General features: G+C 41.5%; 3 long non-coding RNA genes across 6 annotated transcripts; all 3 read left to right on the forward strand.

Moving 5' to 3' along the window:
• Positions 1 to 21,156: 21,156 nt before the first annotated feature.
• LOC139374386 (uncharacterized) lies at positions 21,157 to 22,739 on the forward strand. 2 transcript variants are annotated; one of them, XR_011627674.1, is made up of 3 exons: positions 21,157 to 21,369; positions 21,537 to 21,621; positions 22,553 to 22,739. It is a non-coding gene; the product is annotated as an uncharacterized lncRNA (long non-coding RNA). The 2 variants fall into 2 exon arrangements; XR_011627675.1 differs by having other exon boundaries at positions 21,540 to 21,621.
• A 12,902-nt stretch (positions 22,740 to 35,641) lies between these two features.
• On the forward strand, positions 35,642 to 37,796 carry LOC139374387 (uncharacterized). 2 transcript variants are annotated; one of them, XR_011627677.1, is made up of 3 exons: positions 35,642 to 36,226; positions 36,396 to 36,477; positions 37,538 to 37,796. It is a non-coding gene; the product is annotated as an uncharacterized lncRNA (long non-coding RNA). The 2 variants fall into 2 exon arrangements; XR_011627676.1 differs by having other exon boundaries at positions 36,024 to 36,226; positions 36,393 to 36,477.
• A 14,215-nt stretch (positions 37,797 to 52,011) lies between these two features.
• LOC139374388 (uncharacterized) lies at positions 52,012 to 53,784 on the forward strand. Of its 2 annotated transcripts, none has more exons than XR_011627678.1 (3): positions 52,012 to 52,214; positions 52,381 to 52,465; positions 53,526 to 53,784. It is a non-coding gene; the product is annotated as an uncharacterized lncRNA (long non-coding RNA). The 2 variants fall into 2 exon arrangements; XR_011627679.1 differs by having other exon boundaries at positions 52,384 to 52,465.
• Positions 53,785 to 72,089: the final 18,305 nt, after the last annotated feature.

Here is a 72,089-nt window from a genome sequence, read left to right on the forward strand (position 1 = left end):
TAAATACAACCAGTCATGATGTTTTCATCTGATTGGTCAACCACTTCAAAAGGTGCTCCCGTTGGCTTCCCGCACACGTTTGTCCAATCACAGAGTCATTCCATCATCCAAACAGTGCGCTGATGGAAAGAGACACCCGTTACGTAAAACCTGCAGGTGTTTGTCATTAAGTCCACTTGTCGTCTGAATTGATGCTGCCAGTCTGCTGTACACGCGCGTCTCAAACACTTATCTCCACCTTGGGGTGAATAAAAATGTAGTTCTCTAACCGCAGTTTAGAAGTGTATAGCGCCCGTTTTAAAGTGAATTCGCTCATTTTCCTGCAGCTGACATGCCGTAATGTTAAATAATGGTCTGAATTATTGTGACAGGTTCAAGTTTTACTGTGGTGATGATTTGTTTTTACCGGACAATACCGGATGACTTTCACTCTTGGCTAAACCACCCTAAATGTTGCTGCTTTGTGTGTTTTTTTGTCCAGAAAGTCACAACAGAACGTTCACGGTCAGAGAGGCTGTTGCTCCTCAGTGAGTTTGAAGCCCGTAAGTATAGTATTAGTATTAATTACACATATTAGAGGCATAGTAGCCTACATACCTTCTTTATGTTGACATTTATTTCTGTTACCAACCAGGGTTGGTGTCAATTCAGGAAATACACTGAAATTCAAATGTTCTTCAATGCTTTTCAGTTGGGAAAATGTGGAATTGGAATTTGGTTTATTTCCTGAATTGAAATAACAACTGATTTTAATGATTCAATAAGACATCTGAAGTGTTATGTGTTTGTGTTGAGTCAATTACTTTCGCAATGACGAAGAACAAACGTTTGAAATAAACTTTCATACTGCAAAAAAAAACAGAGAAATTACATGAATATCAGTGGACAATTTGTACAAAACAAACGTAGATGATGGAACATTTTGCTTACGTGATGAACCACTAAGGGGATATAAATATTCCCCATCTAGCCAGGGCTCTCCAACAGATAGATAGATCCCAGTAGCTCGCTGCCCACCTATGAGTAGCTCGCTGCCCACCTATGTGTAGCTCGCTGCCCACCTATGAGTAGCTCGCTGCCCACCTATGAGTAGCTCGCTGCCCACCTATGAGTAGCTCGCTGCCCACCTATGAGTAGCTCGCTGCCCACCTATGAGTAGCTCGCTGCCCACCTATGAGTAGCTCGCTGCCCACCTATGAGTAGCTCGCTGCCCACCTATGAGTAGCATGCTGCCCACCTATGAGTAGCTCGCCAAACAGTTCTGAAAGTACATTAGATTTTCACTTGTTCCAATGCAAACTGTCAATAACAAGTTTAAGACTCTGCGAGCTCCCAGCTATTATCTAATCAACATTATCCCACCCCTGGTTAGCCACTATTGGCTTAAAAAGCCAAAACTTAACACAATATTTGCTAATTAATTTCCAGCAATATTGCCCCTGTCTATCACTCTGTGTGTGGCCAGTTGATGTGATAACCGTCTTGTGGGTTGACAGAAATAATTTCACCAACACGTTCTCAATTAAATGTTAACTGCAAAGTAGAATTTCTGGCAGAAGTACAATGCATTCGGAAATCCCCCCCATCAATCTACACACAATACCCCACAATGACAAACCAAAAACAGGTTTTTAGAAATAATAATAAATCAACTTAAATATTACATTTACATAAGTATACAGACCCTTTACTCAGTACTATGTTGAAGCACCTTTGGCAGCAATTACAGTCTTCTTGGGTTTGACGCTACAAGCTTGGCACACCTGTATTTGGGGAGTTTCTCCCATTCTTCTCTGCAGATCCTCTCAAGCTCTGTCAGGTTGGATGGGGAGTGTTGCTGCACAGCTACAGTGGGGCAAAAAAGTATTTAGTCAGCCACCAATTGTGCAAGTTCTCCCACTTAAAAAGATGAGAGGCCTGTAATTTTCATCATAGGAACACTTCAACAATGACAGACAAAATGAGAAAAGAACAATCCAGAAAATCACATTGTAGGATTTTTAATGAATTTTATTTGCAAATTATGGTGGAAAATAACACCATTGGTGGCTGACTAAATACTAATTTGCTCCACTGTATTTTCAGGTCTCTCCAACGATGTTCGATTGGGTTCAGGTCCAGGCTCTGGCTGGGTCACTCAAGGACTTTCAGAGACTTGTCCCGAAGCCACTCTTGTGTTGTCTTGTCTGTGTGCTTAGGGTCGTTGTCCTGTTGGATGGTGAACCTTCTCCCAAGTCTGAGGTCCTGAGCCCTGTATATAGTCTCACTATTGTTATTTTACCGCTGCTATTACTTTTTCTTTTTTTTAACTTATCTATTTTTTTACTAAAATAAGTGTTAACACTAAGTAAGCATTTCACTGTGAGGTCTACTACACCTGTTGTATTCAGCATTTCACTGTGAGGTCTACTACACCTGTTGTATTCAGCATTTCACTGTGAGGTCTACTACACCTGTTGTATTCAGCATTTCACTGTGAGGTCTACTACACCTGTTGTATTCAACATTTCACTGTCAGGTCTACTACACCTGTTGTATTCAGCATTTCACTGAGGTCGACTACACCTGTTGTATTCAGCATTTCATCTGTTGTATTCAGCATTTCACTGTAAGGTCTACTACACCTGTTGTATTCAGCATTTCACTGTCAGGTCTACTACACCTGTTGTATTTGTCACATGCCATTGGATTTCCTGCCAGACTGGTCATCTTTGAACTCTATTCCATGACCTTTGTTGTGTCTTGTTTTTATTTATTCATTATTATAATTCAATAATTCAAAAAAAAAAAATAATTTGTTTTGTAAAGTCTGTTGAGACATGTTGAAATACACTTGACATAAAAAGTAGTGGCCACCAGGCTAATGCCCTGCGTGTCTGGTCGTTAATCGGCCTTGCTGCTATGTCAGGGATCCCTAAACTTTTTCTGAAAATGATCCCAAATTGACACTAGAAAATGCAGGGGACCCTATTTGGAAAAATGTGAACCCCTTGGTAATGCAGGTAGCTTAGAGGTTAAGAGCGTTGGGCCAGTAACCGAATCCCCATGCCGACTAGGTAACACATCTGCCAAGGTACATTTGAGCAAGGCACTTAATCCTAATTGTTCCTGTAAATCGCTCTGGATAAGAGTGTCTGCAAAATGACTAAAATGTCAATGTCAACGCTGCTTGTTCATATCATAATTCACTCAATTGTAGGTGCAGCAGCCTGTACCAGCACAAACAATGACGTGAACGTGCATTCTAATCGTGTAAAAAGCCCTTACTTGAAACTAAAAGGTTGTATTCTATACCCATTTGGAGAGAAACAAGTACTTCAATTTGTTTGATAAAATAAATATAAATATCAACTTCTGTCCATAGCTGTACTCCTTTCTAGCCAAGACCAAATCGCATGGCGAAAGAATAAGGAATATGACATCACTTCCGCCTGTACTTCCTGGAGCCACAACCCTCAGACGTCGACTTCAAAACGCTTCCGTAAAATATTCCACTCCGGTGCGTACTGCTCCGTTTTCAGTGTACTAGCTAGTATACGACGTTTTTGGAAATATTGTTCAACATTTATCTAAATAGAATGAAGGCCAAGGGATTTGCAGTTACCCATCACCTGTAAAGGTAAAGCGTTAGTTAGCAGGTTACGGACAACTAACCTAGTTATTTTACTCGCCATTTTGATAAGAGCTACGACCCGAAATTATTTTAATAGCAGGTTAGGAGGGCAGTTTTGCCATCCCTAATTACTTTTCATAACCGTAACCAAATTGTCCTAACCTGCTACATTGATTCTCATAACCCGTTGCGTAATACTTTGTACTAATCTGCTACGAAAAAGTAACTTCCGGTCGTAACTGTATCGAAGTGGCGCGAAGAGTGTTTCTCATGGTTAGATAGCTACATCTCCAAATACGATGTAGGCATTTGGCTAGGTAATTTATATAGTGGAAATTACATTATCTGTCTAGTTCATGTGGAGAGGAATGTCATCGGGGTGTTTTTGATTACTTTGTCTTTGTAGAGACATTGGTGCAAAATGGATGTTGACGTTAAACTAGAGGAAGATGAGAGGGAGATATCCCATACAGGAATTTGGTCTGATTCGATTAATGCCTGGATAGATTACCCAAATTCAACATTGTCAGAAAACACAGAAACAGGTTACCATGTGGGTTTACTGAAAGAGCATACACATGTACCTCCCATCAGTCCCCAAACAACAAGCCACGGGCAGATTTTACGTCTTTTTCCTGAAATGACCGGAGCAAGTGATGGGGAGAACAGGGCTGTCAAACTGGTTTATTTCTGTAAAGATCAAGATACCATCGGCACATCTGAAGGGAATTCAATCAAGGAACAGTCATGGCATTTAGCACCGTCCAGTGATATTCTGACAGGACATGCATCCACTTTCAGTGGTTATTTTGAAGCTCAAATCAACCCAACTTCACAGGTTTCTAGGCAAACACAGACCAATAATAAATTGCCCTCTGACAATGTTAATATCCCAAGCTCTAGTACTGCCATTCATTCTGTGCTAACCTCACCTGCTACAGAAAACGACTGTCATTTAGCTGTATCTACTAGACCTATTCTTCCAGAATATTGTGAGCCATTGAACTTTCCCTCTGATGAAGAGGAAGACTACAAAGCCAATTTAAGTCAAAGACTACAATGCCGGAAAACGTTAGAGGATAAATGGATACGTCAGTGTCGTGGCAGTTACTCAAGACCCAACCTAAGAAAGTTTGGGAGATATTGGAAAGATCCATACGTCAAGTGCAAGGAGATCGGTGTAGATTTCAATGTTGGATCTGGAGCGAAACAGAAACTGAATTTGCATTTACTGACAGTTGGTGTAATGCTTGAGGTGTCAGAATATGCTAGAATCATTAATAGATCTCGCCCTCATGTTATCTTTGATATTCTAGATTACAACTTTGTTCTTGGTGTACAAAATGAACAACAATATGACTTTTCATTCAGGGTAGAAAAGAAATTAAAAGAAATGCTGAAGATGCATTCTAAGAGAACACCTGAGTGGTTAACAGAAGTCTTTGACCTTCCTGATCCAAAGACAGTTACAGTTTTGAAATACTCCTTTAAATGGGCACAGTTGTATTTGCAAAACAGCTTGTCAAATCCTACACCTTTTGACGTTTGCATAAAGGAGGAGCCTGTTGTGGGCCTGATCTCTCCTCTGCATGTGACGACTGAGAGCTTCTCCACTGAGACAGATGTGACACGGTGTGCTGATGAGACGGCAATCCTTGGCCCTGAAAATGGACGTAATGATACCTGCACAAGGTATGAGCCTTATATGGGCATCGTCCGTCCTCAACATGTCCAGACGGAAACCTTCCCAACTCAGACAGATATAACATCCTTCATGATGCCCACTGTAGAAGAAGCATTGAGGGAACTCTACCCAATCTGTAAGGGAAAAGGACTTGACCTTGTTGTGAAATCAAAATATGGGAAAAATAAGAAACTTGACTTGCATCTATTGACCAGAGATGTAATGTTTGAATTGGCTGATTTTGCCTCACAAGTGTGTGGAAATCGGAAGCAGGTTGTGTGTGAGGTTCTCGAGCGTAATTTTGATTTGGATTTAAAAAGTGGGAAAACTGAGCTGGCCAAAGATATTATGAGAAAGTTAAGAGCAGTTTTACAGCGCAAGATGGGTAAAAAAGGTACATGGAGATTGGGACTTGAAAATGAAGCTTTCTTAAAGAAGTCACGTAAACGAAAGAACCCTGCGGAGATGTCCACTAGCCAGAAGGTCACTACAGCATCACTTGAGCCAAAATACCAAATGAAAGAAGTATCAAAAAGGAGGAGATTGAATTTAATGAGCAAGAAGAAAGACATGGACATGTTAGTAACCAAGGAGACCGAGGGAGGCCATTTCTCTGAAGTAGTACAAATAGAACCTCGTCTTGTCAAAATAGAGAGAATCTCTGATGAGACTGACCTTGCACTTTGTACTGACGAAACAAAGCAAATTGTCGTTACCAACTTGGACCAATCAAATGTGACGTCTCACACCAAAAATATGGTGAAAGCCAAAGCGTGCTACCCACTCTGTGAGGAAATAGGTCTGGACCTTGATGTCACATCCAAACCATCTAAACAGAAACTGGAATTTAATTTACTGACAAACGGTGTAATATTTGAGGTGCATAAATATGCAGGGATAAAATCCTATCGTCAAAAAAGAAGAAGTGGGTGCATTCTCATTGATATTCTAAAATACAATTTTGATCTTAGTTTGCAAAATCAGAGACTATTTCCACTGCATATTTGCTGTAAAGTGAAACGATTGGTTCAGAAACACAAATCTGAGCTCGTGAGAAAAAGAGAAATCTCAAAAGAGGTGTTCACAATACCGAGTGTGCTTAAAAGCCAAGCAAAAACAAATGTGCTTTCAGATTATTTTCCTGAAAAAAATATGGAAAAAAACGCAAGGCTGGTTTATCCTCATCATGGTAAAGACACTATCTCTGTGGAGACAGCTGAAACAGTCTCCACTGATGAAGCAGCGATGCTTGACCGGGATAATGGACCTGCTGAGATCTGCATAAAGGAGGAGGAGGAGGAGGAGTCAGATCTTCACTCTGAGGTCAAACTGGTTTATTTCTGCAAAGACCAAGATACCGTCAGAACATCTGAAGAGCATTTGATCGAAGATGGATCATGGCATGAATCAACACCCAGTAATATCCTGCCTGGAAATGTGTTCAGCCTTCCACAGGCACCACTACCAGCTGCAGAAAGTGGTCCTTTCGGAAGTAAAACCGAGCCAACTTCACAGATATAACCAGACGGTCCAATGCAGAATCAGTCGAGACAAAATACCATAGACTTGACAGAAGTAACCAGGGGAAAAAAGGGATTTAATGAGGATAAATACATGTTTATAGCCTATACAGGAAAAGAAAGTTGTCAGACAAGTAGAACCTCATTGAGATGAGATGGATCTGCCAGGGAAAACTTTACTTTACTTTACTTCCTGACTGAGATCTCAGGGGGGGAAGATACAAGATGGGAGCAAAAGTCTGATCTGCTCGCTGTGAAACGCCAGTTTCTCATTTGCCTGAAAAAAAAATGAGAAAAAGATTGATATTGTTATATGTGATGAAGTGCAACACGAGGTGGATTCTTACCGAACTTTCAAAATGCTTTGTAGTCGAGACTGGTTCTGAGAAGAAATGCTAATAAATCCTTGCTGGATACAGATCAGGGGGCTATTGAAAATCTGCAAAAGGCTAAGTCATAAAGTCCCTCAGTTCAAGAAGAGTACCTGGGAATGGCTCTGGACTAATTACAAAAAAACTGTTTAAAATCACTGCAGAAAGCAGAGACAACAAGAGTTTTGCCAAAACTAAGAACACTTGTTGATCACTTGTGTGGTAGAGAGAAACACCCAGAATCAGTCTGGACAGGATGGAGCTTCAGTCTGGACAGGATGGAGTTTTAGTCTGGACAGGATGGAGCTTCAGTCTGGACAGGATGGAGCTTCAGTCTGGACAGGATGGAGCTTCAGTCTGGACAGGATGGAGTTTCAGTCTGGACAGGATGGAGTTTTAGTCTGGACAGGATGGAGCCTAACTGTGGAAAAACAGAAACTGACTGATACACACATTACAATGACAAATCAATGACCAGATTGTCAACCAGCTCCAGCTACTCAGCATCACTCTGACTATTTGTGCTGGTTGTCTTCTGTCTCAGCTGAAGGGAGGACATTGTGTTTTAAAGTCTTTTCTTTCTGTCCTGAAGTAGGCCTACCTGCTTAATACACACAGACTTTCATATAGGTAAAGCAAAGGCATGCTATGACTTAACTCTACCTTCATATATTGGGCTGCCTTTATCCCAATAGTTTCACAGTTTAAAAACGTGTGTTTTCAAATGACTGTATGCTACATTGATCTTTGGATCACACTTGGAATGTGAAAGGTTTCCTAGTGTTAGTTTTAGGTCTCCCTGAAGTCCGTAGACTTCCACTCTATTAGTTACCCTAGAACACAGTCAACGAGCCTAACGGAGATGTGTATTCATTAGGGATATACTGTAGCTAAATGTTTAATGGAGGGCTACGCTAGCGTTTCTTGGACCAATTCAGAAATTGGTACACAAGAAGGAGTAGCACTAGTCTTTTTAGGATTAAGTGAAAATAGGGAGACAATGTATTTATATTAAGGGTTTAGTCTTTGAATGGTGGATTTGTGCAGATTCCCTTGGCCTTCCTTCCTGTTTAACTCTTGATGTCTGGTCTTGCTGTAGAGACTGAACACAGCAGGATTATTGTTAGACTTTTTTTTGTTTTCTTAACTATTTTACGACGTATTCATTGACGAAACGAACTCCACTACAAATACAAGCCTCTATAGAAGAACCTCTGATCCTTTTTTAGTTAGAAATAAAAAGACAAAGATGTTTTATTTTCTAAGAGTATGTAGTAGTAGCATTAGTGAAATAACCTACTATGATGGATCATATTTTTAATTTTTTATCAGTGGGCTATTTTGTTTTTTTTTGTTCCTTTTTTTGTGGAAAGATTTAGAGACTGTATCCAGACCTGTCTTACTCTTACCAATATGTTCCTTTTTTGTGGAAAGATTTAGAGACTGTATCCAGACCTGCCTTACTCTTACCAATATGTTCCTTTTTTGTGGAAAGATTTAGAGACTGTATCCAGACCTGCCTTACTGTTACCCACATGTTCCTTTTTTTGTGGAAAGATTTAGAGACTGCATCCAGACCTGCCTTACTGTTACCAATATGTTCCTTTTTTTGTGGAAAGATTTAGAGACTGCATCCAGACCTGTCTTACTGTTACCAATATGTTCCTTTTTTTGTGGAAAGATTTAGAGACTGTATCCAGACCTGTCTTACTCTTACCAATATGTTCCTTTTTTGAACAGGGAGTTATTCTACCGTAAACTAAGGTTATTTTTATGTATTTTTTAATTTTTTAAAGGATACTTCCACTGACATTCTTAGAGCTGTCATTTTATTGTGAGGAACTGCAGTTCGATCGGAATAGTTGTTCTGTTTTTGTCCTCTGTTTTGTGAGTGACCCTCTCACTCAGTCAACTCGTCTCAGTGCACAAGTCTCCCCTTCTCCAGACATCGCGTATGAATCAGAATCCGTAGCTAGTTGTGACACGTGAGCCTCTGGATGAAAAGGTATGCAAGTCATTTGTTTTTTATGGGGGGGGGGGGGGGGTAAATTATATTAACATTTTAAGAATTCATAGAATCTGACTGGTGCCAATAGCATTCAGGTCAACACTTAAAGGAAGGTGAATTAGCTGTAATTGCTTGGTCTGATATCTTCATACATGTGTTTGTGTTTCCAGCAGAGTATCCCTAAAGCAGCGTGGTCGTATCAGCCCCCCATGTTGGACTAAACTCTACACAAGTGAAAACCCCAAATCCCTAAAGGTGTGTTAAATCCCTAAATATTATTTTTAAGAATCTGAATTTTTTTTGTACAATTTTGCTGCCTTGAAACAGGCAGTCCAATTCTGAATTTGTTTTCTTCAGTAATTGGTCTCTTGACCAATCAAATCAGCTTTGAAAAAGATCTGATGTGATTGGTCAAAATGTAAATTAATGGAACATTTATCAGAATTGGGCTGCCTGCCTCAACGCAAACATTGTGGCTTAGAAGAATAGCTTATTGGGGATGTCAACGTTACCCAATTATTATACTGTATGTGGAGTGGACATCACGCAGTGTAGCCTAGTGGTTAGAGTGTTGGACTAGTAACCGAAAGGTTGCAAGTTCAAATCCCCGAGCTGACAAGGTACAAAATCTGTCGTTCTGCCCCTGAACAAGGCAGTTAACCCACTGTTCCTCAGTAGGCCGTCATTGAAAATAAGAATTTGTTCTTAACTGACTTTCCTGGTTAAATAAAGGTAAAAATAAATATATATATAATATTTAACCACCTCCAGAAAGTTGATTGCATCATTTCTCTCTTCATTTTATTCACAGATCCTCTATTTGCCAAACTAGAGGGACATGAAGTCTGACTCCTTCCTCAACATGTGGACCTGCCCTGAGGATGTTGGACACCACTGTTACACCTTCAGCCGTGTTGATTTCCTGTCAGACTGGTGGTCTTTCAACTCCATTCCACAGACGGACTGACCTGAACTTTTACCAGAACAGGAATAAAATGTTCAACAGACTCTCTCCTCACCAGTGGGACTGACTACTGAGACTGGTTGTCTTTGAACTCAAGAGGAACACAATGTTCATCAGACTCTACTCAGACTGGTGGTCTTTGAACTCAAGAAGAACACAATGTTCAACAGACTCTCTCCTCACCAGTGGACTGACTACTGAGATTGGTTGTGAGGTCACAGGAAATAGAGTGATCTGTTAGGAGGGATGCAGCATTGTTCTCCTGATTTAGATGATGGTTATAAGGAGAGTTCAGGTCGTAACCAGTCCACTGAGATGAATGTAGATGTCGACACCCTGGCCAATATAAAAGGCTTTGGAGAGGGACCACGCTTTCAGGAGAAGGATAACTGACATTTACTCCTGAGGTGTCTGACTTGTTGCACCCTCGACAACCACTGTGATTATTATTATTTGACCCTGCTGGTCATTTATGAACATTTGAACATCTTGGCCATGTTCTGTTATAATCTCCACCCGACACAGCCAGAAGAGGACTGGCCACCCCACATAGCCTGGTTCCTCTCTACCCGGCACAGCCAGAAGAGGACTGGCCACCCCTCATAGCCTGGTTCCTCTCTACCCGGCACAGCCAGAAGAGGACTGGCCACCCCTCATAGCCTGGTTTCTCTCTAGGTTTCTTCCTAGGTTCTGGCCTTTCTAGGGAGTTTTTCCTAGCCACCGTGCTTCTACACCTGCATTGCTTGCTGTTTGGGGGTTTTAGTCTGGGTTTCTGTACAGCACTTTGAGAGATATCCGCTGATGTAAATAGGGCTTTATAAATACATTTGATTTGATAACAAGGCCTTGTCCAGAAACAACCCCCAGCTCAAACCTCCAAGGCAGGAGGTAAGGGCTTCATTAAATGTCCTGTACACATCACGTTTTGAAAATTCAATTGTCATTAAAAAATAAAATCTGCATTTACACTGTTTGGTATTTTTGTGGTGGAGTGTTTTTTGTGCATCTTAAGAGTGGAAACCCTATGTGATTGGCTCTTTAAACATTTCATCTAGCCTATCAGTGGGTATGTTTTGTCACTCTGCTTTGTTACACCACGATCGTTTGAGTTTTATGTTAATTCTAGTCTGGCAACAGGTTCTCCGGTTTAAATAAAATGAGATCTCCTAGGGCCAGTTTCTCAGACGTAGATAAATCCTAAAAAAATGATGTTCAATGGAGATTCCCCGTTGTGAAGTGTGTTTTACAGGCCTGCTACACTGGACAGTCATTAGTGCAGGGCATTAGAGGCTCTTGTTTATGATCAATGAAACATGGTGTGTGTAGGTCCCTCATGGTTGGGCTGAATATGAATTGAACCCAGCCATACTTATGTAAATGTGATATTGCAAAGATTTCTAAAAATGTGTTTTTGCTCTGTCATTATGGGGTATTTTGTTTAGATTGATGAAGGAAAAATACTATTGAATCCATTTTAGAATTAGGCTGGAAAGTAACAGAATCAAGGGGTCTGAATCCTTTCTGAAGCCACTGTAGATGTGTTCCTGACGCTCCTTGTTGATGTAAAATAAACATACTAAAAGTTAGGAGATATCTAATCAATGGAAGATGGAATTAAAATGATGTCATTAAAAGTTAGGCTACAACGACCAAGTGCTACTTGATATTCTGAATGGAGTGATTGTTATCTGTAGGATTTGAAAGCGCATGCTCTGCAGCCTTAATTAACCTAGCTAGCTAACGTTATCTAGCTTAACTAGCTTCTCCTCGTTTGATGCCGTCAAAGGGGCCTGCTACAACCTCTCTCTCGCGCCCTTTATTATCTCCGGTTAATGAAGTAGCTTTAAAAAAAAGTTGTCCTCAGGTCCGTTCGGAACAGGTCTCCTATATTTTAAACATATCTGTTCCGCGTGGGAAAGCCCCAGGTCCGTTCGGAACAGGTCTCCTATATTTTAAACATCTGTTCCGCGTGGGAAAGCCCCAGGTCCTTTCGGAACAGGTCTCCTATATTTTAAACATATCTGTTCCGCGTGGGAAAGCCCCAGGTCCGTTCGGAACAGGTCTCCTATATTTTAAACATATCTGTTCCGCGTGGGAAAGCCCCAGGTCCGTTCGGAACAGGTCTCCTATATTTTAAACATATCTGTTCCGCGTGGGAAAGCCCCAGGTCCGTTCGGAACAGGTCTCCTATATTTAAAACATATCTGTTCCGCGTGGGAAAGCCCCAGGTCCGTTCGGAACAGGTCTCCTATATTTTAAACATATCTGGTCCGCGTGGGAAAGCCCCAGGTACGTTCGGAACAGGTCTCCTATATTTTAAACATATCTGTTCCGCGTGGGAAAGCCCCAGGTCCGTTTCGTAACAGGTCCAACTTTTTAGATCCATGAAGACCCCTAGCGTGTGTGCGCGTGCACGACAGTCAGAGAGGCTGTTGCTCCTCAGTGAGTTTGAAGCCCGTAAGTATATTATTAGTATTAATTACACATATTAGAGGCATAGTAGGCTACATACCTTCTTTATGTTGACATTTTTTTCTGTTTACCAACCAGGGTTGGTGTCAATTCAGGAAATACACTGAAATTCAAATGTTCTTCAATGCTTTTCAGTTGGGAAAATGTGGAATTGGAATTTGGTTTACTTCCTGAATTGAAATAACAACTGATTTTAATGATTCAATAAGACATCTGAAGTGTTATGTGTTTGTGTTGAGTCAATTACACCATGTCAAGCTTACCTTAGATATATCTATTATATATACAGTGGGGCAAAAAAGTATTTAGTCAGCCACCAATTGTGCAAGTTCTCCCACTTAAAAAGATGAGGGAGGCCTGTAATTTTCATCATAGGAACACTTCAACTATGACAGACAAAATGAGAAGAAAAAAAATCCAGAAAATCACATTGTAGGATTTTTAATGAATTTATTTTCAAATTATGGTGGAAAATAAGTATTTGGTCAATAACAAAAGTTTCTCAATACTTTGTTATATACCCTTTGTTGGCAATGACATGAGTCAAACGTTTTCTGTAAGTCTTCACAAGGTTTTCACACACTGTTGCTGGTATTTTGGCCCATTCCTCCATGCAGATCTCCTCTAGAGCAGTGATGTTTTGGGGCTGTTGCTGGGCAACACGGACTTTCAGCTCCCTCCAAAGATTTTCTCTGGGGTTGAGACATTTCTTAAATGTAAGCAAACGGAACGAAACTAGGATAAACATAACAGCCCCAGACCAAAGGGACAGCCCAGGGACCCGGACACGACGTAAGGCCTCATGACTCAGTCTAAAGACCAGCCATTTCCATAATCTGCCAATCTATGTTTTTAGCTCTATTTTACATGATGATGTTTGCTTTTTTTTGCTCTCTTAATAGTGTTTTTTATCTAACTAACTTCCCCTTATTCCTCTCCTTCTCTCCTGTCCCCTCTTCCTAACTACAGATCCCTCCCTCTACATATCCCTCCTCAAGCCAACATGGGCCGAAAGTTTTCTGCCCCCGGCCACCTTTGCCCTACTACCCACCCCTCCACCAACCCCTCCATCCCCCTCTGCCCACGTCAGGGCTCTCTGGGCACCCCTGCCCAGGTGTTCGGCTACGGCCCATCCACCTACAGGTCCCTGTCAGGTGGGCCTCCTAGCCTCCACCCAGCCGCAGGCCCAGTACCAGCCCCAAGCCCCCTCCTCGGCCTCAGCCCCCCTTCAGCAGGCATTCCACGCGGGAGCCACTCAGAAACCTGTCAGCAACCCTGGAGGCCCCAACCTGAGGCCCACGTAGCCTGGACCTGGGTTAGTCAGGCTGGGCTGAGGGCAGGGAGGAAGAGCGCTAAAGGACAACTACTAGCACTCTGGTGTTTTGTTCTGTTTCGCTTATTGGTGAGGTGGAAAAAAAGAAGAGGAGACTGTGGTCCTGTCAGATGAAAAAAGAGGTCTGTCTGTTGGTTGGAGGGAGATTTCAATACAAACCCAAAGCCCACCAATCACACCTTCACCCCTACCAGGGCCCAGTCTTTTCTGCCAATGGCTGTGGAAGCGGGCTGTGACATTTAGGTTTGTCCAATGAAAGCCATTGACCCAAGAGCACAAACGGCAACGGCCAGAGACGTCTGTTGAAAGCACCATTGTGACCATTCCCTTGAAGGAGAGGATAGGGAGGGGGAACTCTTAATCACTTCTTGACTGTAACTGGCCTTAAGCTTAACTAGGACAGAATTTAGAAGATGGAGAGAAACCCTGCCAACACACACGCACCTCCTAGCCCTACTGTCATTGGCTGAGATTCGGGGGTGTTGAATGGTATGGGAAGCTGTCTTGCTGAGAAACAGATGAATTGTGGGTATCAAGTTTGTATAAAGAAAGTCGAGAGAGACACAGTATGTAGAGAAGGAAAGAAGAGGTGGAATGAGAGTGAATGGAAGTGAACTGAAGAAATTACTGAAACTGACTGATACACACATTCAAATGACAAATCAATGACCAGATTGGCAACCAAACTTTTTAATGCATTGTTGGTTAGGGGCTTGTAAGTAAGCATTTCACTGTAAGGTACACCTGTTGTATTCAGCATTTCACTGTAAGGTCTACTACACCTGTTGTATTCAGCATTTCACTGTGAGGTCTACTACACCTGTTGTATTCAGCATTTCACTGTAAGGTCTACTACACCTGTTGTATTCAGCATTTCACTGTAAGGTCTACTACACCTGTTGTATTCAGCATTTCACTGTAAGGTCTACTACACCTGTTGTATTCAACATTTCACTGTGAGGTCTACTACACAACATCAATATTTTTTTTAAAAATCATTTCTTCTGTAGTCTGTTGAGACATGGTGAAATACACTTGACATAAAAAGTAGTGGCCACCAGGCTAATGCCCTGCGTGTCTGGTCGGTACCCGGCCTTGCTGCTATGTCAGGGGTCCCTAAACTTTTTCTGCAAATGATCCCAAATTGACACTAGAAAATGCAGGGGACCCTATTTGGAAAAATGTGAACCCCTTGGTAATACAGGTAGCTTAGAGGTTAATAGCGTTGGGCCAGTAACCGAATCCCTTAGCCGACTAGGTAACACATCTGCCAAGGTACATTTGAGCAAGGCACTTAATCCTAATTGTTCCTGTAAATTACTCTGGATAAGAGTGTCTGCAAAATGACTAAAATGTCAATGTCAACGCTGCTTGTTCATATTATAATTCACTCAATTGTAGGTGCAGCAGCCTGTACCAGCACACACAATGACGTGAACGTGCATTCTAATAGTGTAAAAAGCCCTTACTTGAAACTAAAAGGTTGTATTCTATACCAATTTGGAGAGAAACAAGTACTTCGATTTGTTTGATAAAATAAATATAAATATCAACTTCTGTCCATAGCTGTACTCCTTTCTAGCCAAGAGCAAATCGCATGGCGAAAGAATAAGGAATATGACATCACTTCCGCCTGTACTTCCTGGAGCCACAACCCTCAGACGTCGACTTCAAAACGCTTCCGTAAAATATTCCACTCCGGTGCGTACTGCTACGTTTTCAGTGTACTAGCTAGTATACGACGTTTTCGGAAATATTTTTCAACATTTATCTAAATAGAATGAAGGCCAAGGGATTTGCAGTTACCCATCACCTGTAAAGGTAAAGCGTTAGTTAGCAGGTTACGGACAACTAACCTAGTTCTTTTACTCGCCATTTTGATAAGAGCTACGACCCGAAATTATTTTAATAGCAGGTTAGGAGGGCAGTTTTGCCATCCCTAATTATTTTTCATAACCTTAACCAAATTGTCCTAACCTGCTACATTGATTCTCATAACCCTTTGCGTAATACTTTGTAGTAATCTGCTACGAAAAAGTAACTTCCGGTCGTAACTGTATCGAAGTGGCGCGAAGAGTTTCTCATGGTTAGATAGCTACATCTCCAAATACGATGTAGGCATTTGGCTAGGTAATTTATATAGTGGAAATTACATTATCTGTCTAGTTCATGTGGAGAGGAATGTCATCAGGGTGTTTTTGATTACTTTGTCTTTATAGAGACATTGGTGCAAAATGGATGTTGACGTTAAACTAGAGGAAGATGAGAGGGAGATATCCCATACAGGAATTTGGTCTGATTCGATTAATGCCTGGATAGATGACCCAAATTCAACATTGTCAGAAAACACAGAAACAGGTTACCATGTGGGTTTACTGAAAGAGCATTCACATGTACCTCCCATCAGTCCCCAAACAACAAGCCACGGGCAGATTTTACGTATTTTTCCTGAAATGACCGGAGCAAGTGATGGGGAGAACAGGGCTGTCAAACTGGTTTATTTCTGTAAAGATCAAGATACCATCGGCACATCTGAAGGGATTTCAATCAAAGAGCAGTCATGGCATTTAGCACCGTCCAGTGATATTCTGACAGGACATGCATCCACTTTCAGTGGTTATTTTGAAGCTCAAATCAACCCAACTTCACAGGTTTCTAGGCAAACACAGACCAATAATAAATTGCCCTCTGACAATGTTAATATCCCAAGCCCTAGTACTGCCATTCATTCTGTGCTAACCTCACCTGCTACAGAAAGCGACTGTCATTTAGCTGTATCTACTAGGCCTATTCTTCCAGAATATTGTGAACCATTGAACTTTCCCTCTGATGAAGAGGAAGACTACAAAGCCAATTTAAGTCCAAGACTACAATGCCGGAAAACGTTAGAGGATAAATGGATACGTCAGTGTCGTTGCAGTTACTCAAGACCCAACCTAAGAAAGTTTGGGAGATATTGGAAAGATCCATACGTCAAGTGCAAGGAGATCGGTGTAGATTTCAATGTTGGATCTGGAGCGAAACAGAAACTGAATTTGCATTTACTGACAGTTGGTGTAATGCTTGAGGTGTCAGAATATGCTAGAATCATTAATAGATCTCGCCCTCATGTTATCTTTGATATTCTAGATTACAACTTTGTTCTTGGTGTACAAAATGAACAACAATATGACTTTTCATACAGGGTAGAAAAGAAATTAAAAGAAATGCTGAAGATGCATTCTAAGAGAACACCTGAGTGGTTAACAGAAGTCTTTGACCTTCCTGATCCAAAGACAGTTACAGTTTTGGAATACTCCTTTAAATGGGCACAGTTGTATTTGCAAAACAGCTTGTCAAATCCTACACCTTTTGACGTTTGCATAAAGGAGGAGCCTGTTGTGGGCCTGATCTCTCCTCTGCATGTGACGACTGAGAGCTTCTCCACTGAGACAGATGTGACACGGTGTGCTGATGAGACGGCAATCCTTGGCCCTGAAAATGGACGTAATGATACCTGCACAAGGTATGAGCCTTATATGGGCATCGTCCGTCCTCAACATGTCCAGACGGAAACCTTCCCAACTCAGACAGATATAACATCCTTCATGATGCCCACTGTAGAAGAAGCATTGAGGGAACTCTACCCAATCTGTAAGGGAAAAGGACTTGACCTTGTTGTGAAATCAAAATATGGGAAAAATAAGAAACTTGACTTGCATCTATTGACCAGAGATGTAATGTTTGAATTGGCTGATTTTGCCTCACTAGTGTGTGGAAATCGGAAGCAGGTTGTGTGTGAGGTTCTCGAGCATAATTTTGATTTGGATTTAAAAAGTGGGAAAACTGAGCTGGCCAAAGATATTATGAGAAAGTTAAGAGCAGTTTTACAGCGCAAGATGGGTAAAAAAGGTACATGGAGATTGGGACTTGAAAATGAAGCTTTCTTAAAGAAGTCACGCAAACGAAAGAACCCTGCGGAGATGTCCACTAACCGGAAGGTCACTACAGCACCACTTGAGCCAAAATACCAAATGAAAGAAGTATCAAAAAGGAGGAGATTGAATTTAATGAGCAAGAAGAAAGACATGGACATGTTAGTAACCAAGGAGACCGAGGGAGGCCATTTCTCTGAAGTAGTACAAATAGAACCTCGTCTTGTCAAAATAGAGAGAATCTCTGATGAGACTGACCTTGCACTTTGTACTGACGAAACAAAGCAAATTGTCGTTACCAACTTGGACCAATCAAATGTGACGTCTCACACCAAAAATATGGTGAAAGCCAAAGCGTGCTACCCACTCTGTGAGGAAATAGGTCTGGACCTTGATGTCACATCCAAACCATCTAAACAGAAACTAGAATTTAATTTACTGACAAACGGTGTAATATTTGAGGTGCATAAATATGCAGGGATAAAATCCTATCGTCAAAAAAAAAGAAGTGGGTGCATTCTCATTGATATTCTAAAATACAATTTTGATCTTAGTTTGCAAAATCAGAGACGTAATCTATTTCAACTGCATATTTGCTGTAAAGTGAAACGAATGGTTCAGAAACACAAATCTGAGCTCGTGAGAAAAAGAGAAATCTCAAAAGAGGTGTTCACAATACCGAGTGTGCTTAAAAGCCAAGCAAAAACAAATGTGCTTTCAGATTATTTTCCTGAAAAAAATATGGAACAAAACGCAAGGCTGGTTTATCCTCATCATGGTAAAGACACTATCTCTGTGGAGACAGCTGAAACAGTCTCCACTGATGAAGCAGCGATGCTTGACCGGGATAATGGACCTGCTGAGATCTGCATAAAGGAGGAGGAGGAGGAGGAGTCAGATCTTCACTCTGAGGGCAAACTGGTTTATTTCTGCAAAGACCAAGATACCGTCAGAACATCTGGAGAGCATTTGATCGAAGATGGATCATGGCATGAATCAACACCCAGTAATATCCTGCCTGGAAATGTATTCAGCCTTCCACAGGCACCACTACCAGCTGCAGAAAGTGGTCCTTTCGGAAGTAAAACCGAGCCAACTTCACAGATATAACCAGACGGTCCAATGCAGAATCACTCGAGACAAAATACCATAGACTTGACAGAAGTAACCAGGGGAAAAAAGGGATTTAATGAGGATAAATACATGTTTATAGCCAAGAAGGAAAATAAAGTTGTCAGACAAGTAGAACCTCATTGAGATGAGATGGACCTGCCAGGGAAAAGAAAAGCAATTCCTTTACTTCCTGACTGAGATCTCAGGGGGGGAAAGATACAAGATGGAAAGAAAAGTCTGATCTGCTCGCTGTGAAACGCCAGTTTCTCATTTGCCTGAAAAAAAAATCAGAAAAAGATTGATATTGTTATATGTGATGAAGTGCAACACGAGGTGGATTCTTACCGAAGTTTCAAAATGCTTTGTAGTCGAGACTGGTTCTGAGAAGAAATGCTAACAAATCCTTGCTGGATACAGATCAGGGGGCTATTGAAAATCTGCAAAAGGCTAAGTCATAAAGTCCCTCAGTTCAAGAAGACGACTCGTACCTGGGAATGGCTCTGGACTAATTACAAAAAAACTGTTTAAAATCACTGCAGAAAGCAGAGACAACAAGAGTTTTGCCAAAACTAAGAACATTTGTTGATCACTTGTGTGGTAGAGAGAAACACCCAGAATCAGTCTGGACAGGATGGAGCTTCAGTCTGGACAGGATGGAGTTTTAGTCTGGACAGGATGGAGTTTCAGTCTGGACAGGATGGAGTTTTAGACTGGACAGGATGGAGTTTCAGTCTGGACAGGATGGAGTTTTAGTCTGGACAGGATGGAGCTTCAGTCTGGACAGGATGGAGTTTTAGTCTGGACAGGATGGAGTTTCAGTCTGGACAGGATGGAGTTTCAGTCTGGACAGGATGGAGTTTTAGTCTGGACAGGATGGAGCTTCAGTCTGGACAGGATGGAGCTTCAGTCTGGACAGGATGTAGCCTAACTGTGGAAAAACAGAAACTGACTGATACACACATTACAATGACAAATCAATGACCAGATTGGCAACCAGCTCCAGCTACTCAGCATCACTCTGACTATTTGTGCTGGTTGGCTTCTGTCTCAGCTGAAGGGAGGACATTGTGTTTTAAAGTCTATGACTTAACTAGCTTCATATATTGGGCTGCCTTTATCACAATAGTTTCACAGTTTAAAAACGTGTGTTTTCAAATGACTGTATGCTACATTGATCTTTGGATCACACTTGGAATGTGAAAGGTTTCCTAGTGTTAGTTTTAGGTCTCCCTGAAGTCCGTAGACTTCCACTCTATTAGTCACCCTAGAACACAGTCAACGAGCCTAACGGAGATGTGTATTCATTAGGGATATACTGTAGCTAAATGTTTAATGGAGGGCTACGCTAGCGTTTCTTGGACCAATTCAGAAATTGGTACACAAGAAGGAGTAGCACTAGTATTTTTAGGATTAGGTGAAAATAGGGAGACAATGTATTTGTATTAAGGGTTTAGTCTTTGAATGGTGGATTTGTGCAGATTCCCTTGGCCTTCCTTCCTGTTTAACTCTTGATGTCTGGTCTTGCTGTAGAGACTGAACACAGCAGGATTATTGCTAGACTTTTTTTTGTTTTCTTAACTATTTTACGACGTATTCATTGACGAAACGAACTCCACTACAAATACAAGCCTCAATAGAAGAACCTCTGATCCTTTTTTTGTTAGAAATAAAAAGACAAAGATGTTTTATTTTCTAAGAGTATGTAGTAGTAGCATTAGTGAAATAACCTACTATGATGGATCATATTTTTTAGTTTTTATCAGTGGGCTATTTTGTTTTTTTTGTTCCTTTTTTTTGTGGAAAGATTTAGAGACTGTATCCAGACCTGTCTTACTGTTACCAATATGTTCCTTTTTTTGTGGAAAGATTTAGAGACTGTATCCAGACCTGCCTTACTCTTACCAATATGTTCCTTTTTTGTGGAAAGATTTAGAGACTGTATCCAGACCTGCCTTACTGTTACCCACATGTTCCTTTTTTTGTGGAAAGATTTAGAGACTGCATCCAGACCTGCCTTACTGTTACCAATATGTTCCTTTTTTTGTGGAAAGATTTAGAGACTGTACCCAGACCTGTCTTACTGTTACCCATATGTTCCTTTTTTGAACAGGGAGTTATTCTACCATGAACTAAGATTATTTTTACGTATTTTTTTTTATTTTTTAAAGGATACTTCCTCTGACATTCTTAGAGCTGTCATTTTATTGTGAGGAACTGCAGTTCGATCGGAATAGTTGTTCTGTTTTTGTCCTCTGTTTTGTGAGTGACCCTCTCACTCAGTCAACTCGTCTCAGTGCACAAGTCTCCCCTTCTCCAGACACCGCGTATGAATCAGAATCCGTAGCTAGTTGTGACACGTGAGCCTCTGGATGAAAAGGTATGCAAGTCATTTGTTTTTTATGAGGGGGGGGTAAATTATATTAACATTTTAAGAATTCATAGAATCTGACTGGTGCCAATAGCATTCAGGTCAACACTTAAAGGAAGGTGAATTAGCTCTAATTGCTTGGTCTGATATCTTCATACATGTGTTTGTGTTTCCAGCAGAGTATCCCTAAAGCAGCGTGGTCGTATCAGCCCCCCATGTTGGACTAAACTCTACACAAGTGAAAACCCCAAATCCCTAAAGGTCTGTTAAATCCCTAAATATTATTTTTAAGAATCAACATTTTTTGTACAATTTTGCTGACAGGCAGACCAATTCTGAATTTGTTTTCTCCAGTAATTGGTCTTTTGGCCAATCAAATCAGCTTTGAAAACGTTATCCAATTATTATACTGTATGTGGAGTGGACATCACTGTGATTAACACTGGCATTAAACACTGTGATTAACACTGGCACTAAACACTGTGATTAACACTGGCACTAAACACTGTGATTAACACTGGCACTAAACACTGTGATTAACACTGGCACTAAACACTGTGATTAACACTGGCACTAAACACTGTGATTAACACTGGCACTAAACACTGTGATTAACACTGGCACTAAACACTGTGATTAACACTGGCACTAAATACTGTTATTAACACTGGCACTAAACACTGTGATTAACACTGGAACTAAACACTGTGATTAACACTGGAACTAAACACTGTGATTAACACTGGCACTAAACACTGTGATTAACACTGATTAACACTGTGATTAACACTGGAACTAAACACTGTGATTAACACTGGAACTAAACACTGTGATTAACACTGGCACTAAACACTGTGATTAACACTGTGATTAACACTGTGATTAACACTGGCACTAAACACTGTGATTAACACTGGCACTAATCACGCAGTGTAGCCTAGTGGTTAGTGTGTTAGACTAGTAACCGAAAGGTTGCAAGTTCAAATCCCCGAGTTGACAAGGTAAAAATCTGTCGTTCTGCCCCCTGAACAAGGCAGTTAACCCACTGTTCCTCGGTAGGCCGTCATTGAAAATAAGAATTTGTTCTTAAATGACTTGCCTAGTTAAATAAAGGTACAAATAAATATATATAAAATATTTAATCACCTCCGGAAAGTTGATTGCATTATTTCTCTCTTCATTTTATTCACAGATCCTCTATTTGCCAAACTAGAGGGACATGAAGTCTGACTCCTTCCTCAACATTTGGACCTGCCCTGAGGATGTTGGACACCACTGTTACACCTTCAGCCTTGTTGATTTCCTGTCAGACTGGTTGTTTTTCAACTCCATTCCACAGACGGACTGACCTGAACTTTTACCAGAACAGGAACACAATGTTCAACAGACTCTACTCAGACTGGTCGTCTTTGAACTCAAGAGGAACACAATGTTCATCAGACTCTACTCAGACTGGTCGTCTTTGAACTCAAGAGGAACACAATGTTCATCAGACTCTACTCAGACTGGTCGTCTTTGAACTCAAGAGGAACACAATGTTCAACAGACTCTACTCAGACTGGTCGTCTTTGAACTCAAGAGGAACACAATGTTCAACAGACTCTACTCAGACTGGTCGTCTTTGAACTCAAGAGGAACACAATGTTCATCAGACTCTCTCCTCACCAGTGGACTGACTACTGAGACTGGTTGTGAGGTCACAGGAAATAGAGTGATCTGTTAGGAGGGATGCAACATTGTAATCCTGATTTAGATGATGGTTATAAGGAGAGTTCAGGTCGTAACCAGTCCACTGAGATGAATGTAGATGTCGATACCCTGGCCAATATAAAAGGCTTTGGAGAGGGACCACGCTTTCAGGAGAAGGATAACTGACATTTACTCCTGAGGTGTCTGACTTGTTGCACCCTCGACAACCACTGTGATTATTATTATTTGACCCTGCTGGTCATTTATGAACATTTGAACATCTTGGCCATGTTCTGTTATAATCTCCACCCGGCACAGCCAGAAGAGGACTGGCCACCCCTCATAGCCTGGTTCCTCTCTATCCAGCACAGCCAGAAGAGGACTGGCCACCCCTCATAGCCTGGTTCCTCTCTACCCGGCACAGCCAGAAGAGGACTGGCCACCCCTCATAGCCTGGTTCCTCTCTACCCGGCACAGCCAGAAGAGGACTGGCCACCCCTCATAGCCTGGTTCCTCTCTACCCGGCACAGCCAGAAGAGGACTGGCCACCCCTCATAGCCTGGTTCCTCTCTACCCGGCACAGCCAGAAGAGGACTGGCCACCCCACATAGCCTGGTTCCTCTCTACCCGGCACAGCCAGAAGAGGACTGGCCACCCCTCATAGCCTGGTTCCTCTCTACCCGGCACAGCCAGAAGAGGACTGGCCACCCCTCATAGCCTGGTTCCTCTCTACCCGGCACAGCCAGAAGAGGACTGGCCACCCCACATAGCCTGGTTCCTCTCTAGGTTTCTTCCTAGGTTCTGGCCTTTCTAGGGAGTTTTTCCTAGCCACCGTGCTTCTACACCTACATTGCTTGCTGTTTGGGGTTTTAGGCTGGGTTTCTGTACAGGCTGGGTTTCTGAAAGAGATATGAGCTGATGTACGAAGGGCTATATAAATAAATTTGATTTGATAACAAGGCCTTGTCCAGAAACAACCCCCAGCCCTTACCTCCAAGGCACCAATGTAACATAACTTTACACCGTCCCCTCGCCCATACCCGGGGCGCGAACCAGGGACCCTCTGCACACATCAACAACAGTCACCCCTCGAAGCATCGTTACCCATCGCTCCACAAAAGCCGCGGCTGTATGTAAAAGAAATCCCTGATTGTATTAAATAATGTATGACATTCCCTTCATTAAAGTTTTTTTTTGTGCATCTTAAGAGTGGAAACCCTATGTGATTGGCTCTTTAAACATTTCATCTAGCCTATCAGTGGGTATGTTTTGTCACTCTGCTTTGTTACACCACGATCGTTTGAGTTTTATGTTAATTCTAGTCTGGCAACAGGTTCTCCGGTTTAAATCAAATGAGATCTCCTAGGGCCAGTTTCTCAGACGTAGATAAATCCTAAAAAAAATGATGTTCAATGGAGATTCCCCGTTGTGAAGTGTGTTTTACAGGCCTGCTACACTGGACAGTCATTAGTGCAGGGCATTGGAGGCTCTTGTTTATGATCAATGAAACCCAGCCATGGTGTGTGTAGGTCCCTCAGGGTTGGGCTGAATTTGAATTGAACCCAGCCATGGTGTGTGTAGGTCCCTCAGGGTTGGGCTGAATTTGAATTGAACCCAGCCATGGTGTGTGTAGGTCCCTCAGGGTTGGGCTGAATTTGAATTGAACCCAGCCATGGTGTGTGTAGGTCCCTCAGGGTTGGGCTGAATATGAATTGAACCCAGCCATGGTGTGTGTAGGTCCCTCAGGGTTGGGCTGAATTTGAATTGAAGTCAGTCAATTCAGGAAGTTATCACAAATTACTATATTAATTGGAGAAGAAAAATGCATTTTCAAAACTTAATAAACTGAAAAGTTGAAGCTATTTATTTAAAAGGTTTTTCAATTTAAGACTTGTTTTATTCAAATAATTTCCTGAATTGACTGCTTTTAATTTGAATTGAGGCCACACCTGGTGACCAGCGTGACATAACTGGTTCTATTTCCAAGGATTTGTTGCGCAGCTCATACCCAGGAACACTTGGCAGTGTGTTTTCTGCTAATGCCAACAAAAAAACGTTCAACTATATCTACATGACTCCTGCGGGAACATCTTTGCGGTTAACGAGCGCAAACCCAGTAATAACATTGTTCAGCAGTAACTTCAAAACACCGCTATCACTCGATCCTTGTTGGAAATGTTTTGAGGTGGGCCTCCAGAGTGTCGCAGCGGTCTCATGCCCCGTGTACATTTATTCCCAGGCTATGACACAACCGGGTGCCTGCGTGCTGAGCCGGTCGCCAGTTGAACGGTGTTTCCTCCGACACATTGGTGCGGCTGGCTTCCGGGTTAAGCGGGCGGGTGTTAAGGAGAGCGGTTAGATGGATCATGTTTCGGAGGACGCATGACTTCGCCTCTCCCGAGCCCGTTTGGAAGTTGCAGTGATGTGACAGAATCGAAAAAGGGGGTAAAATACAACAACAAAAATGATTTGGGGTGTAGGTTTTTCCGTCTAAGTGACTAGTCCAACAAATTGCTGCAATGGAACAATTCACACTCCAATGTACGACTTTAACATATCGTCTGTCCAGAAGACGGCAGCAGAGATCACTATTATATAAAGATAAAGAACCAACTGTCACCACCAGGTGGCGACACAACCATTATCTAATTCACTAATGCGACCCTCAGTTCAGACAAAATAAATTGGTCCAGACGTTGCTGGAATAATCAATCATTGACTGTCTTGTACCAACATCGTTTGCCCAAAAGATATCAATACATTGATGTGGGAGTGGGTCAATTAAATATATCTCAATTGTACATGAGAAATTCAGAGTTTCCGCACTTCTGATCTCCTCCAATGGGTTTCGAGAAGGACGCGAGAAGTCAATGAGCAATTGAGATTCTCCCACTGACCCACACCCAAGCTAATTCTTACTATCTTTTGGCCACACGATGGTGGTATAAGATTGTCAATGGTTTTCTCCAGCAACGTCTGAGCCATTTTATGTTGTCAGACCTGAGGGTTGCAAAATTCCCGCTACCTTTCCCAGAATTCCCAGAACTCCTGATTGGAAGATTTCCTTCTTACTCCCGATTTCAAATATACTTATGTAAATGGGATATTGCAAAGATTTCTAAAAATGTGTTTTTGCTCTGTCATTATGGGGTATTTTGTTTAGATTGATGATGGAAAAATACTATTGAATCCATTTTAGAATTAGGCTGTAAAGTAACAAAATCAAGGGGTCTGAATCCTTTCTGAAGCCACTGTAGATGTGTTCCTGACGCTCCTTGTTGATGTAAAATAAACATTCTAAAAGTTAGGAGATATCTAATAAATGGAAGATGGAATTAAAATGATGTCATTAAAAGTTAGGCTACAACGACCAAGTGCTACTTGATATTGTGAATGGAGTGATTGTTATCTGTAGGATTTGAAAGCGCATGCTCTGCAGCCTTAATTAACCTAGCTAGCTAACGTTATCTAGCTTAACTAGCTTCTCCTCGTTTGATGCCGTCAAAGGGGCCTGATAGAACCTTTCTCTCGCGCCCTTTATTATCTCCGGTTAATGAAGTAGCTTTAAAAAAAAGTTTGGTTTGTTCGGAACAGGTCTCCTATATTTTAAACATATCTGGTCCGCGTGGGAAAGCCCCAGGTCCGTTCGGAACAGGTCTCCTATATTTTAAACATATCTGGTCCGCGTGGGAAAGCCCCAGGTCCGTTCGGAACAGGTCTCCTATATTTTAAACATATCTGGTCCGCGTGGGAAAGCCCCAGGTCCGTTCGGAACAGGTGTCCTATATTTTAAACATATCTGTTCTGCGTGGGAAAGCCCCAAGTCCGTTCGGAACAGGTCGCCTATATTTTAAACATATCTGGTCCGCGTGGGAAAGCCCCAGGTCTGTTCGGAACAGGTCTCCTATATTTTAAACATATCTGGTCGCGTGGGAAAGCCCCAGGTCTGTTCGGAACAGGTCTCCTATATTTTAAACATATCTGGTCCGCGTGGGAAAGCCCCAGGTCCGTTTCGGGAACAGGTCTCCTATATTTTAAACATATCTGGTCCGCGTGGGAAAGCCCCAGGTCCGTTTTGGAACAGGTATCCTATATTTTAAACATATCTGGTCCGCGTGGGAAAGCCCCAGGTCCGTTCGGAACAGGTGTCCTATATTTTAAACATATCTGGTCCGCGTGGGAAAGCCCCAGGTCCGTTCGGAACAGGTCTCCTATATTTTAAACATATCTGGTCGCGTGGGAAAGCCCCAGGTCCGTTTCGTAACAGGTCCAACTTTTTAGACCCATGAAGACCCCTAGCGTGTGTGCGCGTGCACGACAAACATTTATGGGTCTAACCAGAGAATTGTATATACAATCCCTATTAATTTAGTATAATTTCTGTAGGACCTAGTAAAGATTGTTCATATAACTTTTATCATGCCTTTTTAATGTGGCATAAATACAACCAGTCATGATGTTTTCATCTGATTGGTCAACCACTTCAAAAGGTGCTCCCGTTGGCTTCCCGCACACGTTTGTCCAATCACAGAGTCATTCCATCATCCAAACAGTGCGCTGATGGAAAGAGACACCCGTTACGTAAAACCTGCAGGTGTTTGTCATTAAGTCCACTTGTCGTCTGAATTGATGCTGCCAGTCTGCTGTACACGCGCGTCTCAAACACTTATCTCCACCTTGGGGTGAATAAAAATGTAGTTCTCTAACCGCAGTTTAGAAGTGTATAGCGCCCGTTTTAAAGTGAATTCGCGCATTTTCCTGCAGCTGACATGCCGTAATGTTAAATAATGGTCTGAATTATTGTGACAGGTTCAAGTTTTACTGTGGTGATGATTTGTTTTTACCGGACAATACCGGATGACTTTCACTCTTGGCTATTCCACCCTAAATGTTGCTGCTTTGTGTGTTTTTTTGTCCAGAAAGTCACAACAGAACGTTCACAGTCAGAGAGGCTGTTGCTCCTCAGTGAGTTTGAAGCCGGTAAGTATATTATTAGTAATAATTACACATATTAGAGGCATAGTAGCCTACATACCTTCTTTATGTTGACATTTATTTCTGTTTACCAACCAGGGTTGGTGTCAATTCAGGAAATACACTGAAATTCAAATGTTCTTCAATGCTTTTCAGTTGGGAAAATGTGGAATTGGAATTTGGTTTACTTCCTGAATTGAAATAACAACTGATTTTAATGATTCAATAAGACATCTGAAGTGTTATGTGTTTGTGTTGAGTCAATTACACCATGTCAAGCTTACCTTAAATGTATCTATTATATATATATATACAGTGGGGCAAAAAAGTATTTAGTCAGCCACCAATTGTGCAAGTTCTCCCACTTAAAAAGTTGAGAGAGGCCTGTAATTTTCATCATAGGAACACTTCAACTATGACAGACAAAATGAGAAAAGAACAATCCAGAAAATCACATTGTAGGATTTTTAATACATTTTATTTGCAAATGATGGTGGAAAATAACACCATTTGTGGCTGACTAAATACTTATTTGCTCCACTTTCAGGTCTCTCCAACGATGTTCGATTGGGTTCAGGTCTACTACACCTGTTGTATTCAGCATTTCACTGTAAGGTCTACTACACCTGTTGTATTCAGCATTTCACTGTAAGGTCTACTACACCTGTTGTATTCAGCATTTCACTGTAAGGTCTACTACACCTGTTGTATTCAGCATTTCACTGTAAGGTCTACTACACCTGTTGTATTCAGCATTTCACTGTGAGGTGTACTACACCTGTTGTATTCAGCATTTCACTGTGAGGTGTACTACACCTGTTGTATTCAGCATTTCACTGTAAGGTCTACCTACACCTTTTGTATTCAGCATTTCACTGTGAGGTCTACCTACACCTGTTGTATTCAGCATTTCACTGTGAGGTCTACCTACACCTGTTGTATTCAGCATTTCACTGTGAGGTCTACCTACACCTGTTGTATTCAGCATTTCACTGTAAGGTCTACTACACCTGTTGTATTCAGCATTTCACTGTAAGGTCTACTACACCTGTTGTATTCAGCATTTCACTGTAAGGTCTACTACACCTGTTGTATTCAGCATTTCACTGTAAGGTCTACTACACCTGTTGTATTCAGCATTTCACTGTGAGGTGTACTACACCTGTTGTATTCAGCATTTCACTGTGAGGTGTACTACACCTGTTGTATTCAGCATTTCACTGTAAGGTCTACCTACACCTTTTGTATTCAGCATTTCACTGTGAGGTCTACCTACACCTGTTGTATTCAGCATTTCACTGTGAGGTCTACCTACACCTGTTGTATTCAGCATTTCACTGTGAGGTCTACCTACACCTGTTGTATTCAGCATTTCACTGTGAGGTCTACTACGCCTGTTGTATTCAGCATTTCACTGTGAGGTCTACTACACCTGTTGTATTCAGCATTTCACTGTGAGGTCTACTACACCTGTTGTATTTAGCATTTCACTGTTAGGTCTACTACACCTGTTGTATTCAGCATTTCACTGTTAGGTCTACTACACCTGTTGTATTCAGCATTTCACTGTCAGGTCTACTACACCTGTTGTATTCAGCATTTCACTGTCAGGTCTACTACACCTGTTGTATTCAGCATTTCACTGTTAGGTCTACTACACCTGTTGTATTCGACACATGCCATTTGATTTCCTGCCAGACTGGTCATCTTTGAACTCTATTCCATGACCTTTGTTGTGTCTTGTTTTTATTTATTCATTATTATAATTCAATAATTGTTTAAAAATAATTTGTTCTGTAAAGTGTGTTGAGACATGTTGAAATACACTTGACATAAAAAGTAGTGGCCATCAGGCTAATGCCCTGCGTGTCTGGTCGGTAACCGGCCTTGCTGCTATGTCAGGGGTCCCTAAACTTTTTCTGCAAATGACCCCAAATTGACACTAGAAAATGCAGGGGACCCTATTTGGAAAAATGTGAACCCCTTGTGAACCCCTTGGTAATGCAGGTAGCTTAGAGGTTAAGAGCGTTGGGCCAGTAACCGAATCCCCTAGGTAACACATCTGCCACGGTACATTTGAGCAAGGCACTTAATCCTAATTGTTCCTGTAAATCGCTCTGGATAAGAGTGTCTGCAGAGTGACTAAAATGTCAATGTCAACGCTGCTTGTTCATTTTATAATTCACTCAATTGTAGGTGCAGCAGCCTGTACCAGCACAAACAATGACGTGAACGTGCATTCTAATAGTGTAAAAAGCCCTTACTTGAAACTAAAAGGTTGTATTCTATACCCATTTGGAGAGAAACAAGTACTTCAATTTGTTTGATATAAATTTGAATAAATATAAATATCAACTTCTGTCCATTGCTGTACTCCTTTCTAGCCAAGAGCGAATCGCATGGCGAAAGAATAAGGAATATGACATCACTTCCGCCTGTACTTCCTGGAGCCACAACCCTCAGACGTCGACTTCAAAACGCTTCCGTAAAATATTCCACTCCGGTGCGTACTGCTCCGTTTTCAGTGTACTAGCTAGTATACGACGTTTTTGGAAATATTGTTCAACATTTATCTAAATAGAATGAAGGCCAAGGGATTTGCAGTTACCCATCACCTGTAAAGGTAAAGCGTTAGTTAGCAGGTTACGGACAACTAACCTAGTTCTTTTACTCGCCATTTCGATAAGAGCTACGACCCGAAATTATTTTAATAGCAGGTTAGGAGGGCAGTTTTGCCATCCCTAATTATTTTTCATAACCTTAACCAAATTGTCCTAACCTGCTACATTGATTCTCATAACCCGTTGCGTAATACTTTGTACTAATCTGCTACGAAAAAGTAACTTCCGGTCGTAACAGTATCGAAGTGGCGCGAAGAGTGTTTCTCATGGTTAGATAGCTACATCTCCAAATACGATGTAGGCATTTGGCTAGGTAATTTATATAGTGGAAATTACATTATCTGTCTAGTTCATGTGGAGAGGAATGTCATCAGGGTGTTTTTGATTACTTTGTCTTTTGTAGAGACATTGGTGCAAAATGGATGTTGACGTTAAACTAGAGGAAGATGAGAGGGAGATATCCCATACAGGAATTTGGTCTGATTCGATTAATGCCTGGATAGATTACCCAAATTCAACATTGTCAGAAAACACAGAAACAGGTTACCATGTGGGTTTACGGAAAGAGCATTCACATGTACCTCCCATCAGTCCCCAAACAACAAGCCACGGGCAGATTTTACGTATTTTTCCTGAAATGACCGGAGCAAGTGATGGGGAGAACAGGGCTGTCAAACTGGTTTATTTCTGTAAAGATCAAGATACCTACGGCACATCTGAAGGGAATTCAATCAAAGAGCAGTCATGGCATTTAGCACCGTCCAGTGATATTCTGACAGGACATGCATCCACTTTCAGTGGTTATTTTGAAGCTCAAATCAACCCAACTTCACAGGTTTCTAGCCAAACACAGACCAATAATAAATTGCCCTCTGACAATGTTAATATCCCAAGCCCTAGTACTGCCATTCATTCTGTGCTAACCTCACCTGCTACAGAAAGCGACTGTCATTTAGCTGTATCTACTAGACCTATTCTTCCAGAATATTGTGAGCCATTGAACTTTCCCTCTGATGAAGAGGAAGACTACAATGCCAATTTAAGTCCAAGACAACAATGCCGGAAAACGTTAGAGGATAAATGGATACGTCAGTGTCGTGGCAGTTACTCAAGACCCAACCTAAGAAAGTTTGGGAGATATTGGAAAGATCCATACGTCAAGTGCAAGGAGATCGGTGTAGATTTCAATGTTGGATCTGGAGCGAAACAGAAACTGAATTTGCATTTACTGACAGTTGGTGTAATGCTTGAGGTGTCAGAATATGCTAGAAACATTAATAGATCTCGCCCTCATGTTATCTTTGATATTCTAGATTACAACTTTGTTCTTGGTGTACAAAATGAACAACAATATGACTTTTCTAACAGGGTAGAAAATAAATTAAAAGAAATGCTGAAGATTCGTTCTAAGAGAACACCTGAGTGGTTAACAGAAGTCTTTGACCTTCCTGATCCAAAGACAGTTACAGTTTTGGAATACTCCCTTAAATGGGCACAGTTGTATTTGCAAAACAGCTTGTCAAATCCTACACCTTTTGACGTTTGCATAAAGGAGGAGCCTGTTGTGGGCCTGATCTCTCCTCTGCATGTGACGACTGAGAGCTTCTCCACTGAGACAGATGTGACACGGTGTGCTGATGAGACGGCAATCCTTGGCCCTGAAAATGGACGTAATGATACCTGCACAAGGCCTTATATGGGCATCGTCCGTCCTCAACATGTCCAGGCGGAAACCTTCCCAACTCAGACAGATATAACAATGGATCAATCCTTCATGATGCCCACTGTAGAAGAAGCATTGAGGGAACTCTACCCAATCTGCAAGGGAAAAGGACTTGACCTTGTTGTGAAATCAAAATATGGGAAAAATAAGAAACTTGACTTGCATCTATTGACCAGAGATGTAATGTTTGAATTGGCTGATTTTGCCTCACAAGTGTGTGGAAATTGGAAGCAGGTTGTGTGTGAGGTTCTCGAGCATAATTTTGATTTGGATTTAAAAAGTGGGAAAACTGAGCTGGCCGAAGATATTATGGGAAGGTTAAAAGCAGTTTTACAGCGCAAGACGGGTAAACACGGTATATGGAGATTGGAACTTGAAAATGAAGCTTTCTTAAAGAAGTCACGTAAACGAAAGAACCCTGCGGAGATGTCCACTAACCAGAAGGTCACTACAGCATCACTTGAGCCAAAATACCAAATGAATGAAGTATCAAAAAGGAGGAGATTGAATTTAATGAGCAAGAAGAAAGACATGGACATGTTAGTAACCAAGGAGACCGAGGGAGGCCATTTCTCTGAAGTAGTACAAATAGAACCTCGTCTTGTCAAAATAGAGAGAATCTCTGATGAGACTGACCTGGCACTTTGTACTGACGAAACAAAGCAAATTGTCGTTACCAACTTGGACCAATCAAATGTGACGTCTCACACCAAAAATATGGTGAAAGCCAAAGCGTGCTACCCACTCTGTGAGGAAATAGGTCTGGACCTTGATGTCACATCCAAACCATCTAAAAAGAAACTGGAATTGAATTTACTGACAAACGGTGTAATATTTGAGGTGCATAAATATGCAGGGATAAAATCCAATCGTCAAAAAAAAAAAAGTGGGTACATTCTCGTTGATATTCTAAAATACAATTTTGATCTTAGTTTGCAAAATCAGAGACGTAATCTATTTCCACTGCATATTTGCTGTAAAGTGAAACGAATGGTTCAGAAACACAAATCTGAGCTCATGAGAAAAAGAGAAATCTCAAAAGAGGTGTTCATAATACCAAGTGTGATTAAAAGCCAAGCAAAAACAAATGTGCTTTCAGATAAAAATATGGAACAAAACGCAAGGCTGGTTTATCCTCATCATGGTAAAGACACTATCTCTGTGGAGACAGCTGAAACAGTCTCCACTGATGAAGCAGAGATGCTTGACCGGGATAATGGACCTGCTGAGATCTGCATAAAGGAGGAGGAGGAGTCAGATCTTCACTCTGAGGTCAAACTGGTTTATTTCTGCAAAGACCAAGATACCGTCAGAACATCTGAAGAGCATTTGATCGAAGATGGATCATGGCATGAATCAACACCCAGTAATATCCTGCCTGGAAATGTGTTCAGCCTTCCACAGGCACCACTACCAGCTGCAGAAAGTGGTCCTTTCGGAAGTAAAACCGAGCCAACTTCACAGATATAACCAGACGGTCCAATGCAGAATCACTCGAGACAAAATACCATAGACTTGACAGAAGTAACCAGGGGAAAAAAGGGATTTAATGAGGATAAATACATGTTTATAGCCAAGAAGGAAAAGAAAGTTGTCAGACAAGTAGAACCTCATTGAGATGAGATGGATCTGCCAGGGAAAACTTTACTTTACTTTACTTCCTGACTGAGATCTCAGGGGGGGAAGATACAAGATGGGAGCAAAAGTCTGATCTGCTCGCTGTGAAACGCCAGTTTCTCATTTGCCTGAAAAAAAAAATGAGAAAAAGATTGATATTGTTATATGTGATGAAGTGCAGCACGAGGTGGATTCTTACCGAAGTTTCAAAATGCTTTGTAGTCGAGACTGGTTCTGAGAAGAAATGCTAACAAATCCTTGCTGGATACAGATCAGGTTGCTATTGAAAATCTGCAAAAGGCTAAGTCATAAAGTCCCTCAGTTCAAGAAGACGACTCGTACCTGGGAATGGCTCTGGACTAATTACAAAAAAACTGTTTAAAATCACTGCAGAAAGCAGAGACAACAAGAGTTTTGCCAAAACTAAGAACACTTGTTGATCACTTGTGTGGTAGAGAGAAACACCCAGAATCAGTCTGGACAGGATGGAGTTTTAGTCTGGACAGGATGGAGTTTTAGTCTGGACAGGATGGAGTTTCAGTCTGGACAGGATGGAGTTTCAGTCTGGACAGGATGGAGTTTCAGTCTGGACAGGATGGAGTTTCAGTCTGGACAGGATGGAGCTTCAGTCTGGACAGGATGGAGTTTCAGTCTGGACAGGATGGAGCTTCAGTCTGGACAGGATGGAGTTTTAGTCTGGACAGGATGGAGCCTAACTGTGGAAAAACAGAAACTGACTGATACACACATTACAATGACAAATCAATGACCAGATTGGCAACCAGCTCCAGCTACTCAGCATCACTCTGACTATTTGTGCTGGTTGGCTTCTGTCTCAGCTGAAGGGAGGACATTGTGTTTTAAAGTCTTTTCTTTCTGTCCTGAAGTAGGCCTACCTGCTTAATACACACAGACTTTCATATAGGTAAAGCAAAGTCATGCTATGACTTAACTCTACCTTCATATATTGGGCTGCCTTTATCACAATAGTTTCACAGTTTAAAAACGTGTGTTTTCAAATGACTGTATGCTACATTGATCTTTGGATCACACTTGGAATGTGAAAGGTTTCCTAGTGTTAGTTTTAGGTCTCCCTGAAGTCCGTAGACTTCCACTCTATTAGTCACCCTAGAACACAGTCAACGAGCCGAACGGAGATGTGTATTCATTAGGTATATACAGTAGCTAAATGTTTAATGGGGGGCTACGTGAGCGTTTCTTGGACCAATTCAGAAATTGGTACACAAGGAGGAGTAGCACTAGTCTTTTTAGGATTAAGTGAAAATAGGGAGACAATGTCTTTGTATTAAGGGTTTAGTCTTTGAATGGTGGATTTGTGCAGATTCCCTTGGCCTTCCTTCCTGTTTAACTCTTGATGTCTGGTCTTGCTGTAGAGACTGAACACAGCAGGATTATTGCTAGACTTTTTTTTGTTTTCTTAACTATTTTACGACGTATTCATTGACGAAACGAACTCCACTACAAATACAAGCCTCTATAGAAGAACCTCTGATCCTTTTTTTGTTAGAAATAAAAAGACAAAGATGTTTTATTTTCTAAGAGTATGTAGTAGTAGCATTAGTGAAATAACCTACTATGATGGATCATATTTTTAATTTTTTATCAGTGGGCTATTTTGTTTTTTTTGTTCCTTTTTTGTGGAAAGATTTAGAGACTGTATCCAGACCTGCCTTACTGTTACCAATATGTTCCTTTTTTTGTGGAAAGATTTAGAGACTGTATCCAGACCTGCCTTACTCTTACCAATATGTTCCTTTTTTTGTGGAAAGATTTAGAGACTGTATCCAGACCTGCCTTACTCTTACCAATATGTTCCTTTTTTTGTGGAAAGATTTAGAGACTGTATCCACACCTGTCTTACTATTACCAATATGTTCATTTTTTTGTGGAAAGATTTAGAGACTGTATCCAGACCTGCCTTACTGTTACCAATATGTTCATTTTTTGAACAGGGAGTTATTCTACCGTAAACTAAGATTATTTTTATGTATTTTTTCGTTTATTTTTTAAAGGATACTTCCTCTGACATTCTTAGAGCTGTCATTTTATTGTGAGGAACTGCAGTTCGATCGGAATAGTTGTTCTGTTTTTGTCCTCTGTTTTGTGAGTGACCCTCTCACTCAGTCAACTCGTCTCAGTGCACAAGTCTCCCCTTCTCCAGACACCGCGTATGAATCAGAATCCGTAGCTAGTTGTGACACGTGAGCCTCTGGATGAAAAGGTATGCAAGTCATTTGTTTTTTATGAGGGGGGGGGGTAAATTATATTAACATTTTAAGAATTCATAGAATCTGACTGGTGCCAATAGCATTCAGGTCAACACTTAAAGGAAGGTGAATTAGCTGTAATTGCTTGGTCTGATATCACACATGTGTTTGTGTTTCCAGCAGAGTATCCCTAAAGCAGCGTGGTCGTATCAGCCCCCCATGTTGGACTAAACTCTACACAAGTGAAAACCCCAAATCCCTAAAGGTCTGTTAAATCCCTAAATATTATTTTTAAGAATCAAAATTTTTTGTACAATTTTGCTGACAGGCAGACCAATTCTGAATTTGTTTTCTCCAGTAATTGGTCTTTTGACCAATCAAATCAGCTTTGAAAAAGATCTGATGTGATTGGTCAAAATGTAAATTAATGGAACATTTATCAGAATTGGGCTGCCTTCCTCAACGTAAACATTGTGGCTTAGAAGAATAGCTTATTGGGGATGTCAACGTTATCCAATTATTATACTGTATGTGGAGTGGACATCACTGTGATTAACACTGGCATTAAACACTGTGATTAACACTGGCACTAAACACTGTGATTAACACTGGCACTAAACACTGTGATTAACACTGGCACTAAACACTGGCACTAAACACTGTGATTAACACTGGCATTAAACACTGTGATTAACACTGGCACTAAACACTGTGATTAACACTGGCACTAAACACTGTGATTAACACTGGCACTAAACACTGTGATTAACACTGGCACTAAACACTGTGATTAACACTGGCACTAAACACTGTGATTAACACTGGCACTAAACACTGTGATTAACACTGGAACTAAACACTGTGATTAACACTGGAACTAAACACTGTGATTAACACTGGCACTAAATACTGTGATTAACACTGGCACTAAACACTGTGATTAACACTGGAACTAAACACTGTGATTAACACTGGAACTAAACACTGTGATTAACACTGGCACTAAACACTGTGATTAACACTGGCACTAAACACTGTGATTAACACTGGAATTAATCACGCAGTGTAGCCTAGTGGTTAGTGTGTTAGACTAGTAACCGAAAGGTTGCAAGTTCAAATCCCCGAGTTGACAAGGTAAAAATCTGTCGTTCTGCCCCCTGAACAAGGCAGTTAACCCACTGTTCCCCGGTAGGCCGTCATTGAAAATAAGAATTTGTTCTTAAATGACTTGCCTAGTTAAATAAAGGTACAAATAAATATATATATAATATTTAATCACCTCCAGAAAGTTGATTGCATTATTTCTCTCTTCATTTTATTCACAGATCCTCTATTTGCCAAACTAGAGGGACATGAAGTCTGACTCCTTCCTCAACATGGGGACCTGCCCTGAGGATGTTGGACACCACTGTTACACCTTCAGCCTTGTTGATTTCCTGTCAGACTGGTTGTTTTTCAACTCCATTCCACAGACGGACTGACCTGAACTTTTACCAGAACAGGAATACAATGTTCAACAGACTCTCTCCTCACCAGTGGGACTGACTACTGAGACTGGTCGTCTTTGAACTCAAGAGGAACACAATGTTCATCAGACTCTACTCAGACTGGTCGTCTTTGAACTCAAGAGGAACACAATGTTCATCAGACTCTACTCAGACTGGTCGTCTTTGAACTCAAGAGGAACACAATGTTCATCAGACTCTACTCAGACTGGTCGTCTTTGAACTCAAGAGGAACACAATGTTCATCAGACTCTACTCAGACTGGTCGTCTTTGAACTCAAGAGGAACACAATGTTCAACAGACTCTACTCAGACTGGTCGTCTTTTATCTCAAGAGGAACACAATGTTCAACAGACTCTCTCCTCACCAGTGGACTGACTACTGAGACTGGTTGTGAGGTCACAGGAAATAGAGTGATCTGTTAGGAGGGATGCAACATTGTAATCCTGATTTAGATGATGGTTATAAGGAGAGTTCAGGTCGTAACCAGTCCACTGAGATGAATGTAGATGTCGACACCCTGGCCAATATAAAAGGCTTTGGAGAGGGACCACGCTTTCAGGAGAAGGATAACTGACATTTACTCCTGAGGTGTCTGACTTGTTGCACCCTCGACAACCACTGTGATTATTATTATTTGACCCTGCTGGTCATTTATGAACATTTGAACATCTTGGCCATGTTCTGTTATAATCTCCACCCGGCACAGCCAGAAGAGGACTGGCCACCCCACATAGCCTGGTTCCTCTCTACCCGGCACAGCCAGAAGAGGACTGGCCACCCCTCATAGCCTGGTTCCTCTCTATCCAGCACAGCCAGAAGAGGACTGGCCACCCCTCATAGCCTGGTTCCTCTCTACCCGGCACAGCCAGAAGAGGACTGGCCACCCCTCATAGCCTGGTTCCTCTCTACCTGCACAGCCAGAAGAGGACTGGCCACCCCTCATAGCCTGGTTCCTCTCTAGGTTTCTTCCTAGGTTCTGGCCTTTCTAGGGAGTTTTTCCTAGCCACCGTGCTTCTACACCTGCATTGTTTGCTGTTTGGGGGTTTTAGTCTGGGTTTCTGTACAGCACTTTGAGAGATATCCGCTGATGTAAATAGGGCTTTATAAATACATTTGATTTGATAGCAAGGCCTTGTCCAGAAACAACCCCCAGCTCAAACCTCCAAGGCAGGAGGTAAGGGCTTCATTAAATGTCCTGTACACATCACGTTTTGAAAATACAATTGTCATTAAAAAATAAAATCTGCATTTACACTGTTTGGTATTTTTGTGGTGGAGTTTTTTTTGTGCATCTTAAGAGTGGAAACCCTATGTGATTGGCTCTTTAAACATTTCATCTAGCCTATCAGTGGGTATGTTTTGTCACTCTGCTTTGTTACATCACGATCGTTTGAGTTTTATGTTAATTCTAGTCTGGCAACAGGTTCTCCGGTTTAAATCAAATGAGATCTCATAGGGCCAGTTTCTCAGACGTAGATAAATCCTAAAAAAATGATGTTCAATGGAGATTCCCCGTTGTGAAGTGAGTTTTACAGGCCTGCTACACTGGACAGTCATTAGTGCAGGGCATTAGAGGCTCTTGTTTATGATCAATGAAACCCAGCCATGGTGTGTGTAGGTCCCTCAGGGTTGGGCTGAATATGAATTGAACCCAGCCATGGTGTGTGTGGGTCCCTCAGGGTTGGGCTGAATATGAATTGAACCCAGCCATGGTGTGTGTAGGTCCCTCAGGGTTGGGCTGAATTTGAATTGAACCCAGCCATGGTGTGTGTAGGTCCCTCAGGGTTGGGCTGAATTTGAATTGAACCCAGCCATGGTGTGTGAAGTCAGTCAATTCAGGAAGTTATCACAAATTACTATATTAATTGGAGAAAAGGCATTTTCAAAAAAAATGAATTTTCAAAACTTAATAAACTGAAAAGTTGAAGCTATTTATTTATTTAAAAGGTTTTTCAATTTAAGACTTGTTTTATTCAAATAATTTCCTGAATTGACTGCTTTTAATTTGAATTGAGGCCAAACCTGGTGACCAGCGTGACATAACTGGTTCTATTTCCAAGGATTCGTTGCGCAGCTCATACCCAGGAACACTTGGCAGTGTGTTTTCTGCTAATGCCAACAAAAAAACGTTAAACTATATTTACATGACTCCTGCGGGAACATCTTTGCGGTTAACGAGCGCAAACCCAGTAATAACGTCGTTCAGCAGTAACTTCAAAACACCGCTATCACTCGATCCTTGTTGGAAATGTTTTGAGGTGGGCCTCTAGAGTGTCGCAGCGGTCTCATGCCCCGTGTACATTTATTCCCAGGCTGTGCCACAACCGGCCGTGGCCGGGAGTCCCATAGGACGGCGCACAATTGGCCCAGCGTCGTCCGGGTTTGGTCGGTGGGGCTTTAATTGGCTCATCGCGCTTGTGGCAGGCCGGGTGCCAGTTGAACGGTGTTTCCTCCGACACATTGGTGCGGCTGGCTTCCGGGTTAAGCGGGCGGGTGTTAAGGAGAGCGGTTAGATGGGTCATGTTTTGGAGGATGCATGACTTCGCCTCTCCCGAGCCCGTTTGGAAGTTGCAGTGATGTGACAGAATCGAAAAAGGGGGTAAAATACAACAACAAAAATGATTTGGGGTGTAGTTTTTTCCGTCTAAGTGACTAGTCTAAGTTACTAGTCCAACAAATTGCTGCAATGGAACAATTCACACTCCAATGTACGACTTTAACATATCGTCTGTCCAGAAGACGGCAGCAGAGATCACTATTATATAAAGATAAAGAACCAACTGTCACCACCAGGTGGCGACACAACCATTATCTAATTCACTAATGCGACCCTCAGTTCAGACAAAATAAATTGGTTAATCATTGACTGTCTTGTACCAACATCGTTTGCCCAAAAGATATCAATACATTCACGTGGGAGTTGGTCAATTAAATATATCTCAATTGTACATGAGAAATTCAGAGTTTCCGCACTTCTGATCTCCTCCAATGGGTTTCGAGAAGGACGTGAGACGTCAATGAGCAATTGAGATTCTCCCACTGACCCACACCCAAGCTAATTCATACTATCTTTTGGCCACACGATGGTGGTATAAGGTTGTCAATGGTTTTCTCCAGCAACGTCTGAGCCATTTTATGTTGTCTGAACTGAGGGTTGCAAAATTCCCGCTACCTTTCCCAGAATTCCCAGAACTCCTGATTGGAAGATTTCCTTCTTACTCCCGATTTCAAATATACATATGTAAATGTGATATTGCAAAGATTTCTAAAAATGTGTTTTTGCTCTGTCATTATGGGGTATTTTGTTTAGATTGATGATGGAAAAATACTATTGAATCTATTTTAGAATTAGGCTGTAAGGTAACAAAATCAAGGGGTTTGAATCCTTTCTGAAGCCACTGTAGATGTGTTCCTGACGCTCCTTGTTGATGTAAAATAAACATACTAAAAGTTAGGAGATATCTAATCAATGGAAGATGGAATTAAAATTATGTCATTAAAAGTTAGTCTACAACGACCAAGTGCTACTTGATATTCTGAATGGAGTGATTGTTATCTGTAGGATTTGAAAGCGCATGCTCTGCAGCCTTAATTAGCCTAATTAGCTAACGTTATCTAGCTTAACTAGCTTCTCCTCGTTTGATGCCGTCAAAGGGGCCTGCTAGAACCTCTCTCTCGCGCCCTTTATTATCTCCGGTTAATGAAGTAGCTTTAAAAAAAAGTTGTCCTCAGGTCCGTTCGGAACAGGTCTCCTATATTTTAAACATATCTGTTCGGCGTGGGAAAGCCCCAGGTCCGTTCGGAACAGGTCTCCTATATTTTAAACATATCTGTTCCGCGTGGGAAAGCCCCAGGTCCGTTCGGAACAGGTCTCCTATATTTTAAACATATCTGGTCCGCGTAGGAAAGCCCCAGGTCCGTTCGGAACAGGTCTCCTATATTTTAAACATATCTGGTCCGCGTGGGAAAGCCCCAGGTCCGTTTCGTAACAGGTCTCCTATATTTTAAACATATCTGGTCCGCGTGGGAAAGCCCCAGGTCCGTTCGGAACAGGTCTCCTATATTTGAAACATATCTGTTCCGCGTGGGAAAGCCCCAGGTCCGTTCGGAACAGGTCTCCTATATTTTAAACATATCTGGTCCGCGTGGGAAAGCCCCAGGTCCGTTCGGAACAGGTCTCCTATATTTTAAACATATCTGGTCCGCGTGGGAAAGCCCCAGGTCCGTTTCGGAACAGGTCCAACTTTTTAGACCCATGAAGACCCCTAGCGTGTGTGCGCGTGCACGACAAACATTTATGTGTCTAACCAGAGAATTGTATACAAAATCCCTATTAATTTAGTATAATTTCTGTAGGACCTAGTAAAGATTGTTCATGTAACTTTTATCATGCCTTTTTAATGTGGCATAAATACAACCAGTCATGATGTTTTCATCTGATTGGTCAACCACTTCCAAAGGTGCTCCCGTTGGCTTCCCGCACACGTTTGTCCAATCACAGAGTCATTCCATCATCCAAACAGTGCGCTGATGGAAAGAGACACCCGTTACGTAAAACCTACAGGTGTTTGTCATTAAGTCCACTTGTCGTCTGAATTGATGCTGCCAGTCTGCTGTACACGCGCGTCTCAAACACTTATCTCCACCTTGGGGTGAATAAAAATGTAGTTTTCTAACCGCAGTTTAGAAGTGTATAGCGCCCGTTTTAAAGTAAATTCGCTCATTTTCCTGCAGCTGACATGCCGTAATGTTAAATAATGGTCTGAATTATTGTGACAGGTTCAAGTTTTACTGTGGTGATGATTTGTTTTTACCGGACAATACCGGATGACTTTCACTCTTGGCTATTCCACCCTAAATGTTGCTGCTTTGTGTGTTTTTTTGTCCAGAAAGTCACAGCAGAACGTTCACAGTCAGAGAGGCTGTTGCTCCTCAGTGAGTTTGAAGCCCGTTAGTATATTATTAGTATTAATTACACATATTAGAGGCATAGTAGCCTACATACCTTCTTTATGTTGACATTTATTTCTGTTTACCAACCAGGGTTGGTGTCAATTCAGGAAATACACTGAAATTCAAATGTTCTTCAATGCTTTTCAGTTGGGAAAATGTGGAATTGGAATTTGGTTTATTTCCTGAATTGAAATAACAACTGATTTTAATGATTCAATAAGACATCTGAAGTGTTATGCGTTTGTGTTGAGTCAATTACTTTCGCAATGACGAAGAACAAACGTTTGAAATAAACTTTCATACTGCAAAAAAAAACAGAGAAATTACATGAATATCAGTGGACAATTTGTACAAAACAAACGTAGATGATGGAACATTTTGCTTACGTGATGAACCACTAAGGGGATATAAATATTCCCCATCTAGCCAGGGCTCTCCAACAGATAGATAGATCCCAGTAGCTCGCTGCCCACCTATGAGTAGCTCGCCAAACAGTTCTGAAAGTACATTAGATTTTTACTTGTTCCACTGCAAACTGTCAATAACAAGTTTAAGACTCTGCGAGCTCCCAGCTATTATCTAATCAACATTATCCCACCCCTGGTTAGCCACTATTGGCTTAAAAAGTTAACACAATATTTGCTAATTAATTTCCAGCAATATTGCCCCTATCTATCACTCTGTGTGTGGCCAGTTGATGTGATAACCGTCTTGTGGGTTGACAGAAATAATTTCACCAACACGTTCTCAATTAAATGTTAACTGCAAAGTAGAATTTCTGGCAGAAGTACAATGCATTCGGAAATCCCCCCCATCAATCTACACACAATACCCCACAATGACAAGGCAAAAACAGGTTTTTAGAAATAATAATAAATCAACTTAAATATGACATTTACATAAGTATTCAGACCCTTTACTCAGTACTATGTTGAAGCACCTTTGGCAGCGATTACAGCCTAGAGTCTTCTTGGGTTTGACGCTACAAGCTTGGCACACCTGTATTTGGGGAGTTTCTCCCATTCTTCTCTGCAGATCCTCTCAAGCTCTGTCAGGTTGGATGGGGAGTGTTGCTGCACAGCTACAGTGGGGCAAAAAAGTATTTAGTCAGCCACCAATTGTGCAAGTTCTCCCACTTAAAAAGATGAGAGAGGCCTGTAATTTTCATCATAGGTACACATTAACTATGACAGACAAAATGAGAGAAAAAAAATCCAGAAAATCACATTGTAGGATTTTTTATGAATTAATTTGCAAATGATGGTGGAAAATAACACCATTGGTGGCTGACTAAATACTAATTTGCTCCACTGTATTTTCAGGTCTCTCCAACGATGTTCGATTGGGTTCAGGTCCAGGCTCTGGCTGGGCCACTCAAGGACTTTCAGAGACTTGTCCCGAAGCCACTCTTGTGTTGTCTTGTCTGTGTGCTTAGGGTCGTTGTCCTGTTGGATGGTGAACGTTCTCCCAAGTCTGAGGTCCTGAGCCGGTACCGGTACCTACATTGACTCTATACCAGTACCCCCCTGTATATAGCCTCCACATTGACTCAGTACCGGTACCCCCTGTATATAGCCTCCACATTGACTCTGTACCGGTACCCCCTGTATATAGCCTCCACATTGACTCTGCACCGGTACCCCCTGTATATAGCCTCCACATTGACTCTGTACCGGTACCCCCTGTATATAGCCTCCACATTGACTCTGTACCGGTACCCCCTGTATATAGCCTCCACATTGACTCTGCACCGGTACCCCCTGTATATAGCCTCCACATTGACTCTGAACCGGTACCCCCTGTATATAGCCTCCACATTGACTCTGTACCATAATACCCTGTATATAGCCTCCACATTGACTCTGTACCGTAATACCCTGTATATAGCCTCCACATTGACTCTGTACCGGTACCCCCTGTATATAGTCTCCACATTGACTCTGTACCGGTACCCCCTGTATATAGCCTCCACATTGACTCTGTACCGGTACCCCCTGTATATAGTCTCCACATTGACTCTGTACCGGTACCCCCCTGTATATAGTCTCCACATTGACTCTCCACACGTGTTATATACTACACCTGTTGTATTCAGCATTTCACTGTCAGGTCTACTACACCTGTTGTATTCAACATTTCACTGTAAGGTCTACTACACCTGTTGTATTCAACATTTCACTGTAAGGTCTACTACACCTGTTGTATTCAGTATTTCACTGTCAGGTCTACTACACCTGTTGTATTCAGCATTTCACTGTCAGGTCTACTACACCTGTTGTATTCAACATTTCACTGTCAGGTCTACTACACCTGTTGTATTCAACATTTCACTGTCAGGTCTACTACACCTGTTGTATTCAGCATTTCACTGTCAGGTCTACTACACCTGTTGTATTCAACATTTCACTGTCAGGTCTACTACACCTGTTGTATTCAGCATTTCACTGTCAGGTCTACTACACCTGTTGTATTCAGCATTTCACTGTCAGGTCTACTACACTTGTTGTATTCAACATTTCACTGTAAGGTCTACTACACCTGTTGTATTCAACATTTCACTGTAAGGTCTACTACACCTGTTGTATTCAACATTTCACTGTCAGGTCTACTACACCTGTTGTATTCAGCATTTCACTCTCAGGTCTACTACACCTGTTGTATTCAGCATTTCACTGTAAGGTCTACTACACCTGTTGTATTCAGCATTTCACTGTCAGGTCTACTACACCTGTTGTATTCAACATTTCACTGTGAGGTCTACTACACCTGTTGTATTCAACATTTCACTGTGAGGTCTACTACACCTGTTGTATTCAGCATTTCACTGTGAGGTCTACTACACCTGTTGTATTCAGCATTTCACTGTGAGGTCTACTACACGTGTTATATACTACACCTGTTTTATTCAGCATTTCACTGTGAGGTCTACTACACCTGTTGTATTCAGCATTTCACTGTGAGGTCTACTACACCTGTTGTATTCAGCATTTCACTGTGAGGTCTACTACACCTGTTGTATTCAGCATTTCACTGTGAGGTCTACTACACCTGTTGTATTCAGCATTTCACTGTCAGGTCTACTACACCTGTTGTATTCAGCATTTCACTGTCAGGTCTACTACACCTGTTGTATTCAGCATTTCACTGTAAGGTCTACTACACCTGTTGTATTCAGCATTTCACTGTCAGGTCTACTACACCTGTTGTATTCAGCATTTCACTGTCAGGTCTACTACACCTGTTGTATTCAGCATTTCACTGTAAGGTCTACTACACCTGTTGTATTCAGCATTTCACTGTCAGGTCTACTACACCTGTTGTATTCAGCATTTCACTGTCAGGTCTACTACACCTGTTGTATACGACACATGCCATTTGATTTCCTGCCAGACTGGTCATCTTTGAACTCTATTCCATGACCTTTGTTGTGTCTTGTTTTTATTTATTCATTATTATAATTTTTTACAAATAATTTGTTCTGTAAAGTCTGAGACATGGTGAAATGCACTTGACATAAAAAGTAGTGGCCACCAGGCTAATGCCCTGCGTGTCTGGTCGGTAACCGGCCTTCCTGCTATGTCAGGGGTCCCTAAACTTTTTCTTCAAATGACCCCCAAATTGACACTAGAAAATGCAGGGGACCCTATTTGGAAAAATGTGAACCCCTTGGTAATGCAGGTAGCTTAGAGGTTAAGAGCATTGGGCCAGTAACTGAATCCCCTAGCCGACTAGGTAACACATCTGCCAAGGTACATTTGAGCAAGGCACTTAATCCTAATTGTTCCTGTAAATCGCTCTGGATAAGAGTGTCTGCAAAATGACTAAAATGTCAATGTCAACGCTGCTTGTTCATATTATAATTCACTCAATTGTAGGTGCAGCAGCCTGTACCAGCACAAACAATGACGTGAACGTGCATTCTAATAGTGTAAAAAGCCCTTACTTGAAACTAAAAGGTTGTATTCTATACCCATTTGGAGAGAAACAAGTACTTCGATTTGTTTGATAAAATAAATATAAATATCAACTTCTGTCCATAGCTGTACTCCTTTCTAGCCAAGAGCGAATCGCATGGCGAAAGAATAAGGAATATGACATCACTTCCGCCTGTACTTCCTGGAGCCACAACCGTCAGACGTCGACTTCAAAACGCTTCCGTAAAATATTCCACTCCGGTGCGTACTGCTACGTTTTCAGTGTACTAGCTAGTATACGACGTTTTCGGAAATATTTTTCAACATTTATCTAAATAGAATGAAGGCCAAGGGATTTGCAGTTACCCATCACCTGTAAAGGTAAAGCGTTAGTTAGCAGGTTACGGACAACTAACCTAGTTCTTTTACTCGCCATTTTGATAAGAGCTACGACCCGAAATTATTTTAATAGCAGGTTAGGAAGGCAGTTTTGCCATCCCTAATTATTTTTCATAACCTTAACCAAATTGTCCTAACCTGCTACATTGATTCTCATAACCCTTTGCGTAATACTTTGTAGTAATCTGCTACGAAAAAGTAACTTCCGGTCGTAACTGTATCGAAGTGGCGCGAAGAGTTTCTCATGGTTAGATAGCTACATCTCCAAATACGATGTAGGCATTTGGCTAGGTAATTTATATAGTGGAAATTACATTATCTGTCTAGTTCATGTGGAGAGGAATGTCATCAGGGTGTTTTTGATTACTTTGTCTTTATAGAGACATTGGTGCAAAATGGATGTTGACGTTAAACTAGAGGAAGATGAGAGGGAGATATCCCATACAGGAATTTGGTCTGATTCGATTAATGCCTGGATAGATGACCCAAATTCAACATTGTCAGAAAACACAGAAACAGGTTACCATGTGGGTTTACTGAAAGAGCATTCACATGTACCTCCCATCAGTCCCCAAACAACAAGCCACGGGCAGATTTTACGTCTTTTTCCTGAAATGACCGGAGCAAGTGATGGGGAGAACAGGGCTGTCAAACTGGTTTATTTCTGTAAAGATCAAGATACCATCGGCACATCTGAATGGAATTCAATCAAAGAGCAATCATGGCATTTAGCACCGTCCAGTGATATCCTGACAGGACATGCATCCACTTTCAGTGGTTATTTTGAAGCTCAAATCAACCCAACTTCACAGGTTTCTAGGCAAACACAGACCAATAATAAATTGCCCTCTGACAATGTTAATATCCCAAGCTCTAGTACTGCCATTCATTCTGTGCTAGCCTCACCTGCTACAGAAAGCGACCTTCATTTAGCTGTATCTACTAGGCCTATTCTTCCAGAATATTGTGAACCATTGAACTTTCCCTCTGATGAAGAGGAAGACTACAAAGCCAATTTAAGTCAAAGACTACAATGCCGGAAAACGTTAGAGGATAAATGGATACGTCAGTGTCGTGGCAGTTACTCAAGACCCAACCTAAGAAAGTTTGGGAGATATTGGAAAGATCCATACGTCAAGTGCAAGGAGATCGGTGTAGATTTCAATGTTGGATCTGGAGCGAAACAGAAACTGAATTTGCATTTACTGACAGTTGGTGTAATGCTTGAGGTGTCAGAATATGCTAGAATCATTAATAGATCTCGCCCTCATGTTATCTTTGATATTCTAGATTACAACTTTGTTCTTGGTGTACAAAATGAACAACAATATGACTTTTCATACAGGGTAGAAAATAAATTAAAAGAAATGCTGAAGATTCGTTCTAAGAGAACACCTGAGTGGTTAACAGAAGTCTTTGACCTTCCTGATCCAAAGACAGTTACAGTTTTGGAATACTCCTTTAAATGGGCACAGTTGTATTTGCAAAACAGCTTGTCAAATCCTACACCTTTTGACGTTTGCATAAAGGAGGAGCCTGTTGTGGGCCTGATCTCTCCTCTGCATGTGACGACTGAGAGCTTCTCCACTGAGACAGATGTGACACGGTGTGCTGATGAGACGGCAATCCTTGGCCCTGAAAATGGACGTAATGATACCTGCACAAGGTATGAGCCTTATATGGGCATCGTCCGTCCTCAACATGTCCAGACGGAAACCTTCCCAACTCAGACAGATATAACATCCTTCATGATGCCCACTGTAGAAGAAGCATTGAGGGAACTCTACCCAATCTGTAAGGGAAAAGGACTTGACCTTGTTGTGAAATCAAAATATGGGAAAAATAAGAAACTTGACTTGCATCTATTGACCAGAGATGTAATGTTTGAATTGGCTGATTTTGCCTCACTAGTGTGTGGAAATCGGAAGCAGGTTGTGTGTGAGGTTCTCGAGCATAATTTTGATTTGGATTTAAAAAGTGGGAAAACTGAGCTGGCCGAAGATATTATGAGAAAGTTAAGAGCAGTTTTACAGCGCAAGATGGGTAAAAAAGGTACATGGAGATTGGGACTTGAAAATGAAGCTTTCTTAAAGAAGTCACGCAAACGAAAGAACCCTGCGGAGATGTCCACTAACCAGAAGGTCACTAAAGCACCACTTGAGCCAAAATACCAAATGAAAGAAGTATCAAAAAGGAGGAGATTGAATTTAATGAGCAAGAAGAAAGACATGGACATGTTAGTAACCAAGGAGACCGAGGGAGGCCATTTCTCTGAAGTAGTACAAATAGAACCTTGTCTTGTCAAAATAGAGAGAATCTCTGATGAGACTGACCTTGCACTTTGTACTGACGAAACAAAGCAAATTGTCGTTACCAACTTGGACCAATCAAATGTGACGTCTCACACCAAAAATATGGTGAAAGCCAAAGCGTGCTACCCACTCTGTGAGGAAATAGGTCTGGACCTTGATGTCACATCCAAACCATCTAAACAGAAACTAGAATTTAATTTACTGACAAACGGTGTAATATTTGAGGTGCATAAATATGCAGGGATAAAATCCTATCGTCAAAAAAAAAGAAGTGGGTGCATTCTCGTTGATATTCTAAAATACAATTTTGATCTTAGTTTGCAAAATCAGAGACGTAATCTATTTCAACTGCATATTTGCTGTAAAGTGAAACGAATGGTTCAGAAACACAAATCTGAGCTCGTGAGAAAAAGAGAAATCTCAAAAGAGGTGTTCACAATACCGAGTGTGCTTAAAAGCCAAGCAAAAACAAATGTGCTTTCAGATTATTTTCCTGAAAAAAATATGGAACAAAACGCAAGGCTGGTTTATCCTCATCATGGTAAAGACACTATCTCTGTGGAGACAGCTGAAACAGTCTCCACTGATGAAGCAGCGATGCTTGACCGGGATAATGGACCTGCTGAGATCTGCATAAAGGAGGAGGAGGAGGAGGAGTCAGATCTTCACTCTGAGGTCAAACGGGTTTATTTCTGCAAAGACCAAGATACCGTCAGAACATCTGAAGAGCATTTGATCGAAGATGGATCATGGCATGAATCAACACCCAGTAATATTCTGCCTGGAAATGTGTTCAGCCTTCCACAGGCACCACTACCAGCTGCAGAAAGTGGTCCTTTCGGAAGTAAAACCGAGCCAACTTCACAGATATAACCAGACGGTCCAATGTAGAATCACTCGAGACAAAATACCATAGACTTGACAGAAGTAACCAGGGGAAAAAAGGGATTTAATGAGGATAAATACATGTTTATAGCCAAGAAGGAAAAGAAAGTTGTCAGACAAGTAGAACCTCATTGAGATGAGATGGATCTGCCAGGGAAAAGAAAAGCAATTCCTTTACTTCCTGACTGAGATCTCAGGGGGGGAAAGATACAAGATGGAAAGAAAAGTCTGATCTGCTCGCTGTGAAACGCCAGTTTCTCATTTGCCTGAAAAAAAAATGAGAAAAAGATTGATATTGTTATATGTGATGAAGTGCAACACGAGGTGGATTCTTACCGAACTTTCAAAATGCTTTGTAGTCGAGACTGGTTCTGAGAAGAAATGCTAATAAATCCTTGCTGGATACAGATCAGGGGGCTATTGAAAATCTGCAAAAGGCTAAGTCATAAAGTCCCTCAGTTCAAGAAGACGACTCGTACCTGGGAATGGCTCTGGACTAATTACAAAAAAACTGTTTAAAATCACTGCAGAAAGCAGAGACAACAAGAGTTTTGCCAAAACTAAGAACACTTGTTGATCACTTGTGTGGTAGAGAGAAACACCCAGAATCAGTCTGGACAGGATGGAGTTTTAGTCTGGACAGGATGGAGCTTCAGTCTGGACAGGATGGAGTTTCAGTCTGGACAGGATGGAGTTTCAGTCTGGACAGGATGGAGTTTCAGTCTGGACAGGATGGAGTTTCAGTCTGGACAGGATGTAGCCTAACTGTGGAAAAACAGAAACTGACTGATACACACATTACAATGACAAATCAATGACCAGATTGGCAACCAGCTCCAGCTACTCAGCATCACTCTGACTATTTGTGCTGGTTGGCTTCTGTCTCAGCTGAAGGGAGGACATTGTGTTTTAAAGTCTATGACTTAACTAGCTTCATATATTGGGCTGCCTTTATCACAATAGTTTCACAGTTTCAAAACGTGTGTTTTCAAATGACTGTATGCTACATTGATCTTTGGATCACACTTGGAATGTGAAAGGTTTCCTAGTGTTAGTTTTAGGTCTCCCTGAAGTCCGTAGACTTCCACTCTATTAGTCACCCTAGAACACAGTCAACGAGCCTAACGGAGATGTGTATTCATTAGGGATATACTGTAGCTAAATGTTTAATGGAGGGCTACGCTAGCGTTTCTTGGACCAATTCAGAAATTGGTACACAAGAAGGAGTAGCACTAGTATTTTTAGGATTAGGTGAAAATAGGGAGACAATGTATTTGTATTAAGGGTTTAGTCTTTGAATGGTGGATTTGTGCAGATTCCCTTGGCCTTCCTTCCTGTTTAACTCTTGATGTCTGGTCTTGCTGTAGAGACTGAACACAGCAGGATTATTGCTGGACTTTTTTTTGTTTTCTTAACTATTTTACGACGTATTCATTGACGAAACGAACTCCACTACAAATACAAGCCTCAATAGAAGAACCTCTGATCCTTTTTTTGTTAGAAATAAAAAGACAAAGATGTTTTATTTTCTAAGAGTATGTAGTAGTAGCATTAGTGAAATAACCTACTATGATGGATCATATTTTTTAGTTTTTATCAGTGGGCTATTTTGTTTTTTTTGTTCCTTTTTTTGTGGAAAGATTTAGAGACTGTATCCACACCTGTCTTACTATTACCAATATGTTCATTTTTTTGTGGAAAGATTTAGAGACTGTATCCAGACCTGCCTTACTGTTACCAATATGTTCATTTTTTGAACAGGGAGTTATTCTACCGTAAACTAAGATTATTTTTATGTATTTTTTCGTTTATTTTTTAAAGGATACTTCCTCTGACATTCTTAGAGCTGTCATTTTATTGTGAGGAACTGCAGTTCGATCGGAATAGTTGTTCTGTTTTTGTCCTCTGTTTTGTGAGTGACCCTCTCACTCAGTCAACTCGTCTCAGTGCACAAGTCTCCCCTTCTCCAGACACCGCGTATGAATCAGAATCCGTAGCTAGTTGTGACACGTGAGCCTCTGGATGAAAAGGTATGCAAGTCATTTGTTTTTTATGAGGGGGGGGGGTAAATTATATTAACATTTTAAGAATTCATAGAATCTGACTGGTGCCAATAGCATTCAGGTCAACACTTAAAGGAAGGTGAATTAGCTGTAATTGCTTGGTCTGATATCACACATGTGTTTGTGTTTCCAGCAGAGTATCCCTAAAGCAGCGTGGTCGTATCAGCCCCCCATGTTGGACTAAACTCTACACAAGTGAAAACCCCAAATCCCTAAAGGTCTGTTAAATCCCTAAATATTATTTTTAAGAATCAAAATTTTTTGTACAATTTTGCTGACAGGCAGACCAATTCTGAATTTGTTTTCTCCAGTAATTGGTCTTTTGACCAATCAAATCAGCTTTGAAAAAGATCTGATGTGATTGGTCAAAATGTAAATTAATGGAACATTTATCAGAATTGGGCTGCCTTCCTCAACGTAAACATTGTGGCTTAGAAGAATAGCTTATTGGGGATGTCAACGTTATCCAATTATTATACTGTATGTGGAGTGGACATCACTGTGATTAACACTGGCATTAAACACTGTGATTAACACTGGCACTAAACACTGTGATTAACACTGGCACTAAACACTGTGATTAACACTGGCACTAAACACTGGCACTAAACACTGTGATTAACACTGGCATTAAACACTGTGATTAACACTGGCACTAAACACTGTGATTAACACTGGCACTAAACACTGTGATTAACACTGGCACTAAACACTGTGATTAACACTGGCACTAAACACTGTGATTAACACTGGCACTAAACACTGTGATTAACACTGGCACTAAACACTGTGATTAACACTGGAACTAAACACTGTGATTAACACTGGAACTAAACACTGTGATTAACACTGGCACTAAATACTGTGATTAACACTGGCACTAAACACTGTGATTAACACTGGAACTAAACACTGTGATTAACACTGGAACTAAACACTGTGATTAACACTGGCACTAAACACTGTGATTAACACTGGCACTAAACACTGTGATTAACACTGGAATTAATCACGCAGTGTAGCCTAGTGGTTAGTGTGTTAGACTAGTAACCGAAAGGTTGCAAGTTCAAATCCCCGAGTTGACAAGGTAAAAATCTGTCGTTCTGCCCCCTGAACAAGGCAGTTAACCCACTGTTCCCCGGTAGGCCGTCATTGAAAATAAGAATTTGTTCTTAAATGACTTGCCTAGTTAAATAAAGGTACAAATAAATATATATATAATATTTAATCACCTCCAGAAAGTTGATTGCATTATTTCTCTCTTCATTTTATTCACAGATCCTCTATTTGCCAAACTAGAGGGACATGAAGTCTGACTCCTTCCTCAACATGGGGACCTGCCCTGAGGATGTTGGACACCACTGTTACACCTTCAGCCTTGTTGATTTCCTGTCAGACTGGTTGTTTTTCAACTCCATTCCACAGACGGACTGACCTGAACTTTTACCAGAACAGGAATACAATGTTCAACAGACTCTCTCCTCACCAGTGGGACTGACTACTGAGACTGGTCGTCTTTGAACTCAAGAGGAACACAATGTTCATCAGACTCTACTCAGACTGGTCGTCTTTGAACTCAAGAGGAACACAATGTTCATCAGACTCTACTCAGACTGGTCGTCTTTGAACTCAAGAGGAACACAATGTTCATCAGACTCTACTCAGACTGGTCGTCTTTGAACTCAAGAGGAACACAATGTTCATCAGACTCTACTCAGACTGGTCGTCTTTGAACTCAAGAGGAACACAATGTTCAACAGACTCTACTCAGACTGGTCGTCTTTTATCTCAAGAGGAACACAATGTTCAACAGACTCTCTCCTCACCAGTGGACTGACTACTGAGACTGGTTGTGAGGTCACAGGAAATAGAGTGATCTGTTAGGAGGGATGCAACATTGTAATCCTGATTTAGATGATGGTTATAAGGAGAGTTCAGGTCGTAACCAGTCCACTGAGATGAATGTAGATGTCGACACCCTGGCCAATATAAAAGGCTTTGGAGAGGGACCACGCTTTCAGGAGAAGGATAACTGACATTTACTCCTGAGGTGTCTGACTTGTTGCACCCTCGACAACCACTGTGATTATTATTATTTGACCCTGCTGGTCATTTATGAACATTTGAACATCTTGGCCATGTTCTGTTATAATCTCCACCCGGCACAGCCAGAAGAGGACTGGCCACCCCACATAGCCTGGTTCCTCTCTACCCGGCACAGCCAGAAGAGGACTGGCCACCCCTCATAGCCTGGTTCCTCTCTATCCAGCACAGCCAGAAGAGGACTGGCCACCCCTCATAGCCTGGTTCCTCTCTACCCGGCACAGCCAGAAGAGGACTGGCCACCCCTCATAGCCTGGTTCCTCTCTACCTGCACAGCCAGAAGAGGACTGGCCACCCCTCATAGCCTGGTTCCTCTCTAGGTTTCTTCCTAGGTTCTGGCCTTTCTAGGGAGTTTTTCCTAGCCACCGTGCTTCTACACCTGCATTGTTTGCTGTTTGGGGGTTTTAGTCTGGGTTTCTGTACAGCACTTTGAGAGATATCCGCTGATGTAAATAGGGCTTTATAAATACATTTGATTTGATAGCAAGGCCTTGTCCAGAAACAACCCCCAGCTCAAACCTCCAAGGCAGGAGGTAAGGGCTTCATTAAATGTCCTGTACACATCACGTTTTGAAAATACAATTGTCATTAAAAAATAAAATCTGCATTTACACTGTTTGGTATTTTTGTGGTGGAGTTTTTTTTGTGCATCTTAAGAGTGGAAACCCTATGTGATTGGCTCTTTAAACATTTCATCTAGCCTATCAGTGGGTATGTTTTGTCACTCTGCTTTGTTACATCACGATCGTTTGAGTTTTATGTTAATTCTAGTCTGGCAACAGGTTCTCCGGTTTAAATCAAATGAGATCTCATAGGGCCAGTTTCTCAGACGTAGATAAATCCTAAAAAAATGATGTTCAATGGAGATTCCCCGTTGTGAAGTGAGTTTTACAGGCCTGCTACACTGGACAGTCATTAGTGCAGGGCATTAGAGGCTCTTGTTTATGATCAATGAAACCCAGCCATGGTGTGTGTAGGTCCCTCAGGGTTGGGCTGAATATGAATTGAACCCAGCCATGGTGTGTGTGGGTCCCTCAGGGTTGGGCTGAATATGAATTGAACCCAGCCATGGTGTGTGTAGGTCCCTCAGGGTTGGGCTGAATTTGAATTGAACCCAGCCATGGTGTGTGTAGGTCCCTCAGGGTTGGGCTGAATTTGAATTGAACCCAGCCATGGTGTGTGAAGTCAGTCAATTCAGGAAGTTATCACAAATTACTATATTAATTGGAGAAAAGGCATTTTCAAAAAAAATGAATTTTCAAAACTTAATAAACTGAAAAGTTGAAGCTATTTATTTATTTAAAAGGTTTTTCAATTTAAGACTTGTTTTATTCAAATAATTTCCTGAATTGACTGCTTTTAATTTGAATTGAGGCCAAACCTGGTGACCAGCGTGACATAACTGGTTCTATTTCCAAGGATTCGTTGCGCAGCTCATACCCAGGAACACTTGGCAGTGTGTTTTCTGCTAATGCCAACAAAAAAACGTTAAACTATATTTACATGACTCCTGCGGGAACATCTTTGCGGTTAACGAGCGCAAACCCAGTAATAACGTCGTTCAGCAGTAACTTCAAAACACCGCTATCACTCGATCCTTGTTGGAAATGTTTTGAGGTGGGCCTCTAGAGTGTCGCAGCGGTCTCATGCCCCGTGTACATTTATTCCCAGGCTGTGCCACAACCGGCCGTGGCCGGGAGTCCCATAGGACGGCGCACAATTGGCCCAGCGTCGTCCGGGTTTGGTCGGTGGGGCTTTAATTGGCTCATCGCGCTTGTGGCAGGCCGGGTGCCAGTTGAACGGTGTTTCCTCCGACACATTGGTGCGGCTGGCTTCCGGGTTAAGCGGGCGGGTGTTAAGGAGAGCGGTTAGATGGGTCATGTTTTGGAGGATGCATGACTTCGCCTCTCCCGAGCCCGTTTGGAAGTTGCAGTGATGTGACAGAATCGAAAAAGGGGGTAAAATACAACAACAAAAATGATTTGGGGTGTAGTTTTTTCCGTCTAAGTGACTAGTCTAAGTTACTAGTCCAACAAATTGCTGCAATGGAACAATTCACACTCCAATGTACGACTTTAACATATCGTCTGTCCAGAAGACGGCAGCAGAGATCACTATTATATAAAGATAAAGAACCAACTGTCACCACCAGGTGGCGACACAACCATTATCTAATTCACTAATGCGACCCTCAGTTCAGACAAAATAAATTGGTTAATCATTGACTGTCTTGTACCAACATCGTTTGCCCAAAAGATATCAATACATTCACGTGGGAGTTGGTCAATTAAATATATCTCAATTGTACATGAGAAATTCAGAGTTTCCGCACTTCTGATCTCCTCCAATGGGTTTCGAGAAGGACGTGAGACGTCAATGAGCAATTGAGATTCTCCCACTGACCCACACCCAAGCTAATTCATACTATCTTTTGGCCACACGATGGTGGTATAAGGTTGTCAATGGTTTTCTCCAGCAACGTCTGAGCCATTTTATGTTGTCTGAACTGAGGGTTGCAAAATTCCCGCTACCTTTCCCAGAATTCCCAGAACTCCTGATTGGAAGATTTCCTTCTTACTCCCGATTTCAAATATACATATGTAAATGTGATATTGCAAAGATTTCTAAAAATGTGTTTTTGCTCTGTCATTATGGGGTATTTTGTTTAGATTGATGATGGAAAAATACTATTGAATCTATTTTAGAATTAGGCTGTAAGGTAACAAAATCAAGGGGTTTGAATCCTTTCTGAAGCCACTGTAGATGTGTTCCTGACGCTCCTTGTTGATGTAAAATAAACATACTAAAAGTTAGGAGATATCTAATCAATGGAAGATGGAATTAAAATTATGTCATTAAAAGTTAGTCTACAACGACCAAGTGCTACTTGATATTCTGAATGGAGTGATTGTTATCTGTAGGATTTGAAAGCGCATGCTCTGCAGCCTTAATTAGCCTAATTAGCTAACGTTATCTAGCTTAACTAGCTTCTCCTCGTTTGATGCCGTCAAAGGGGCCTGCTAGAACCTCTCTCTCGCGCCCTTTATTATCTCCGGTTAATGAAGTAGCTTTAAAAAAAAGTTGTCCTCAGGTCCGTTCGGAACAGGTCTCCTATATTTTAAACATATCTGTTCGGCGTGGGAAAGCCCCAGGTCCGTTCGGAACAGGTCTCCTATATTTTAAACATATCTGTTCCGCGTGGGAAAGCCCCAGGTCCGTTCGGAACAGGTCTCCTATATTTTAAACATATCTGGTCCGCGTAGGAAAGCCCCAGGTCCGTTCGGAACAGGTCTCCTATATTTTAAACATATCTGGTCCGCGTGGGAAAGCCCCAGGTCCGTTTCGTAACAGGTCTCCTATATTTTAAACATATCTGGTCCGCGTGGGAAAGCCCCAGGTCCGTTCGGAACAGGTCTCCTATATTTGAAACATATCTGTTCCGCGTGGGAAAGCCCCAGGTCCGTTCGGAACAGGTCTCCTATATTTTAAACATATCTGGTCCGCGTGGGAAAGCCCCAGGTCCGTTCGGAACAGGTCTCCTATATTTTAAACATATCTGGTCCGCGTGGGAAAGCCCCAGGTCCGTTTCGGAACAGGTCCAACTTTTTAGACCCATGAAGACCCCTAGCGTGTGTGCGCGTGCACGACAAACATTTATGTGTCTAACCAGAGAATTGTATACAAAATCCCTATTAATTTAGTATAATTTCTGTAGGACCTAGTAAAGATTGTTCATGTAACTTTTATCATGCCTTTTTAATGTGGCATAAATACAACCAGTCATGATGTTTTCATCTGATTGGTCAACCACTTCCAAAGGTGCTCCCGTTGGCTTCCCGCACACGTTTGTCCAATCACAGAGTCATTCCATCATCCAAACAGTGCGCTGATGGAAAGAGACACCCGTTACGTAAAACCTACAGGTGTTTGTCATTAAGTCCACTTGTCGTCTGAATTGATGCTGCCAGTCTGCTGTACACGCGCGTCTCAAACACTTATCTCCACCTTGGGGTGAATAAAAATGTAGTTTTCTAACCGCAGTTTAGAAGTGTATAGCGCCCGTTTTAAAGTAAATTCGCTCATTTTCCTGCAGCTGACATGCCGTAATGTTAAATAATGGTCTGAATTATTGTGACAGGTTCAAGTTTTACTGTGGTGATGATTTGTTTTTACCGGACAATACCGGATGACTTTCACTCTTGGCTATTCCACCCTAAATGTTGCTGCTTTGTGTGTTTTTTTGTCCAGAAAGTCACAGCAGAACGTTCACAGTCAGAGAGGCTGTTGCTCCTCAGTGAGTTTGAAGCCCGTTAGTATATTATTAGTATTAATTACACATATTAGAGGCATAGTAGCCTACATACCTTCTTTATGTTGACATTTATTTCTGTTTACCAACCAGGGTTGGTGTCAATTCAGGAAATACACTGAAATTCAAATGTTCTTCAATGCTTTTCAGTTGGGAAAATGTGGAATTGGAATTTGGTTTATTTCCTGAATTGAAATAACAACTGATTTTAATGATTCAATAAGACATCTGAAGTGTTATGCGTTTGTGTTGAGTCAATTACTTTCGCAATGACGAAGAACAAACGTTTGAAATAAACTTTCATACTGCAAAAAAAAACAGAGAAATTACATGAATATCAGTGGACAATTTGTACAAAACAAACGTAGATGATGGAACATTTTGCTTACGTGATGAACCACTAAGGGGATATAAATATTCCCCATCTAGCCAGGGCTCTCCAACAGATAGATAGATCCCAGTAGCTCGCTGCCCACCTATGAGTAGCTCGCCAAACAGTTCTGAAAGTACATTAGATTTTTACTTGTTCCACTGCAAACTGTCAATAACAAGTTTAAGACTCTGCGAGCTCCCAGCTATTATCTAATCAACATTATCCCACCCCTGGTTAGCCACTATTGGCTTAAAAAGTTAACACAATATTTGCTAATTAATTTCCAGCAATATTGCCCCTATCTATCACTCTGTGTGTGGCCAGTTGATGTGATAACCGTCTTGTGGGTTGACAGAAATAATTTCACCAACACGTTCTCAATTAAATGTTAACTGCAAAGTAGAATTTCTGGCAGAAGTACAATGCATTCGGAAATCCCCCCCATCAATCTACACACAATACCCCACAATGACAAGGCAAAAACAGGTTTTTAGAAATAATAATAAATCAACTTAAATATGACATTTACATAAGTATTCAGACCCTTTACTCAGTACTATGTTGAAGCACCTTTGGCAGCGATTACAGCCTAGAGTCTTCTTGGGTTTGACGCTACAAGCTTGGCACACCTGTATTTGGGGAGTTTCTCCCATTCTTCTCTGCAGATCCTCTCAAGCTCTGTCAGGTTGGATGGGGAGTGTTGCTGCACAGCTACAGTGGGGCAAAAAAGTATTTAGTCAGCCACCAATTGTGCAAGTTCTCCCACTTAAAAAGATGAGAGAGGCCTGTAATTTTCATCATAGGTACACATTAACTATGACAGACAAAATGAGAGAAAAAAAATCCAGAAAATCACATTGTAGGATTTTTTATGAATTAATTTGCAAATGATGGTGGAAAATAACACCATTGGTGGCTGACTAAATACTAATTTGCTCCACTGTATTTTCAGGTCTCTCCAACGATGTTCGATTGGGTTCAGGTCCAGGCTCTGGCTGGGCCACTCAAGGACTTTCAGAGACTTGTCCCGAAGCCACTCTTGTGTTGTCTTGTCTGTGTGCTTAGGGTCGTTGTCCTGTTGGATGGTGAACATTCTCCCAAGTCTGAGGTCCTGAGCCGGTACCGGTACCTACATTGACTCTATACCAGTACCCCCCTGTATATAGCCTCCACATTGACTCAGTACCGGTACCCCCTGTATATAGCCTCCACATTGACTCTGTACCGGTACCCCCTGTATATAGCCTCCACATTGACTCTGCACCGGTACCCCCTGTATATAGCCTCCACATTGACTCTGTACCGGTACCCCCTGTATATAGCCTCCACATTGACTCTGTACCGGTACCCCCTGTATATAGCCTCCACATTGACTCTGCACCGGTACCCCCTGTATATAGCCTCCACATTGACTCTGAACCGGTACCCCCTGTATATAGCCTCCACATTGACTCTGTACCATAATACCCTGTATATAGCCTCCACATTGACTCTGTACCGTAATACCCTGTATATAGCCTCCACATTGACTCTGTACCGGTACCCCCTGTATATAGTCTCCACATTGACTCTGTACCGGTACCCCCTGTATATAGCCTCCACATTGACTCTGTACCGGTACCCCCTGTATATAGTCTCCACATTGACTCTGTACCGGTACCCCCCTGTATATAGTCTCCACATTGACTCTCCACACGTGTTATATACTACACCTGTTGTATTCAGCATTTCACTGTCAGGTCTACTACACCTGTTGTATTCAACATTTCACTGTAAGGTCTACTACACCTGTTGTATTCAACATTTCACTGTAAGGTCTACTACACCTGTTGTATTCAGTATTTCACTGTCAGGTCTACTACACCTGTTGTATTCAGCATTTCACTGTCAGGTCTACTACACCTGTTGTATTCAACATTTCACTGTCAGGTCTACTACACCTGTTGTATTCAACATTTCACTGTCAGGTCTACTACACCTGTTGTATTCAGCATTTCACTGTCAGGTCTACTACACCTGTTGTATTCAACATTTCACTGTCAGGTCTACTACACCTGTTGTATTCAGCATTTCACTGTCAGGTCTACTACACCTGTTGTATTCAGCATTTCACTGTCAGGTCTACTACACTTGTTGTATTCAACATTTCACTGTAAGGTCTACTACACCTGTTGTATTCAACATTTCACTGTAAGGTCTACTACACCTGTTGTATTCAACATTTCACTGTCAGGTCTACTACACCTGTTGTATTCAGCATTTCACTCTCAGGTCTACTACACCTGTTGTATTCAGCATTTCACTGTAAGGTCTACTACACCTGTTGTATTCAGCATTTCACTGTCAGGTCTACTACACCTGTTGTATTCAACATTTCACTGTGAGGTCTACTACACCTGTTGTATTCAACATTTCACTGTGAGGTCTACTACACCTGTTGTATTCAGCATTTCACTGTGAGGTCTACTACACCTGTTGTATTCAGCATTTCACTGTGAGGTCTACTACACGTGTTATATACTACACCTGTTTTATTCAGCATTTCACTGTGAGGTCTACTACACCTGTTGTATTCAGCATTTCACTGTGAGGTCTACTACACCTGTTGTATTCAGCATTTCACTGTGAGGTCTACTACACCTGTTGTATTCAGCATTTCACTGTGAGGTCTACTACACCTGTTGTATTCAGCATTTCACTGTCAGGTCTACTACACCTGTTGTATTCAGCATTTCACTGTCAGGTCTACTACACCTGTTGTATTCAGCATTTCACTGTAAGGTCTACTACACCTGTTGTATTCAGCATTTCACTGTCAGGTCTACTACACCTGTTGTATTCAGCATTTCACTGTCAGGTCTACTACACCTGTTGTATTCAGCATTTCACTGTAAGGTCTACTACACCTGTTGTATTCAGCATTTCACTGTCAGGTCTACTACACCTGTTGTATTCAGCATTTCACTGTCAGGTCTACTACACCTGTTGTATACGACACATGCCATTTGATTTCCTGCCAGACTGGTCATCTTTGAACTCTATTCCATGACCTTTGTTGTGTCTTGTTTTTATTTATTCATTATTATAATTTTTTACAAATAATTTGTTCTGTAAAGTCTGAGACATGGTGAAATGCACTTGACATAAAAAGTAGTGGCCACCAGGCTAATGCCCTGCGTGTCTGGTCGGTAACCGGCCTTCCTGCTATGTCAGGGGTCCCTAAACTTTTTCTTCAAATGACCCCCAAATTGACACTAGAAAATGCAGGGGACCCTATTTGGAAAAATGTGAACCCCTTGGTAATGCAGGTAGCTTAGAGGTTAAGAGCATTGGGCCAGTAACTGAATCCCCTAGCCGACTAGGTAACACATCTGCCAAGGTACATTTGAGCAAGGCACTTAATCCTAATTGTTCCTGTAAATCGCTCTGGATAAGAGTGTCTGCAAAATGACTAAAATGTCAATGTCAACGCTGCTTGTTCATATTATAATTCACTCAATTGTAGGTGCAGCAGCCTGTACCAGCACAAACAATGACGTGAACGTGCATTCTAATAGTGTAAAAAGCCCTTACTTGAAACTAAAAGGTTGTATTCTATACCCATTTGGAGAGAAACAAGTACTTCGATTTGTTTGATAAAATAAATATAAATATCAACTTCTGTCCATAGCTGTACTCCTTTCTAGCCAAGAGCGAATCGCATGGCGAAAGAATAAGGAATATGACATCACTTCCGCCTGTACTTCCTGGAGCCACAACCGTCAGACGTCGACTTCAAAACGCTTCCGTAAAATATTCCACTCCGGTGCGTACTGCTACGTTTTCAGTGTACTAGCTAGTATACGACGTTTTCGGAAATATTTTTCAACATTTATCTAAATAGAATGAAGGCCAAGGGATTTGCAGTTACCCATCACCTGTAAAGGTAAAGCGTTAGTTAGCAGGTTACGGACAACTAACCTAGTTCTTTTACTCGCCATTTTGATAAGAGCTACGACCCGAAATTATTTTAATAGCAGGTTAGGAAGGCAGTTTTGCCATCCCTAATTATTTTTCATAACCTTAACCAAATTGTCCTAACCTGCTACATTGATTCTCATAACCCTTTGCGTAATACTTTGTAGTAATCTGCTACGAAAAAGTAACTTCCGGTCGTAACTGTATCGAAGTGGCGCGAAGAGTTTCTCATGGTTAGATAGCTACATCTCCAAATACGATGTAGGCATTTGGCTAGGTAATTTATATAGTGGAAATTACATTATCTGTCTAGTTCATGTGGAGAGGAATGTCATCAGGGTGTTTTTGATTACTTTGTCTTTATAGAGACATTGGTGCAAAATGGATGTTGACGTTAAACTAGAGGAAGATGAGAGGGAGATATCCCATACAGGAATTTGGTCTGATTCGATTAATGCCTGGATAGATGACCCAAATTCAACATTGTCAGAAAACACAGAAACAGGTTACCATGTGGGTTTACTGAAAGAGCATTCACATGTACCTCCCATCAGTCCCCAAACAACAAGCCACGGGCAGATTTTACGTCTTTTTCCTGAAATGACCGGAGCAAGTGATGGGGAGAACAGGGCTGTCAAACTGGTTTATTTCTGTAAAGATCAAGATACCATCGGCACATCTGAATGGAATTCAATCAAAGAGCAATCATGGCATTTAGCACCGTCCAGTGATATCCTGACAGGACATGCATCCACTTTCAGTGGTTATTTTGAAGCTCAAATCAACCCAACTTCACAGGTTTCTAGGCAAACACAGACCAATAATAAATTGCCCTCTGACAATGTTAATATCCCAAGCTCTAGTACTGCCATTCATTCTGTGCTAGCCTCACCTGCTACAGAAAGCGACCTTCATTTAGCTGTATCTACTAGGCCTATTCTTCCAGAATATTGTGAACCATTGAACTTTCCCTCTGATGAAGAGGAAGACTACAAAGCCAATTTAAGTCAAAGACTACAATGCCGGAAAACGTTAGAGGATAAATGGATACGTCAGTGTCGTGGCAGTTACTCAAGACCCAACCTAAGAAAGTTTGGGAGATATTGGAAAGATCCATACGTCAAGTGCAAGGAGATCGGTGTAGATTTCAATGTTGGATCTGGAGCGAAACAGAAACTGAATTTGCATTTACTGACAGTTGGTGTAATGCTTGAGGTGTCAGAATATGCTAGAATCATTAATAGATCTCGCCCTCATGTTATCTTTGATATTCTAGATTACAACTTTGTTCTTGGTGTACAAAATGAACAACAATATGACTTTTCATACAGGGTAGAAAATAAATTAAAAGAAATGCTGAAGATTCGTTCTAAGAGAACACCTGAGTGGTTAACAGAAGTCTTTGACCTTCCTGATCCAAAGACAGTTACAGTTTTGGAATACTCCTTTAAATGGGCACAGTTGTATTTGCAAAACAGCTTGTCAAATCCTACACCTTTTGACGTTTGCATAAAGGAGGAGCCTGTTGTGGGCCTGATCTCTCCTCTGCATGTGACGACTGAGAGCTTCTCCACTGAGACAGATGTGACACGGTGTGCTGATGAGACGGCAATCCTTGGCCCTGAAAATGGACGTAATGATACCTGCACAAGGTATGAGCCTTATATGGGCATCGTCCGTCCTCAACATGTCCAGACGGAAACCTTCCCAACTCAGACAGATATAACATCCTTCATGATGCCCACTGTAGAAGAAGCATTGAGGGAACTCTACCCAATCTGTAAGGGAAAAGGACTTGACCTTGTTGTGAAATCAAAATATGGGAAAAATAAGAAACTTGACTTGCATCTATTGACCAGAGATGTAATGTTTGAATTGGCTGATTTTGCCTCACTAGTGTGTGGAAATCGGAAGCAGGTTGTGTGTGAGGTTCTCGAGCATAATTTTGATTTGGATTTAAAAAGTGGGAAAACTGAGCTGGCCGAAGATATTATGAGAAAGTTAAGAGCAGTTTTACAGCGCAAGATGGGTAAAAAAGGTACATGGAGATTGGGACTTGAAAATGAAGCTTTCTTAAAGAAGTCACGCAAACGAAAGAACCCTGCGGAGATGTCCACTAACCAGAAGGTCACTAAAGCACCACTTGAGCCAAAATACCAAATGAAAGAAGTATCAAAAAGGAGGAGATTGAATTTAATGAGCAAGAAGAAAGACATGGACATGTTAGTAACCAAGGAGACCGAGGGAGGCCATTTCTCTGAAGTAGTACAAATAGAACCTTGTCTTGTCAAAATAGAGAGAATCTCTGATGAGACTGACCTTGCACTTTGTACTGACGAAACAAAGCAAATTGTCGTTACCAACTTGGACCAATCAAATGTGACGTCTCACACCAAAAATATGGTGAAAGCCAAAGCGTGCTACCCACTCTGTGAGGAAATAGGTCTGGACCTTGATGTCACATCCAAACCATCTAAACAGAAACTAGAATTTAATTTACTGACAAACGGTGTAATATTTGAGGTGCATAAATATGCAGGGATAAAATCCTATCGTCAAAAAAAAAGAAGTGGGTGCATTCTCGTTGATATTCTAAAATACAATTTTGATCTTAGTTTGCAAAATCAGAGACGTAATCTATTTCAACTGCATATTTGCTGTAAAGTGAAACGAATGGTTCAGAAACACAAATCTGAGCTCGTGAGAAAAAGAGAAATCTCAAAAGAGGTGTTCACAATACCGAGTGTGCTTAAAAGCCAAGCAAAAACAAATGTGCTTTCAGATTATTTTCCTGAAAAAAATATGGAACAAAACGCAAGGCTGGTTTATCCTCATCATGGTAAAGACACTATCTCTGTGGAGACAGCTGAAACAGTCTCCACTGATGAAGCAGCGATGCTTGACCGGGATAATGGACCTGCTGAGATCTGCATAAAGGAGGAGGAGGAGGAGGAGTCAGATCTTCACTCTGAGGTCAAACGGGTTTATTTCTGCAAAGACCAAGATACCGTCAGAACATCTGAAGAGCATTTGATCGAAGATGGATCATGGCATGAATCAACACCCAGTAATATTCTGCCTGGAAATGTATTCAGCCTTCCACAGGCACCACTACCAGCTGCAGAAAGTGGTCCTTTCGGAAGTAAAACCGAGCCAACTTCACAGATATAACCAGACGGTCCAATGTAGAATCACTCGAGACAAAATACCATAGACTTGACAGAAGTAACCAGGGGAAAAAAGGGATTTAATGAGGATAAATACATGTTTATAGCCAAGAAGGAAAAGAAAGTTGTCAGACAAGTAGAACCTCATTGAGATGAGATGGATCTGCCAGGGAAAAGAAAAGCAATTCCTTTACTTCCTGACTGAGATCTCAGGGGGGAAAGATACAAGATGGAAAGAAAAGTCTGATCTGCTCGCTGTGAAACGCCAGTTTCTCATTTGCCTGAAAAAAAAATGAGAAAAAGATTGATATTGTTATATGTGATGAAGTGCAACACGAGGTGGATTCTTACCGAACTTTCAAAATGCTTTGTAGTCGAGACTGGTTCTGAGAAGAAATGCTAATAAATCCTTGCTGGATACAGATCAGGGGGCTATTGAAAATCTGCAAAAGGCTAAGTCATAAAGTCCCTCAGTTCAAGAAGACGACTCGTACCTGGGAATGGCTCTGGACTAATTACAAAAAAACTGTTTAAAATCACTGCAGAAAGCAGAGACAACAAGAGTTTTGCCAAAACTAAGAACACTTGTTGATCACTTGTGTGGTAGAGAGAAACACCCAGAATCAGTCTGGACAGGATGGAGTTTTAGTCTGGACAGGATGGAGCTTCAGTCTGGACAGGATGGAGTTTCAGTCTGGACAGGATGGAGTTTCAGTCTGGACAGGATGGAGTTTCAGTCTGGACAGGATGGAGTTTCAGTCTGGACAGGATGTAGCCTAACTGTGGAAAAACAGAAACTGACTGATACACACATTACAATGACAAATCAATGACCAGATTGGCAACCAGCTCCAGCTACTCAGCATCACTCTGACTATTTGTGCTGGTTGGCTTCTGTCTCAGCTGAAGGGAGGACATTGTGTTTTAAAGTCTATGACTTAACTAGCTTCATATATTGGGCTGCCTTTATCACAATAGTTTCACAGTTTCAAAACGTGTGTTTTCAAATGACTGTATGCTACATTGATCTTTGGATCACACTTGGAATGTGAAAGGTTTCCTAGTGTTAGTTTTAGGTCTCCCTGAAGTCCGTAGACTTCCACTCTATTAGTCACCCTAGAACACAGTCAACGAGCCTAACGGAGATGTGTATTCATTAGGGATATACTGTAGCTAAATGTTTAATGGAGGGCTACGCTAGCGTTTCTTGGACCAATTCAGAAATTGGTACACAAGAAGGAGTAGCACTAGTATTTTTAGGATTAGGTGAAAATAGGGAGACAATGTATTTGTATTAAGGGTTTAGTCTTTGAATGGTGGATTTGTGCAGATTCCCTTGGCCTTCCTTCCTGTTTAACTCTTGATGTCTGGTCTTGCTGTAGAGACTGAACACAGCAGGATTATTGCTGGACTTTTTTTTGTTTTCTTAACTATTTTACGACGTATTCATTGACGAAACGAACTCCACTACAAATACAAGCCTCAATAGAAGAACCTCTGATCCTTTTTTAGTTAGAAATAAAAAGACAAAGATGTTTTATTTTCTAAGAGTATGTAGTAGTAGCATTAGTGAAATAACCTACTATGATGGATCATATTTTTTAGTTTTTATCAGTGGGCTATTTTGTTTTTTTTGTTCCTTTTTTTGTGGAAAGATTTAGAGACTGTATCCAGACCTGTCTTACTGTTACCAATATGTTCCTTTTTTTGTGGAAAGATTTAGAGACTGTATCCAGACCTGCCTTACTCTTACCAATATGTTCCTTTTTTGAACAGGGAGTTATTCTACCGTAAACTAAGGTTATTTTTATGTATTTTTTAATTTTTTAAAGGATACTTCCACTGACATTCTTAGAGCTGTCATTTTATTGTGAGGAACTGCAGTTCGATCGGAATAGTTGTTCTGTTTTTGTCCTCTGTTTTGTGAGTGACCCTCTCACTCAGTCAACTCGTCTCAGTGCACAAGTCTCCCCTTCTCCAGACATCGCGTATGAATCAGAATCCGTAGCTAGTTGTGACACGTGAGCCTCTGGATGAAAAGGTATGCAAGTCATTTGTTTTTTATGGGGGGGGGGGGGGGGGTAAATTATATTAACATTTTAAGAATTCATAGAATCTGACTGGTGCCAATAGCATTCAGGTCAACACTTAAAGGAATGTGAATTAGCTGTAATTGCTTGGTCTGATATCTTCATACATGTGTTTGTGTTTCCAGCAGAGTATCCCTAAAGCAGCGTGGTCGTATCAGCCCCCCATGTTGGACTAAACTCTACACAAGTGAAAACCCCAAATCCCTAAAGGTGTGTTAAATCCCTAAATATTATTTTTAAGAATCTGAATTTTTTTTGTACAATTTTGCTGCCTTGAAACAGGCAGTCCAATTCTGAATTTGTTTTCTTCAGTAATTGGTCTCTTGACCAATCAAATCAGCTTTGAAAAAGATCTGATGTGATTGGTCAAAATGTAAATTAATGGAACATTTATCAGAATTGGGCTGCCTGCCTCAACGCAAACATTGTGGCTTAGAAGAATAGCTTATTGGGGATGTCAACGTTACCCAATTATTATACTGTATGTGGAGTGGACATCACGCAGTGTAGCCTAGTGGTTAGAGTGTTGGACTAGTAACCGAAAGGTTGCAAGTTCAAATCCCCGAGCTGACAAGGTACAAAATCTGTCGTTCTGCCCCTGAACAAGGCAGTTAACCCACTGTTCCTCAGTAGGCCGTCATTGAAAATAAGAATTTGTTCTTAACTGACTTTCCTGGTTAAATAAAGGTAAAAATAAATATATATATAATATTTAACCACCTCCAGAAAGTTGATTGCATCATTTCTCTCTTCATTTTATTCACAGATCCTCTATTTGCCAAACTAGAGGGACATGAAGTCTGACTCCTTCCTCAACATGTGGACCTGCCCTGAGGATGTTGGACACCACTGTTACACCTTCAGCCGTGTTGATTTCCTGTCAGACTGGTGGTCTTTCAACTCCATTCCACAGACGGACTGACCTGAACTTTTACCAGAACAGGAATAAAATGTTCAACAGACTCTCTCCTCACCAGTGGGACTGACTACTGAGACTGGTTGTCTTTGAACTCAAGAGGAACACAATGTTCATCAGACTCTACTCAGACTGGTGGTCTTTGAACTCAAGAAGAACACAATGTTCAACAGACTCTCTCCTCACCAGTGGACTGACTACTGAGATTGGTTGTGAGGTCACAGGAAATAGAGTGATCTGTTAGGAGGGATGCAGCATTGTTCTCCTGATTTAGATGATGGTTATAAGGAGAGTTCAGGTCGTAACCAGTCCACTGAGATGAATGTAGATGTCGACACCCTGGCCAATATAAAAGGCTTTGGAGAGGGACCACGCTTTCAGGAGAAGGATAACTGACATTTACTCCTGAGGTGTCTGACTTGTTGCACCCTCGACAACCACTGTGATTATTATTATTTGACCCTGCTGGTCATTTATGAACATTTGAACATCTTGGCCATGTTCTGTTATAATCTCCACCCGGCACAGCCAGAAGAGGACTGGCCACCCCTCATAGCCTGGTTCCTCTCTACCTGGCACAGCCAGAAGAGGACTGGCCACCCCTCATAGCCTGGTTCCTCTCTACCTGGCACAGCCAGAAGAGGACTGGCCACCCCACATAGCCTGGTTCCTCTCTAGGTTTCTTCCTAGGTTCTGGCCTTTCTAGGGAGTTTTTCCTAGCCACCGTGCTTCTACACCTGCATTGCTTTCTGTTTGGGGGTTTTAGTCTGGGTTTCTGTACAGCACTTTGAGAGATATCCGCTGATGTAAATAGGGCTTTATAAATACATTTGATTTGATAGCAAGGCCTTGTCCAGAAACAACCCCCAGCTCAAACCTCCAAGGCAGGAGGTAAGGGCTTCATTAAATGTCCTGTACACATCACGTTTTGAAAATACAATTGTCATTAAAAAATAAAATCTGCATTTACACTGTTTGGTATTTTTGTGGTGGAGTTTTTTTTGTGCATCTTAAGAGTGGAAACCCTATGTGATTGGCTCTTTAAACATTTCATCTAGCCTATCAGTGGGTATGTTTTGTCACTCTGCTTTGTTACATCACGATCGTTTGAGTTTTATGTTAATTCTAGTCTGGCAACAGGTTCTCCGGTTTAAATCAAATGAGATCTCATAGGGCCAGTTTCTCAGACGTAGATAAATCCTAAAAAAATGATGTTCAATGGAGATTCCCCGTTGTGAAGTGAGTTTTACAGGCCTGCTACACTGGACAGTCATTAGTGCAGGGCATTAGAGGCTCTTGTTTATGATCAATGAAACCCAGCCATGGTGTGTGTAGGTCCCTCAGGGTTGGGCTGAATATGAATTGAACCCAGCCATGGTGTGTGTAGGTCCCTCAGGGTTGGGCTGAATATGAATTGAACCCAGCCATGGTGTGTGTAGGTCCCTCAGGGTTGGGCTGAATTTGAATTGAACCCAGCCATGGTGTGTGTAGGTCCCTCAGGGTTGGGCTGAATTTGAATTGAACCCAGCCATGGTGTGTGTAGGTCCCTCAGGGTTGGGCTGAATATGAATTGAACCCAGCCATGGTGTGTGTAGGTCCCTCAGGGTTGGGCTGAATTTGAATTGAACCCAGCCATGGTGTGTGTAGGTCCCTCAGGGTTGGGCTGAATTTGAATTGAACCCAGCCATGGTGTGTGTAGGTCCCTCAGGGTTGGGCTGAATTTGAATTGAAGTCAGTCAATTCAGGAAGTTATCACAAATTACTATATTAATTGGAGAAAAAAAATGCATTTTCAAAACTTAATAAACTGAAAAGTTGAAGCTATTTATTTAAAAGGTTTTTCAATTTAAGACTTGTTTTATTCAAATAATTTCCTGAATTGACTGCTTTTAATTTGAATTGAGGCCACACCTGGTGACCAGCGTGACATAACTGGTTCTATTTCCAAGGATTTGTTGCGCAGCTCATACCCAGGAACACTTGGCAGTGTGTTTTCTGCTAATGCCAACAAAAAAACGTTCAACTATATCTACATGACTCCTGCAGGAACATCTTTGCGGTTAACGAGCGCAAACCCAGTAATAACATTGTTCAGCAGTAACTTCAAAACACCGCTATCACTCGATCCTTGTTGGAAATGTTTTGAGGTGGGCCTCCAGAGTGTCGCAGCGGTCTCATGCCCCGTGTACATTTATTCCCAGGCTATGACACAACCGGGTGCCTGCGGGCTGAGCCGGTCGCCAGTTGAACGGTGTTTCCTCCGACACATTGGTGCGGCTGGCTTCCGGGTTAAGCGGGCGGGTGTTAAGGAGAGCGGTTAGATGGGTGATGTTTCGGAGGACGCATGACTTCGCCTCTCCCGAGCCCGTTTGGAAGTTGCAGTGATGTGACAGAATCGAAAAAGGGGGTAAAATACAACAACAAAAATGATTTGGGGTGTAGGTTTTTCCGTCTAAGTGACTAGCCTAAGTGACTAGCCTAAGTGACTAGCCTAAGTGACTAGCCTTAGTGACTAGTCTAAGTGACTAGTCTAAGTGACTAGTCCAACAAATTGCTGCAATGGAACAATTCACACTCCAATGTACGACTTTAACATATCGTCTGTCCAGAAGACGGCAGCAGAGATCACTATTATATAAAGATAAAGAACCAACTGTCACCACCAGGTGGCGACACAACCATTATCTAATTCACTAATGCGACCCTCAGTTCAGACAAAATAAATTGGTCCAGACGTTGCTGGAATAATCATTGACTGTCTTGTACCAACATCGTTTGCCCAAAAGATATCAATACATTCACGTGGGAGTTGGTCAATTAAATATATCTCAATTGTACATGAGAAATTCAGAGTTTCCGCACTTCTGATCTCCTCCAATGGGTTTCGAGAAGGACGTGAGACGTCAATGAGCAATTGAGATTCTCCC

The sequence above is a fragment of the Oncorhynchus clarkii genome, chromosome 19 (assembly GCF_045791955.1).
Source record: "Oncorhynchus clarkii lewisi isolate Uvic-CL-2024 chromosome 19, UVic_Ocla_1.0, whole genome shotgun sequence".
Classification (NCBI taxonomy): Eukaryota; Metazoa; Chordata; class Actinopteri; order Salmoniformes; family Salmonidae; genus Oncorhynchus; species Oncorhynchus clarkii.